Source organism: Sinohyriopsis cumingii, chromosome 15, assembly GCF_028554795.1.
Source record: "Sinohyriopsis cumingii isolate HCF-2022 chromosome 15, ASM2855479v2, whole genome shotgun sequence".
Classification (NCBI taxonomy): domain Eukaryota; kingdom Metazoa; phylum Mollusca; class Bivalvia; order Unionida; family Unionidae; genus Sinohyriopsis; species Sinohyriopsis cumingii.
Window position 1 is genome coordinate 23,792,073 of NC_142975.1, and position 72,089 is coordinate 23,864,161.

Here is a 72,089-nt window from a genome sequence, read left to right on the forward strand (position 1 = left end):
TCAACACTGACTTCTGGAAATGAAGCTATGATAATTCCAATTCCGTCTGGTTATTAAACTGTAATTCCTTGAATTACCTATCAAAACCAGAGACATAATAACTAATCAAACATAAAGTGTCTTTATCCAAAATATCCTTTCCCACCATACATTGGAGCCAACTGTAGTTTTATTTCTTTTGTTAAAGCAGTTATTAATTTTGAAGCTGGATACTCTCTGGCAAACTCTAGCAGTTAGTCCTTTTTATATAGGCTCGAAAACTTCCTGGTTTTGATTTGAAACAAAATTCACTAATTTGGATGGCATTTTGAATAACAGTTGGTGTCACTAAAGATTTCTCAAATATGTTAAAATAAAATCTTTAACAGGGAAAATGGAAATTCCTAATCAACGTAAATTTAGATTTCAGTAGACACTATTTTATAATCCTGAAATCTAATTTATGTTACATCTCTATGGTCATTACGTTAAGTAACAAGAAGGAAGCGAAACCAGCAAGTAAATTTACTCCCCACGTTAAAATTGAAAATGTAAGAGGAATTTATAATATTATGAACTGAATATCAACTAATCCTACAAGTTCTATCGCAAGTCCAAAAAAGGATAATGTTCCAAATAAATGCCAATCTTAAATGTGCTGAACATACAGTCATGGTATATCACAGTGATACAATCCAGAATGTCCTTGGGTTAGTCTTCAATAAACCCAACGTAGTATTTTAGTCAGAAAAGTCAATGAGCACTTGTTAATTCAGACGAAGAATTTGATTATTGATTGCACTCAAAATATATCTGAACACTTCTGAAAGATTTTCACTAGACTAATAAAAGAATTAGATATGAATAATTTGGTTTATATCAGAACATTAGTATACAAACATAAGACACAACACGATGACCAGAAGGTCGATAATAAGTTCACTAGGAATTTCTAAGGTCGACATGCCATGATCACGTATAAAAAGTTCGACAAACATTACAGATGTACAAGATTCGGCCAATGTGGGTATGTGAGAAAGCTTGCCAGTAGCTTCTCGTGGGTTGGTGGTTCTTTACGGGGTTTTCCCGGGTTCTTCCTCCTCCATTAATACTGGCCGCCATGTACAGCCTATCGTGTGCCGAAAAATGGCGTTAAACCCTACGACAACAACAACAACAACAACAGATGTACAAAACACAATGGCAGTGCAGAAGCAGCGTAAATGTAATAACTGTAGCGCATCCTTTAGTGATCAAGCAAGACCAAGCAGCATATCTCATGTCCAGTATGGCACAAACAGTTCACATACGTACAGAAAAAAATTGAGATGATGATTTTATTAATTTGTTTTCTCGAAAATTAAATGTGCAAACCTGAATGATTTCTTCCTCAAATTATATGCTTGTATTACGATTGACTTTTAATTACAAGTTTTCGGAATGCCAGAAAGATCGCACACCTAACTATATGTATGAATGAAGGCCCTTTATATATTTTTTAAATATCCTATTACTGTGTCAGCTTTATTCATTAACAAAAGAAACATAGACATCGATTATATGGAGAATAAGAGAGTGGTTTTGGTGTTTAACGACATAGAAACACAAGCAGATTATTACCGGTAGGAGTTGGAGCAAAGGACCAGGGAAACATAAGGACACACGGTACTAATTATACGGAAGAACTGTGAACCAGTCTAGAAATGGGTGAAGAAATGATAGAGTATTTACAGGTTTGGTGGTCCATAATCGGTTAATAATGAAAATTAAAATTTTAGGAAAAATATCTTTTGAGAGCTTATCCTATATGTAATGTAAAAAAAATATTGACAAATTTCTACTGATGCAACTTTAGCATTTTTACAGGCTTGACTCAGGAGTACTCAATACTGAAAGTAGCACCTGATTCATTTGGTGCAGAATCAATAACACGTGTTTCATGCACATGTATGTAAACAAATTGCCGCGGGTCATATGGTGTTCTCCACACATAAGCTTGCACCAAGGTTAGATGTGCACGAAAAATTATAGGTGTCATTATCAGCACCCATAAATTTTAAGTTATTGAATTTTGAATATGATAGTGTTTCCATATGTTTACCATTGGAGTGGAATTAGTACCGTGAGTCCTATATGCGACCTATACCATAATAGGAGTTTGTTGTTTCCATGGTTACCACGTGCATACAGGGTATCAATTTGGTGGTTTTTACATATGACAATCATAATGGAGTCTTTTTATCATGGTTTGAATGTGATTTTTGAGAAAAATTCTATACAAAAGACAGCTGGGGATGGTTTTATACAATGGAGAGTGGAAGTAGATAGCTCAGGCCATAGGGAAAAGAGCATAGTATGGCCTGATGGCAGAATTTCATACGATGGTACCCATAGATTGGCCTATATGGTTAAATACCATTTAACACATGCAACAATTCCCCAAAAGGGGGTGGGGGTGGGGGAGATTTTATATGTAAGCCACTTATGTCACAATCACTTATGTATCAGTACTGATCATTTAACTTTAGAGACACACTCAGCAGATCAAAGCAGAGAACATTGTAAAAATAAGGACTGTGCACAAAACTGCACATGCTGCATTGCCTCAACCTGTAAATTGAATTATTATATGTCGAGTCACATTGAATATCAATTATACCGGTCTTATTTCTTATCCTAGAATTAAACTCCTTGACACCTATTCTATGTTCAGCATGTTTCTCATATTGGTACATTACATTTTTGGGTAAACAGTATTGGAACTTTTCTGCATTCCTTTTGTTGAGGGAGCAGGGAGGGATATTTTCATTTAAAATAATAGTTTTCAACCCTTCATTCCAAATATAACTCTGCAAAAGTCCTATCTGTATTGCATTCTTTACACAGGTAGTTTTTCTTCCCCAACCTCTCTTCATACAGTTGAAACATTCTTGATGTATAACTGCATGGTGAACATACTGCTCTCTCCCACCAAACCAGATCTCTTTTTTCTTCATGTACCAAGTCCCATGATAGAAAACCTTCATACTCAGGGTGTTGCAACTTGTGGTCTCAGAACACATTATTCCAAATCTCAGCATTTGATTACTGCGTGCACTAAGCGATATGTGTTTTGTTCACCATATATGTTGTTGTGAATAAATGAAAACAAGCTTCATGTCATAAATATGGTTTCATATTTGAAACAAAAGCTATTTATAAAACCTACATTGCTCTGTTCTTACCATCAAGTAATAGTAAGGAATCATTTAGCTGTAAATTAGAGCTTGCTATTTGGTTTGCCAAATCAAGGTGTATTACCTCCCCTTTGACTGTAATTGAGTGATTGCAATGTTTGCTTTGTTTCTCTTTTGTTCAATAATGTATGCATTTTTTCAGCTTTATATTAAAAAGTAAGTAATTTAACACTGCTTATAGTGGAAAGCAGCCACAGTAATGATTTTTAGACTTTTTCTTAACTTTTTATGAGCTTTGGGTAAATGTAGGTATATGTTTATGTATTAGACAACTTCAATATGCAATTCAGTTCTATTACTTAAATTTAACAAGTAGTGTATTCAGTGACAATTTTTATCAGTGTCTGCATATTGCATAGAGACATGAACTTGTCTTGGCATAGCAAAGTTTTTCACACATTTCTCCACCTCCAGCATACTTAATAGCTTGAGTCATAACAGTTTGTGCATACACTTTCTGTCTCCAACATCAATGTCAGCATTATAGGAACTTTGGATAGCTTTTTCAAATTTGTCTCTTGATGTCCTTATGTAACATACCTCATGTTGATGTGTTATTTGGGTTGATACACATTCCCCCCCACCCCCTTTGTTGTGGGGAACATTACCAGGCTTGAAGAAATTACTCTGTCTATTCTTTGCTTATTCACCCTTCCCCATAGTTTTATACTAAAAAGTAGCACTATGTTATTTAATTATTCAGTATAATACAGCTTATGGAACTCTTCCTTGGCTTTTATACCTTTTTATTAACATTTGGGGGTCATGAATCACATGTGATGATAGTTTAAATAAGTTTGGAATATCAGCATCTCTTGATGCTTCATGGGTGTGTTTATTTGTTTTAGTCACAAAAGGGCAATGGCCTCGTATCATTTTGACCTGTCATGTGGCACACTTATTTGTTTTGTTTGATTGATGTGAATAGGGATGCACTGTGTGTTATTTCTGTGAGAGTCAGCAAGAAAAGAAATGCAATTTTGAAATTTAATACATTTAAAACTTGTCTTATAGCCAGTGAGAGATGAAAATACAATGCGTCATGTAATTTGATACCCTGTGATGTCATACTTGCTGATGTCAGCATGCTTGTGTTTCTTTTGTGTAGCATGCATGCCATAGAAAGATAACATGAAGATACAAAGGCAGAAAACAATTATTTTAATAACAAGAATAAGCCATTAATAAGTACAATACAACACAGCAACATGTAATGCGGATGCAATTTAACTACAGATATTGGTATCACATAAAATGCTATTGCACTATTATCCATGCACAAGCATGGCCAATTCTTTCTTACAATTATGCTCTAATATCAAGGAGTAAAATACAACTTTTTCAAAAAAAATTAAATCTGGTTATAGGACACACGGTACTAATTATACGGAAGAACTGTGAACCAGTCTAGAAATGGGTGAAGAAATGATAGAGTATTTACAGGTTTGGTGGTCCATAATCGGTTAATAATGAAAATTAAAATTTTAGGAAAAATATCTTTTGAGAGCTTATCCTATATGTAATGTAAAAAAAATATTGACAAATTTCTACTGATGCAACTTTAGCATTTTTACAGGCTTGACTCAGGAGTACTCAATACTGAAAGTAGCACCTGATTCATTTGGTGCAGAATCAATAACACGTGTTTCATGCACATGTATGTAAACAAATTGCCGCGGGTCATATGGTGTTCTCCACACATAAGCTTGCACCAAGGTTAGATGTGCACGAAAAATTATAGGTGTCATTATCAGCACCCATAAATTTTAAGTTATTGAATTTTGAATATGATAGTGTTTCCATATGTTTACCATTGGAGTGGAATTAGTACCGTGAGTCCATAAGTTACCGTCCCAAGTATTACAAATACAGGATTAGAACCCACACCCTTTCGGACCCATCGGAACACAAGCGACTAAACCATAACATAACAATGCTATTCGTAATTGGCGATGAATTCCTTAAAGTGGACGTTGAGAAAGTTCAATATAGAATATATTTATTAGAAGTTGAGAGTTCTTGAAGTACCTTAAACACAAAAGGAGGACAGACATTTAAACTATATATAGTAACCCCTTATACAATACAGAAGAGTAATGGTAGTAATGGTCAGGGTTAAGGGTCCCTATTTATGTTTTTCTTTTTACAATTTATTTTTGTCGCATTACAGCATTAGCCACGTCTCATGCAGTTCAACATTTTCATAAGTACTCTCAATTTCGTTGCTGGTCACATTACATCGCATGCAGATAATAAAATATTAAAGATGTAACAATATGCTAAGTATATAATTGTTATAACGATTGTCTTTCATAAATGTAATAGTTCTCAGTCATCGTGTAGATAAAAAAAATCCTTTCAGATATGAAGTTTGTTCAGTAGGATACACTTTTTATATTAGCTCCAATAAAGATACCCATTACGTAAAGTTTTATTTTCGTCTCGGCCACTGGACATAACGGAAAGATAATAATACACAATTTGATGACATGATATAGTTTTTTCTTCTCTTTACTTTATGTTTTCAAGCCCATTTGAAAGAAGCAAACAAGCTTGAGAAAAAAAGTTATTGTTTTTCAGCTCTAATGTATCTGCTGCTAAACTACTTAATTCACGATACTCAATAGAGCCGGAATATGGATAAAGAATTTGTTAGACACGTAAAAATCAAAGTCTGATTCATTACCTTCGCTGACTGTGCATAAAGTATATCATCGGCATTACTCAAAAAGTGACTTTACTGTAGAATATTAACCTTACAAAATACAATGAACCCCTCGAATGACACAGTCCAAGCTTTATTTGACGAACGCTTAAAAGTACATAACAGACTTTATTCACTGTCTTAACGTACGCTGGGTGAGAGGGACAGGACAATGGCTCATAAACATCACACAACATAATTAATTATCTCATTTCAGAGCGTGTGGCATCTAAACTTAAAGACCTAATAATGTTCCCTACCTTAAATATTTTCAGCATGTTTTTATGTTTTCTATTTTCATGGTGTTTGTTGTTTGTAATCATATCATTATATATGATTTTTATGTTATTGATGTTGTCTAATGTTGCAAAGCGCTTAGAGGTTCTAAAGATTAGGCGCTATACAAAATCCTCATTATTATTATTATTATTAATGGCCAACACCCACCTCTACATCTACCACCCTATACACCCCCATCACTTATAGTTTTTGAGCAGGATTGACGGACACTATATCCTTTTATTAACAATGATTATACAGTCAGTGAAAACATATTACCTTTTCTTTTACAGCGTAAAAATAAAGACAACTAGGCTTATTGCATATATGTGCAATATATACCCATCAAGATTTCTTCAAAATTGTGCAATTAGAGACATGTTCTCCTTATTACAAATAAAACATATTTGAAAACCATTAATTAAAATTGGTTAAAATCACGGGATATGATGCAGAAAACTAGAAGTTATTACTTCGTATTAGGAGAAAGGAACTAATTATGTATTCTTATGCCCTTCTTGTGGTTATCAAAATATTTGCATTTTGGCAATACAATCTAATCGGTCCACGATTCAAGTTACATTTAATGGATATTTAACTCCTTCCTTATTTTTTCATTTTTTTTTTACAAAGTTTATAAATATGTTTAGTAACTAAAAATAAGTTTTAATAGAAAACTATGCAAAAATGTGCAAACTACTTGTCTGTTGGAATCAGAAAGTTCATCAAAAACCATCCTTAGTGCGGTGATCAACGTACATACGGTTAATCCGGGATAGTGATAACTCACAAACGGACAGTCCTGCTTCTGTGGTTTCTTCTGTGAACAGAAAATGATATAGAACTCATATTTACCAAGTTACCAACGATTAAAAACTGCTCTTAAAGATGAATGCTCGTCTACTAAAATATTGCAAGTAATAATTTTGTTTTGCTAATGCAAAAGCAAAGTTCATTGCTGTTTTATATTGCAAATTAAAAAAGTCTTATATGGAAATACTGGTTTCATTCAAGTGTGCTTTGAAGTAAATTCGTAATTTGACACTTTAAACTTAAATTCGTAATTTGACACTTTAAAGCTTAAATAAGTGTGTGTTTGTGTGCATTAAATATAAGCGCCTGTGTTCAATCAGATTTACAGTACGTCTATTTATTATAAACGTTCAATCTTTAATATATCTCTCTATCTATATATTGCATTCGTGTAACATGTGATTGCGTTTGATGAAGCAAGATATCGATGTGATGGTGCAATTTGTTTCAGCAGCAAAAACCGTTCTGTTTTGTGTAAAATTTAAGACTGTGATCTAAGCTTATTTTTATTTATAATCTCCAATATTCGCTGTAAATTGTAGTTCAAGATTTTTCAGAAGAAATACAATTTTATTTCTTCTCCATTCTATTCCTTGATCAAAGTGGAGATTAGTATTCTGTTACTATTTAATTTTCTTTGAAACATGTGATTCTTTGTATCAAACATAGTCGCATAATAATATCTCAAAGAAAAACAAGCCCATATACGTGAATGAATTTGCCTTTCCATGAAAGAAGCATATAGTTCGAAAATGTGCAAACAATATATCATATATTACATTTTAAAAACTATATGATTTAATAAGACAGCGATTTAATATTAATTGTTACATAATTTGACCCTCGCAAAATCTCTTTTCATACGACAATATATAGTGTATTATGAGGAACAAATTATTGAAAATAATGAATACCAAGCAGCAATATGTAGATGTCTCTAGAAGATACACCAGTTGCATACATGCCAGTAGTATTTTCCTTATAACATAAGCATCTTTTTATGCAGATGTGTGGCTTGAGTTGTGATACCATTTATTTAAATAGTCTAGTTATACATATATTTAGGTTAATGATTTCCAAATAGAATCTTTTCATTTCGTCTTAAGCCATTTTTTAACAAAATTTGAAATCAAAATGTCCAATTATATTTGTTAGCTTTCTCTGGATAAATTCAATTTTATTGGCTACATGTTTTATAATAAAAAAATTAAACAATTAGTAAATGAACACTAAAATGGCAAATAGATTGATTTCTAAATAGAGTAAGTACAAAGGGATGGAAAATGTTATATGACTGATTGTTATGGAAACTTTCGAAGAGTGTACCTTTTGAATGCATCGACATGTTTACAACATGTAAAGTTATGTCTCTAAATGAGGAACGTCATGTCACTATCCCGCAACTTCAGCTCTGGAAATTATTGTCTCATGACGATTTGAAAAATACTTTTCTAACCAAAGGATTCCACGAGTCTGAAGATATTTATTTATTTATTTATTTATTTATTTATTTATTTATTTATTTTTGTCCAAGAGAAGAAAGAAACAGGCAAATCAAAAGAGGGAATGAAAAAAAGGAAAGCCAAGTCGAAAGACGTATAAAACAATATAGCACAAGACAAAATAAGCTGTCGACGTTTCTATTCACACATTTCAGTCACAAATGTTCACTAAAATCTGACCATCCATTTGACGTTAGTAACAGAAAAAATGTTAAGAACAAGCGATTATTTTATAATTTAAGCAACGATTATTGGTCACAGGCAACTCACTTTTTTATGATCAACAAAACCAACCAATATTCTGTAGTTTATTAAATACCGTACCAAAACACCGAAGGTCATCGATTGCCTGAAAATAATTATAGAGATAAAAATAAATTTTTTCGGAAGAAGCTAATGAAACACAATCATTAGGCAATTGGTCAAAGAAACTTCTTCCCTTGATAATATATAAGGAAAATATTTAACGTCGGATTCATTAATGCCGAAATAAACCCGCTGGTCTCCCAAAGGTTGTGAAATTTGAAGTCATCAAAGAAGGTCAAGTTAATTATAATAATACCCCCCCCCCCCAATTTTGTTATCTATGGTCCTCACTGTACAAGGATACATTTCATATGAACATTTACCAAAGATCCACTCTTAAGGAATAAAAGTGAATAGCTCATTGAACGAAGTTAATTAAATTGTTGAAAAATATCAAAAATATATTATATTATATCAGATTTTCTCGCCTTCTCATATAAGCCTGTTACAATATGCGTCGCGGTTCATTTAGCTTATCATATGCACTATATATCTCCAGAGAATTAATATCTTTTTCTGTGTACATCAGGAGGTTTTGTGTAAACTCTAATTCTTTTGTAGAAACGTTTATCAATTTATCATTTATGCGGGATCCCACATTCAAATAAGTTCATCTATTTCTCCAATACCGAACTTGCAGGCTGTTTCAGGAGAAACTATTGTTGACAAGCTGTCGACTTTTCTATTCACACATTTCATAATAGTGTATTATGAAAGCAAAACTCGATTCTTGGTAATGGGCGATTACTATTTGTATGAAGACCAGTCCATGTGTGGTGATATATTAGTTCTAAAGAATAAAGATTGCTGATTGCTTGGAAACATATATCCCAAAAATTGATCGACGAATTTTTTAAGTGAACATCTACGATTATATTGCTGTAAAAAACGAGCAGTTTAATTTTTTTAGACGTGTAGTCCTGGATAGTTCGTTAATATGACGGAAAGTGTGCTTTGCCGATTTTGCCACAAAAGTTTTCCTTTTGTCAAACATTCGCTTGACTGTTTATGGGGAAATGATTTATAATTTTGTGCCTAAAAGATTAGGTGCATCCAGTTGGCAGCTTTCCTTGAAATCAATCGCCACATTTTTAAGATACATACTCTGTTTTAATTCATTGTTAACATAACATTTGATCCTTTTGAACTGTGCTTGATATCTCTGACAAATATCTTGCGACATGACAATATGAGCTACACAAAATCAACACTTAACAAGACTAACTTCAAGGCATGACTTTTATTCAGTCTGTGGTAGCAACATACAGAAATCCTGAACTCAGATATACAAGTGTAATTAAGCTTGTGTGAGTCAATTAATCAGAACAAGGAAAGCAATCTCCTTCAGATTAGTTTGCCCATAGGGTCTTTTAACAAATCGGCTAAATCCTGTCAAAACAGATTACATTAGATTTTGTTGCGTAGTTACTTTGGTTAAGCCCATATCGTAGCAAATAGCTGGAGAAGAGTATTCATGTAACCCGCTTCGTCTTATAAAACCTTCACAAGAAAAGACGGAATGTGTCCACATTGACCTGGAAAATTTCCCTTCGGAAAAATTGGAATGGATCAGAGTCATACCCAGACTAAACAGTTGACAACACGGAAGGCAACGATATAGTTTATAATAAATCATTTATTGATTCAGATATTCAATAAATAAAACAGCTAGTCAGATAGTTTTCATTGAAACAAATAATAAACATAAGGTAGTCTTCCAGCTTTATATTTACAATTTTAATATATAAGAAACAATCCAAATGCTAATTATATATATGGACTAAAATATCAGAATCAAGATGAAATTGGCCTGGGATTCAAATTCAAGTCCACATATAAATTAATCATGAAAGGGAATACTAACAAATATTTCAAACAGTTTTGAAATCACTTTCTATATAAAAACACACAACACCATAAAACTTAACTTAAAATGTGTTAATGCTTAAATTATTGATCAAATTTATCATAGTCATCTGGAAACCTATACTAAATGGAAAAAAAATATCGATGGAAAAGAGTGCATTTTTCTTATTCTACCTAAGGCTTAATTATGTAAACAAAAATACACTACACGAAACAACGCAATTGAATGTATGCCGTATTCCAAATTAAATACACAAGTGCAGATTCATCATTACACAACAACATTATTAATGCGCACTTAACTCCGCCCAGATAAATTTGAACTTAGTCGCGCGCTCGACATAACTTTCGAAAGAAATGGCGTTTTGGTCTACTTAAAATTGAAATTTGGATTCATATTGTGAATGAATGTGCATTGCAACAACTTTTCCATTTTATCAAGAATGAATAGATTTAGGTATTTTTGTCATTTCTACGAAATTTCGTGATTATGGGCTGGATTTATATGCCAATTCTACACAAAGTATATTGTAGTTCAGCGGCGACGGAGCAGCGTGTTGACATCTGCAAGTGTGTATCTGTTTTGCCATTGAATGTTTGAAATCATAATGTGGGAAAAATATGAAGTCATTCAATTTCAATTATCAAAAAGACGCTATGGAATATAATGTTTATCTCATTTTGAGTGTAGTAAGGAGGATGTTATTGCACTTGGAATATAGTCGAACTTAACAGTACAGGTTCGAAATGCGTAATCAAGCTTGAGAACCCATGACATGGCTCATGTAATTCGGATTTGCAGAACTAAGAAAGTACATTTTGAGGAAATTCAGGATGTAATACTGTAAGGATATTTTTTTGCCATTCATATTACCAGCTAAAGGAGACAGTTTATGCCTTGTAACTTGCATGTTATTTGTAGGTACCCAGCAATTATATGAATATTAGGCGTCTATAGACAAAATCCGAAACATTGTATCAAAAAATTAACGCGGAATGAAGCAAAGCATCTGGTATGTGGCAGTTCACGAAACATATGATTTAGTTCATTCAGAAACAAATTTAATCAACCAAAACGTAAAGCGGCTGCTACACGAGTGTACATGATTTGTTTACAAAACAGTCCCTAATACACTATTGGGTACACGTGTCCTGCACGTGATTGCAATATCAAGGTGTGCAATATCGTAAAATACTGAACGATTCTGACAATGTAAAGTTAACGGAGAAAAAAAAATGAGCATATAATTAAATGCCTTATAGTCAGTCTTATAGTCTGTATGAAACAATTACTATTTAACTAGATCTGCACTGAACACATAGTATACCTTCCGTATCCATGCATACACACCACACATTTGTGGCCTTCCACCAAGCTGCTCCAAAAGGAGCTCCTGGTTTTGTTGAAGATATCTGGGTTTTGGCCCTCCTCCAGTTTATGGAGTTTTAATTCCATCGAGCCTCACCTTGGCTGAAAATGTAGAAGGAATAATATTTTAAAAACTACGGAAAATAAAATCAATAACACAAAATTTTATGAATGAAAAAGGTACACTAGATAATTCACTATATGTGTAGTACGTGACAAATTATAGATTTTTATTGTTACAAACGTTCGGTTTTCCCAGAAGGATGACCTCCATATGGGAATCTGTCTTGCATTTTAGTTAGATTTATTACTAATGTTGTGAGAAAGAATTGTCATTCTTGCCTTAACAATTGAGACGTTAAAGCGTTTTATGTTGTGACCAGTTTGGGGATAATTATTTTGACTTTTTTGCAATCTATTTGGATTTCAAGATTGTTTTCCCTGGAAATACCGGTGTTCTAAAGTATTTCTTGGACAAGAACATTTATCGAAATTTATACAGAATTAAACTAACTGGAATATTATATGTGATTCAAGAAAGAAACTCTTAACACATCAGTAGTACGCTGACCACAGCATAAGTCATCGCCTTATATTTGGATTTCATAGACAGTTGACCTCAGTTTAATTACGACGTTTTATCACTAGGGCTTTTATCTTTTAATTCTTGGATCATTTTTAGATTTGACTTGTAAAACCGTATTTTCCCTCCTCATTTGTACCTTGTTTTTCTAGGAAAATAAATTATTTGTTAACTTTTACAATGCTCGTTGTCTTCACTCTTTTCTTGTTACTATTGTAAGATTCTAAACACTTTGTTTTTCGGATAATTAAAAGAGATTTCCAATAACGTTCTGAGAACGTATCTACATGTGTGGCTGTTTTGTTTCTGTTCGTATAATAGAAAAGAATTGCCCAGTGATGGGCAAAGTGTGTGTTTATCATATCGAAATAACACGTTTGAGGTTATTCTGTAAAACTAACAAGTGTAAAGGTATCCTGTCTAAATAACAGGTGTTTGTGAATGTCCAATTGCATTTAAAATGACGTGAAAACGAAAGTTTGAACCTGCCAACGATGAAATCTCACCCATCAATGGACTTGTTATTTGACCGGTGTTACAAAACACCAAATCCGTTCAAATCCACCAAATCCCCATCCAAATCTATACCAAATCCACCGAAATCGACAGGATGTTGACATAAGAGTGTTTCTCTTGTTCGGAATTGATACAATTTTATTAACTACATTATTATCATCTGTAAGTAAGGTGTCTGCGATATTAGCACATGATTATAGTTCAACTTTAGCGACGATGCGTGAGTAAAATGTTAACAGTATGTGTGTTCATTTATATCATTCCTGAAATTAAATATACATTTAAACTTTGCGATATATTATGAATGTGTCTTTGTGTTGTTTACCAAGTTCACTTACTTCTACGAGTCTGACGACATAGAGAAATAAGACTTTGAATGTAACGGACATATGCAATATACTGTACATCCATGCGATGCTAGGTCTTGCTGTTTTGGAAAGCATAGTGAATAATCAAGTTCTATATCAGCCATCTACGGCCTTCATTTGCGAATTCGAAAACTGGAGTATGGAAATTCGATAGGTGGCAACCTGATTATTCTTGGAGATTTCAACTTGCACTTTGACTGTCCCGGAAACCCAAACACATCAAAACTCCTAGATTCCATTAATGGTTTCAACCTCAAACAGTCAGTTAACCACCCCACCCATAAACATGTCACATTTTAGACTGGATTCTTCACAGACCTGATGATAAGAGTTTACATTCCTCCCTGGCATCCCACGAACTTGCATCAGATCACCTCTGCATTACATGCCATCTTGACGTATCAGTCCATAACCCTGCACCTTTAATTGCTACTAAGAGAAACCTCCGTATGATAAATAGAACCAAACCAATGCATGACATCTAAGCAAACCTAACAACTTGTCTACCTCCTACAGCAGAACAATTCATCCCGGGAATTCCTATCATTTTTCAAAACCGCCATTGTAAAGCTTCTGCTGAAGAAACCAAACTCGACCATAACGATTTAAAGAACTACCGCACAGTTTCTAATCTCACATTCATATATAAAAATCTTAGAAAAGTTTCTTCTATCCCAACTTGTATCTCATCTAAATTCAAACAGTCTTTTTAGCAATGTACAATCTGCATATCACCCTAGCCACAGTACTGAATCTACTCTTCTAAAATTAGTTAATGATATTCTGTCTGCTTTGGACAGCATCAAGATTACAGTCCGCACTCTCCTTGATTTGTCTGCAGCATTTGACACAATAGACCATGCTCTATTACTTCACCATCTTCAGCATGTGTTTGGTATTCATGATACAGCCTATAGGGCACAAGTTCATGTAGTGGAAGCAAAACATGGTGACGCTGCTTTTGTCGTCTTCGTATGGTATCGAAATTAATGCTGTTCATGTTTAATATTAACCATGTCCTACACTCCCTTTGGAACGTTCATTTGGTCAGGTATCTCCGACACTGCTTCCCAGGAGAAGCTGGATTAAAAAGTCAATCAAACCAGTGATTCCATGCAGAGGGATTTCAACATGAAGGGGCACAGCATCCCGGATCTCGAGAATGTAAGTTTTCCTGCTCTGGTTGCAACGTTGCACGATGGTCGCACGTGTCTCAACTGGCGCAGACTAAATTATCACTCACCAGAGGAACCAGCATGGGTGGAAGGATCTTATACGGTCTTCCAGCTTCCATCATTGGACATGCTCTTGTGTCTTTTCAGGCTCTGTCGTCGACGGATATCGAGGTGTCAATCCCCCAACAGGTATGATCAAACAGACGGATCCGTGTTTGGAAACGTAATCATTCAGGGCGCTTTTCTGTGGTCACAAGTGATCTAACCACATCCGGAACCACCTTGAAAAATTAGAGACGTGTTGGAGTGTACAAAAGACTGATAACGAGAGCAACCATGGTTTACCACTTTGCAACCATGGACCGTTCCCTGTGGATCGAGAGAGACCAGTGGAAATTAGACACTCATCATAGTTCAGACCGTGAAACGATTTAGAATCAACACTATCATATATGCCTGGCCGGTAGACATCAACGATACAAAGTTTAACTTGTACAGAACGACGTCGATGTAAGGTAAATAATTACACGGAGTCCTGACGATGTGGTTCGACAAAGGCGACCTCGTAATCGCTGTAGCTACATTCGTGGTGACAGATTTTCCTCCCGTGTCGAATAACGAGGTAACCATGAAAATGTACTTGAATACCAGGCTTTCCTAAGAGAACACATGTCAGATGATGTGGACTTTAAGTATCAGCCGCGTCGGAACTCCCAAGTTCTGAAGAGCCTTATTTTGTCTTTGCGGATCACCTCGTTGCGTCTGTTTCTGGAAACGATTACACAACGGCTGATGTTATCTCCAATTTTCGGCTTCAGGTGCAGTTACCAGATTTGATCGCCATCTGGAAACTTCAGGTTCGGGGACGTAGCATGGAGACTCAGCGTATTCTCATGTGAAAATTAGATGGCATCAAGCCCGACAGCGCTGTTGATGCACTGTATAACGGTACTGCTCAGACCGGATCCATCGTGCTCACATTTTTCATCGCAGCCGTCAGCACGAACACCAAGCATTCCACGCTTAAACTTACGGCACTCGCTGAGGAACCTGCTAACCAAGGTTTCTGAATGAATATCACAGTAATCCCCAAGAAATGTTTAGTCAATGAGAGATTTGGGTTACGAGTCTGACACCCTTACTATCTGAGATACCACTAATGAGTTAACTTTTCACCATTAATTACAATTACAACAGAAGTTTCGAGAATGTTTAGCTATGCGTCATTACGAAAAATAAACACCATAATTACCAGAGCACTAGATAAGTATACTATTTAGCATCAAACCAGCTTCTTTAGGGGTACGACTAAGCTAACATAAAAGGTCATTGTTTCTAAGGCAATAAGGAAGAGAAGAAAAATACATATTTAGAATTTTTTCCAATTTCCCTAAACCCATACATTTGTTGTCACTTTTAGCAACAAGGTCTTCTAAAAGAAGATCGGTACAATCGCCAGCGCAAGTTTTGTATACTAAAGGCAGTAATGAAACAATATATCAATCGAGTATCAAATATAAAAAAAACTTTATTAGAAACATCACTCGAAAAACAAAGAAAAGAAAAACAACTAGGGTCAGCTTTTTGCTTGGCCAATAAGAGTTCAAGTTTAATTTTTCATTTACTGATAAAGACTATTAAACTCCTAAAGAAAATACTTTTAAATAAAATTCAGAAGATAAACATATGGCCTCGATCTGTGACTATCTGGAGTTTTAATAGCTGCATTCTATCATGAAAACTACAGTTTGGATTTAGAATCCTGCAATTCGAATGGCTGTAATTAAATTCTGCATTAATATTGAGCAATAAAATGCCAAACAAAAATTCTCATTAACTTATGGACTAGTTTGTCTTTCATCATGCACTATATTAAGCTATTTGTTTTTGCACATACGCGTCTGAAAAGTCAAAAAGTCAATCAATAATATTTATATTTTGCGTGTGTTTCAAATGTGTTAGCAAAGTGTTTTTGAAAATAGACAAATTTCACAATTTTGCGTGTCTGAAGATGTGACCTTCCTGATAGGGATCGCCAAATATCAAAACCGAGAAATTAGTTAAGTCTATAAAGTCGAAAAGATCGAGATCATCAGGTCCCACCGAACAAAGCGACAATGACTGGTACCAATCTCTAATATGGCACCCCCTTAATAATACAGAAATATAACGTGATTCAAAATCCAAGACCATCAAATCTCACCGCACAAAGCGGTAAATATCAACTCCTAAGCAAAATACATAAATAAAGCGTTAGTACCACCATATTTGAAGACAAAGGTTCAGCCTATATCAATTAATCTGTGTAAGGTGGTTGAATCCCAAAAACATCAGCCCCAGCCACACAATATAGAATAGACTGAATAAAAAAAAAACAATTTCATCAATAAGGACGAGCTTACAAACTTCCAGGGCAAAGAAAAATCATGGCAGAAATTGTTTTAAACAAACAATGCAAAAACTAAATTTTGTTTCCTCTCAATTCTATTCTCATGTAATAAATAGTCATAAAGTAAGGAGAACCTTCTTGTCAAAACTCCGTTGATAACGACACTATTGACTTTTCGCAAAAAATGAAAAAAAAAAAAAGAAAGACAAAAACAAAACAGAATAAATATAAGCCTTTCATTGAAGTCGAGGCGCAAATATCCAGCCTCTCTCCTCCGATTCCGCTTCCGGACATAATAATCGAGAAGTGGGCTGTACACGTATTATAGAGTCATGAGGTTGCCCTAGCAACCAGCACAAAAATTTATTGAAACGCACGCATTGAGTGCACTAACCAGTCTCGCATGGTACATTGGTCTGAACCGACTATAAGTCAAGATCAGTAAGTTCGCAAGTCTTGCCATTCATCGTTTATACTGGGCAGATATAAAAAGAAAGTAGAGAAAATGACATCTCAGCAGAACCTTAGTTTGGCGGAGAGAGTGGAGCAGCTCCTGGACCGAGTAAAGTAGATGAAGTATTTGCCAAAGGATATCATGGGAGGACACGAGGGAAGGGGTTTCCCAAAAGAGAGAGAGAGTTCCCGTGCATCAGCTACAACTGAATGAGGATCCAAGAACAAATGCGGCAGATAATATAAACATATTGGATCCTTGAAAAGAGAGAGAGAGAGAGAGAGAGAGAGAGAGAGAGAGAGAGAGAGAGAGAGAGAGAGAGAGAGAAGCCAGCATATTTACTTCTAGGTTCAATATTTGAGTCAGAAGATCTACTAACTACATGGACCAGATGTGTCCGTGTTGCCAAGCTCGGTCAGGAAGATGATATTCTCCTGGATATCCAGAAACATCCATGATCACGACAAACCCCAACTTTCCTATTCACGTCTAGCCAGCATCTTAGAAAAAGGAGAGATATGCAAATTAAAACGATTGACCTATTATTGGTTGAATGTGTGTGCATGTATGCATGTCTATGTCTACGTTCGTAAGCGAACTGAAACTTAAAACCCCCTCTTGTATGTGAAAGTATCTTGACTTGGTTGTTTGTGAAAATGTGTTCTCTCTCTCTATCTCATAATTATTTGTATGCCCTATCTTTTCCTGATTTTTTTTCTCTCTCTCTCTCTCTCTCTCTTATATATATATATATATATATATATATATATATATATATATATATATATATATATATATATATATATATATATATATACTGGTTACCTTAGTATAAACTTATTTATACTCTTACATGTGCAGCATTATTACGACTTAGAAAATAATAGTTTCTACAAATATACGAGATATATAATTACATTGATATCTGAATTAAACATTTGTCGGGATTGTTTCAGCAAGGTATTTAGTTACGGTAGAGTTATACAATGCATATAGAAGCTAAACACATAAAACTGTCTTTCTCTAAGTACCTGATTAGAATTTATGATTTAGTTTTTCTTCACTATTCATTGCCTGTTCATTAGCACTGACAAATGCTTTCTTGATAATTTCTATAAATAATTGTTGGGATAAAGCTTGTAATTTGCATATTAGAAAATCGAAAGTAAACAATCTGAGTAGACTTGGCTTTAACCTATTCTGATAAAATTGATTCTGCATTATACGAAATATGTTACTTTTCAATCAAGAAATATTAATACCAGTAATTATGTCGAATGGCGATGACCAGAAGTCATTTTATGTTTGAGAGACTTTCTCGGGTTTATCAAAACAGAAACTAGGTTCGTCAGCATTTGGACAAATACTCCATTATCACCTGAAACTATGTACAAAAACCAAACGTTGAAGGTATGCAAGCTTTAGGAAAATAATATGAAAATCAAGCCGTGTAAGAGAACATCAGTAAAAATATGACTTTTTACTTGATGCTGGATGATTCAAGCAACACATAAAAGTAGTATAGTGGGGCGATAGGGCGAAAATGGAATATAACATTACGGCCTCCCCCCCCCCCCCCGGGACTGTATAGCGGCAAGATTTATAGCGACAATAGGACTTAGCATTAAAAGACCCCTTTGGGCCTGTATAGCGACAAGTACTTTAAAGTACACCTTAGGCCACTATAGGGACAAGAGAAATTAAACATGGGACTATTGGGTTTGTATAGCTACAAGGGAAAGATAGCATCTGACGTCACGGTAGGGGAGATTGGTAACACTGTAGGAACTAGGGGAAGGTGACGTCACACAGGACTGAGCAAAGAGCGGGGTGTACAGAGAGTATACACACACAAGACTTTCATTATACATAGACAACATTTAACATTTTTTGGAAGGGATTAGGCAAGAAAGTCAATTTCTTTTCCAGATCAATGAGGGGCCCTGAAAAGGGGTTTATGTTAACCTTATTCCATTTAACATAGAGGGCATCGTTTAGGTCCCCTACTTTTCCTTAAACTTTGTCTCACTTCTGGTCCGTAAATTAAAACCCTCTTTAAACAGCCTTGCCTCTCCACGTACATTCTTCTCTTCCAAACGCTTGTATGAGGCCACGGAAAAAGCTGTACAACAAGTGCCAGAACCGATAGAAGACAAAATAGGAGAAATGATAAGCTCTCATATCCAGGATAACCTGGAAGCGAGTTCAGAACTGCCATCACAAGATACATCAGAAAAGTGGGAAGATGCCAGCCAAGCAAGCTCGGCAGAAAAGAAGAAGGCCAAAGCCACAGCACGAAGAACTCTGAGAAAGAAAGAAATGGAGGCAAAAGAATCAAAATTCAATGTGATAAGCCCTGTTCTATGCTACGTTATAGAGGAACCGAAATTCGGAGAAGAAAAGAAACACCGGAAAGCCGTAATGTCATAGAAGAATCCATAAATCAAGAAGGATCTACATGTCCAAACTATCAGGAAACTCAGGAATCCCCCGTGCAAATGCAGAAAGATACATCAACTCCTATCATTCCAACAAAGAGGAAAAGGGCAGCCTCCACCCCCAGGACTCCCTCAGAATCAAATATAACTGAATTCATCAGAGAATCTAGAAATGAGAAAAAAGATCACGAGCAAGAAAGATCAGTTTCTCTGAACAGAGACAGGAGAAAAATTAGCATAGAACAGTACAGAGCAAGAGGACTGCCCACTAAACAAAATTATCTTAAATATAATTGCTTTTATAAGTCACAAGACCTTCACTTTGAAATTTACAAATTAATACATAAAGAAACTAAAATACCTGTCCATAGTCAATATGGAGGGATTAAACCTACATATATTGACTATGAACATAAATGGAACTACAAATAAAATAGATAAAATCATAAAACATAAGACAATCAAAAAGTTATGACATAATTTTAATACAAGAAACGCACAAAATGCCTGAGCATGTGGTGACGAAACTAGAGGAGGAATTAGATGCCTTAGTTATTAACAATAACCACCCGTCCGAAATCTTTTCCGGGGTGGTTATAATTGTTCGGCGTTCTGCCAAGGGATTAAACTTTGAACACTTAAAAACCCCAAATGAATTACAAGGTCGTTTAATGAATAAGTGGAATGTATTTAATATATATGTACCATCTGGAAGCGTAAGCCCTAAAAAAGTAAATTTTATTATGAATGTAAATCATTATATCCAACATTATGTTACAGACCCTTGTATATTAGGAGGAGATTTCAACTGGATACAAACAGAATTGGACAAAAGTGAACAACTTACTGAGTCAGATAATAGGCTTCATAATAGATTAAATTATTTACAAAGACCAATAACATAACGGACGCATACCGATACTGTAACACAAATGTCAGGCAATATACGTACATGTATGGAAATAACAATGGAAGTAGGCTCGACATTTTCTATATCTCAGATAGCTATATTAATGTAGTTAAAAAGTGTGCAATTTTGGATGAGCAGATTTCAGACCACAGATTGGTTACACTTGAGATATTGATTGCAAATACAATAAAAATGGGCGCAGGGTTATGGAAGTTGAATAATACTCACCTTTTAGATGATGACTATGCACATACCGCACGCACACATATGAATAATTTTAAAACAAAATATTTGGGGAATATAATAAGAGACTGGTAAATAATACAGAATGAGATTAGGAGAATAACTAAATATTATAGCAAAACTAAAACAATACATAAACAATGGATTAAAAAGAAGTACTCTGAAATTAAAACAAAGAATGAACTTTTTACACATGAAGATAAGGAAGTTATTAGACAACGGGAGGAATTAGAAAAAGAATTAACCCAAGGTATAACAATTAGAGCAGGGAAACATTCGAATTTATATAAAAAGGGAAGAGGACTGTATAAAAGACTAGAAATAAAAAGAGGGAATTTTAAAAAGATTGAATTAATTCGTTTTAATAACATAACATACAAGGATAAAAAAGATACACTAAATATGCATTCAAAGAAAACTACTACACAAATATATATAAATCCCAAAATATTGATGTTAACATTATAAACAACTATTTACAGCAAACCACGTACAAACAAATACCTATAAGTGAATGTGAAAAATGTGATATGTTTATCACCGCTGAGGAAATAATAAAAGCTATAAAAAGTCTTGAAAAAGGGAAGTCTCTTGGATCCGATGGAATCACATCGGACTTCTATATTAAATTTCAGAACGAACTAGTAGATTTTTTAGAATTACTCTATAACAACATTTTACTAACTGGGGAAATGCCTAAAAGGATGAGGGAAGGAATAATTACATTATTATATAAAGGGAAAGGGGACAGGGTGGAAATAAAAAATTTGAGACCGATAACTTTATTAAACAATGATTATAAGATACTGAGTAAGATAATAACTAATAGGATAAGGAACTGTTTAAGTTTAATAATAGATATAAATCAAAGATGTGGAGGGGTAGGAAGGAAAATTTTAGATAACACACTATCAATATCTTCTATAATAGAATATTTAAAGATTAAAAATGAAAAGGGCGTCATGTTTCTATGCGATCAGGAGAAGGCTTTTGATCGAATAGAGCATGACTTCATATTTAAAACCTTAGAGAGATGTGGTTTTGGTAGAAACATTATAAATTGGATTAAATCCATGTATGCTAATATTACGTCCAAAATAATTATCAACAGAGCGTTCACAGATGATATAAAAATAGAAAGATTGGTACGGAAAGGCTGTCCATTATCTATGTTGCTATGTGTGATAGCAATAGAATCCTTGAACCTTGAACATAAATATCAACCAAAACACTAATATTCAAGGAATCAAAATACCAAATTTGAAACACGTTTTAAAAACCATATTACATGCAGATGACTGTACAAACTTTACCAGAGATGGATATTCCTTCAAACATTTACAGTATGAATTTCAACAATTTGGAAAAGCCTCTGGTTCCGCAATTAACCATGACAAAACAGAAATTTTATTAATAGGAAACTGGAGGGGCAACCACCCTGGTTTGCCCCAAACCTGATTAAAGCTCATGGAAAAGCATTAGGAATGAACTCCACTCACAAGAACTACCGTGAGGTAGTAATCAAGATAGAAAAGCAGACTGAAGCATGGTCGCACACAAAGATCAACTTAATGAACCGTATACAGGTTGCTAAAACATACATGTATAGTCAGTTAGATTATGTTATGAATTCGGTGCAACTAACACAAGCTATGATTGACAACATTGAAAAGAAAATAATGAGCTTCATTTGGAATAATAAAATCCACTACTTGAAGAAAAATACATATGCAGATCCAAAGAAAAAGGAGGGCTAGCCTTGCCCAACCTCAGTATTAAGCAATAAACAATTATTTTAAATATGTTTAGTAAATTAAGTAGTTCTCCCAAGTTACCTTGGCAAGCAATAAGTATTTATATATACAGTTACTTATGCCGTTTTGATAATGATATCTATAAAAAAGTAACAAATTAATTAAAATACTAAAACCCCCAGGGTCATGTAGAAGAGTTAGTGAACTGTTATACACCTACAGAGACAATACCAAAGTATAGGACAGGAAGAACAATATTTATGAAATCCTGAATGAAACAGTCTCTCAAGATAAACAAGAAATTGAATATCGCTACCCTGACTTGAACTGGAAGGCCATCTGGAAAAACTGGGGAGGTATAAGGTCAGCCTCCGTACAAGGGAGACTGTTCCTATACCTGCATGACAAATGGGTCACGGGCGAAGTTGCCTTTATTAGACACTTCATAAATACCCTACCAAAATGTAGATTATGTGGAAAATCTATAGATTAAAAAACCCACCTAATTACTGTATGCCCTAAAAACTCAACAGAGAGACAGGCTCTAAAAGATAAAATTAATAAATATGGAATAATAGATAACAAACAACTACTCTACATAAATAACATTCTTGATAACGATATATATAAAAAATTAACTTTATATATTAATTCAATCATGAAAACGTTAAGAGAAGATACTGAATTCTAATTTACAACTATTTTATTCTACAATTGCAAATTTCTAGGTAACTTTATACCTGAGATCCTTGTGTATCAATGAATAGACATACAAACAATGAACAATTAAGAACATTACGAACACAGAAACACTCTACCTCATGCAGACATACATACACGCAAAAAATACAATTGCAAATACATATATCCAACATATTAATTCTACCAATCTTTCCTCTATCTATCTCAATATTACAAAGCACACACGTTAAAGTAAAACAGGTTCTTTAAACCGGGAAGAACGGTACAGATGACAACTACGTCACAACCGAACTTCCCGAGTTACAAATGAACCAATAAATAATTGACAACTCTTAGAATCTGATCCATATATAGCCAGTCCTTACAACTAAACAGGATAACATACAAACAAATAGCGCATACACATTGCACACACAGGACACTACTGATCCCTGGCAAGTTTCACTGTATATTAAATAAACTCCAAGACCAGCCAGGGTTGAGGAGAATCAATACACTAAAATAGGAAGGTGTACAAACCCTAGAATCAAAATTATTAAAAATGAAATTCTTCATAAATGCAATACAACAAATACCCAAAGGTCCTCTTCAGGGCCACCCATTTCTCTCGAAAAGAGATAGTATTTCAATTGCCAACATAAATTAAAACTCAAAAAGCCCTTTTTTACCCTTATGTACCATGTGAATGTATGAGTGCGTGAGTGTAGATTCTTATTCTAAAAATCAAAACCAAGAGACACTTACGTTTTATGACTGGTCTATTCTGGTACAAATTTTACAATCCAATTCACAACAAAACATAGCACTTTAAAAAGTTCATAGGCTTCTTCTATGTCTGTCTTCACTCTCTCTATTTTTTAAATTTCTTCACTTTTACAGCTTTTTCCTCCACTTCTTCCTCACTTTCTCCCCTTCTTTTCTTCTCCGTTTCTCTTTCTGTACATATCTAGGTTCTTCCTTGGGGGAGGGTACCTCTTCTTCCTCTCCATAATCCCTGTCTTCTTCTTGCTCCTGTTATTTCTTAGGGCAATTTGGAGATCAATGTCCTTTTTTGACAATGATAACAGGTATCTTGACTTTTGTCTCTTCTAACCCGTTTTTTTTTTTGACGGTCTGGACACTATGAAGACCAATGCCCTTTCTTCTTACAGACATAGCAACTATCTTGACTTTTATCTCGAAAGGAGGGTGAGTAGTCCGTCGGTTTGTCTGAAGAAAATTTTCTGATGACCCCTCGCAAAGATCTGATGAAAAGTTCGATCTGTGTAGGCTCTTCCATCATTCTGCTCAGTTTGAGAGTGAAATGAATAGTGGAAGGACAAGACACACACCCTTTATATACGCTGGTGTGCCTTGGATATTAAGTGACCCATGGTGTTTGACATGTAGTCATTTGACTTTTTGCAGTCAAGATGAAACGATCGAATCCATTCGAGAAGAAAGAAGAAGAAAGTAAGAGACAGAAACGTGATCTATCGCCTCGTACCATAGCTGAAGTCTTGGCACAAATTAATGCCAGTGATTTTGAAGATGACATGAGTGAACCAGAATCCAGACCCAGAGAGTCTTCATCTAACCAAAGTTCACCAGTAAACCCTGAAAATTACTATCACATTCGAGAGACGGAAAAGCGCTCCTCTAGAAAATTTAGAACCACGGCTTACACTTACAGGGTGAAGTTTAAAGATTTCAAGTCCGACGTACCATTGGAGAAAGCAGGCGGCTTCATCACTGAGATGTGGAATTCTTTGCTAACCACACTAAAGCGACAATGTCAAGCCAAAGAAGACGATCGCTTGAGACTTTCCATACATCACTACGGTTTGAAATCCCCTGTTTGGATCGAGTTTAGCAGCCAAGCAGAATTGACACTTTCCAAAATCATGGACAAGATTCAACACGTGCAACAATCCAACGACAAGTTTGACATCACCGATGGAAAAGCGACACTGTCTATGACCCACGTCTCTCCTCCTCAAGGAACCGGACAGTGCAAAAAGGTGTTATTGGTGGACGACCTTCTCAGCATTAAGCGTAGCCTCGTCCGAATTAACAACCCTCAAGACCAGATGTGTTTAACCAGGGCTATCGTGGTAGGACGAACGTATGCCAACAAGAACGACACGGCAGAATGGAAAAGAGCCTGGAAATTTATTAAACGATCGGCCCGAGCCAAACAGCAAAGTGAAGTAGAACTCCTGTTACAACAGGCGGGGCTATCCAAAGACACCTTGTGGTATTCCTGAAATGCAAAAAGTTTAAACGCATCGTGAAAAGTTCCAGTTGATGGACCCCCTGAACCCAAGGGATAGTTTGTACGGAGGAAGGACATACCACCTGTTTGCTGTACCATGCTGACGAAGAGAAAGGAGAAGAAATCAAATACTTGGACGTGTGTTCGCTGTATCCTTACGTATGCAAATGTTGTCGCTTTCCTGCAGGGCACCCGCAATTGCCGACGGAACACATCGACCTGGACCACATACGACAATACCAAGGATTGATCAAGTACAAATTCTTGCCTCCCACCATCCCGTGTTACCTCATCATTATCAAAGCAAACTGATGTTTCCCTTGTGCCGTTCTTGTGCCGAAACGTAACCAAAACCAGCCTTGTCAGCACACCCAGGAAGAACGCACCTTGACGGGAACTTGGGTTAGCGTGGAATTGTTCAAAGCTCTGGACATGGGATACCAACTGTTAGAAGTGTACGAAATGTACCACTTTCCAAATACACAACAATACCACAAGGGTGACCCAAGTCAGAAAGGCATTTTCGCAGACTACGTGGATGCCTTTTTAAAACTGAAACAAGAAGCCAGTGGCTATCCTTCTTGGTGTCACACTCCCGAAGATCAAAAGACATTCAAAGAGAAATACTGGGAACAAGAAGGCATCAATTTAGACCACATCGAGAAAAACGAAGGCAGGCGATCGTTTGCCAAAGTGATGTTAAATTGCTTGTGGGGCAGAATGGCACAACGACCGTGTTTACCCAAGACGGAATATTTGACAGAACCTTCCCGTTACTTCCAGATGATTGACGACAAAACCAAATACATGAAACACGTGGATGTCGAGGACAAGTGCATACGGAGTGTAAAGTGAAAGGATTGACTCTCAATTATCGCACCAGTCGAATGGTCAACTTTGGGGTATTGAAAGAAGATTTGCAGTCTGGAGAGGATGGAAACTTTAAAGTGACCACCCGTAAACCGCATAAGATTGTACGTTTGCCCTCTCACCAAATCGTCAGTCGACCCTTGGAAAAGCTGTATCAAATCGTGTACCAGAAGCGAGTGCGTCTTCCCAATCACTTCACTTTGCCGTACGGTCATATCGATATTGGTCAGCATATAAAAGGGACAATGTGCAAAATCGATAGTTCATTGTGACTACCAGGACGAAGCGAACAAGATGAATACTTTCAAAGAAACACAAAGCAAGTTCAGACAGGCACAATTCAAGTTTGGGGCCTCTGAAGTGGAATGCGATGCTGAGTCTTGCGATGTGAGCGATGCTGTACGCTGTGACCTCAGTGATGCAGTAAAGCATCATGGAAACTTTGTTCTCACTACCCCTATCATGGAACGTGATGCTGTGTGTGTCAAACCTGATGGATGCGAAAGCGAATGCCATTCGTCATCGTGGACACATTACTGGGTTTCATTGTAAATGTGGATGTCAACCTTCACGTCTACCACTCTACGGATGTCATCCAGCCATGAGCAAACTCCTGTCGATGTTACCCTACCCTCATCGAAACGAACCTGTGAAAGACGAATATTCGTTCCCTGTGCGTTTGCCTGAATACTGCAACTTTGAAAATCGTTTTCAATCGTTCAAAGGAAAATGGCCTAAATATCTGGGAGGACCGACCCCCGAAGAATTAGCCAGAGCCGGATTTTTCTACTTGGGCGAAGGGGATAAAGTCAAGTGCTTCAGTTGCGGTGTGTCACTTCACTGGGAACCACAAGATTCGGCCTACCTGGAACATGCTCGATGGTCTCCCAGTTGTCACTAATTACCTTTAGTGGGACGATATCAGCAATCCCTGAATGAATACCTTACAAGAGAACATTCTTGGCTTGCCTGTGGAGTTGAGAGAAAGGATTTACCGAGAACTGGTCAAAATACAAGTCAAACGTAAAGAACAATTGCATCCGTTACGTCACTGGTGTTTGAAGCACTGGTACCTGAATGCTATAAGAGGACTGATTCAGTTGAAAGTGTTTCATTGGTCAGACCTTCATCAACTACCCCGGCGTTCAAAGGATAGATTTGATACTGATGATTCTATGTACTACCAGGTAGACTTACTGCAACAAATTTTAGAGGAAGAAGACTTAAAAGATTACCAAAATCGTTTACAGAATGTCACCTTAGTGAAGGAGGAAACTTCTGAACGAACTGTAATGTGTAAGTTAGTGACTGAACGATTTAGATTTGCTACTGGAGTAAAACCATCTCTGACCAGACAGTACACTTATTGTCTCCGACAATAGTATGACCTATTCATGGATACTTTAAAAGAGAACATTCGTGCTTTGCCTGTGGAATTGAGAGAACGCATTTACCGAGAACTGGTGAAAATACAAATGAAACGTAAAGAACAGTTGCATCCGTTATGTCACCAGTGTTTGAACCACTGGTACATGAATGCTATAAGAGAACTGATTCGTGAGAAAGTGTTTCAGTGGTCAGACCTTGTTAAATACTTCGAGGTCACGAATGATCAACATGTTCGTGATTTTGGTTACTTCGAGATTCACTTACTGCAACGAATTGAGGAAGAAGAGTTGGAAGGATTACAAAACCATTCACGCAACATTTATCTAGTGGAAGAGGAAACTTCTGAACGAACTCTGGACTGTATGTTACAGTTTGGAAGATTTAAATTTCCAACAGGCGAACGAAGATCTCTGGGTAGAAATTACATTTATTGCCTCCGAAAAAGAGTATAAAAAAAGGCTGCCATGCCACGACTTTTGTCATAAGTGATTCAACAGATTCCGTGGAAGGAACTCAATTACAGTATTCAAACCGTGAATGATTGTGTGGTGTGTGTCTTAATGACTTGTTTTCTGGGATTTCGTTTACCAGCCAGTTCCTTGTGGACTCTTTACGAATAGTACTTACCAACCCAAATGGCCTTAAATGGTCAAGAGAGACTCATTTTGCTCAAAGCCTTGTGTTTTCATCTGGATATTTCTCGACCTCTACGGGAAAAGAAGATTCGTCAACTTTTAGCTACCGACGTGTATGACAGTGTGTGTGTAGCTTGTGACTTACACCCCCATTGGACAGATGTACGTGCCTGGAAAAAATGGGGTTTTGAGGCTTGGACCCAAGAAGTGGCTCAGTATGCTCGAGAGTTATCCAAGGAAAAAAGTCACTTTTCAACCTGTGTTAGTGCCAGTGCCAGTGCCAGAAGAATACGTCACCAAGGACAGGACTGTCATGGACATTCCTGAAAGACTCTTTCGGGAGGACACTTGTGTGACATTACCCCCTGTAGAACTTGTCACAACATTACCCAAAACATGTTGTACAGAGACTTATTTCTATTCCACTTTGATCGTTTTCATGTGCATCTTATCGTTGTACTTAAGCCTTTGGCTTTTATGTATTTTATCCTTTCGTGTTCATTTTTAAAACATCAATAATCGTGTCCTGAAAAAAGTATAAAAACTCTTGTCTTGTCTGTTTTCGTGTCACAAGTGACATTCCTGACACTATGGCTACCTCTACTGTCTCTGCTCCCTTTTCCTCCACTTTCAAAGTCATCGACGAACACTTAGATCATGCCAGTAGGGAGGCTTTGTATCTTCACAATCCCTATAACATGCTCATTGCTGGACCTAGCGGTTTAGGCAAAACCGAATTTGTCAAACGTTTGATCGAACATAAACATCATCTGATCGATCGTCCACCTCAACGAATCGTGTGGTGTTACACAGAGTGGCAATCGGCGTACAGCCTCTTGCAAGAAAGTCAAAGCGATTGCATCGTGTTTCTGGAAGGCATTCCTAACGAAGACGACGGAATCGTGTCTGACCCCCGTCAAACCCATTTGGTCATTTTCGATGACATGTTAAGAGAAGACGAAGAAGAAATTAAACTTTGGTTTACGCGCAAAGGGCATCATCATAATGCCAGTGTCATTTACATTACTCAAAATTTGTTTCAACAAAGTTAAGCTCATCGCACCATCGGTCTCAATGCTCATTACGTGGTCTTGTTTAAAAGTCCTCGAGATAAATCGCAAGTGCAAGTCTTAGCCAAACAGTTAGGAACGCCTTGGCTCACCCAGGCGAACGAAGATGCCACTCAAACTCCACATGCCTATTTACTCGTCGATTTGAAACCCATGACCCGCGATTATTTGCGATTTCGTAGACAATTTATTCACCACTGGTGTCAAGACGGAGGACCTGTCCTGTACATGTCTCCGTCCTCGACTTAACCCCAAAAAATCTATAAAAACCTCGGACACTTTTCGTCTTTCTCACACAGCGTCAACATGACGTCCCTTCAGTCACATCTTCCCCTCAAATTGATTCTTGCCTTATATGGCATCAGTCGCGAGAAAAATCCACAAATACGTGCTCGTGTCTTAGAAGAGTCTCAAAGAAGTCTTACGATGGTTTGCGCTTACAGCACGTCAATTACTGCAAGGTATCATTCAGATTCCTCATCAAACAAGACGCTTTTTTGATAGAAACAAAGCAGCTTTGACCCAACTGGCCGATCGACGCATCGACTCTCAAACCAAAAAGCAAATCATTTTAAAACCTGGAGGGAGCGGTACTCTAGGAGGTGTCATCATTCGCTCCCTCCTAAGATGGGATCCTAATGCTCCCAAAGTTCTCCCCAAGAAAAAAGCCAAACGAAGCCCCAAGAAGAAAAAGAGCAACGGTGTCAAGACCAGGTCATATCCCCGAAAAGAAAAGTCCCCACAAAAAGAAACAGGAGAAGTCCCCAGAGAAAGAAAAGCCCACAGAAAACAGCTTCTAGTCGCAAGAGAGGCACTTCGGCCAGGACTCAACCTTACATTCGCAAACCACGACCTGCGACGACGGTGACCGCGTCTCCAGTAGCCTCAGGTTCATCCACTTCTCCGTTGATGACACCATGGAAGCCCGTGTCTCCAAGAACTCCAGTGGAGACACCCTCCTCTTTAGTGGTAGTGGCAGCTACTCACAAAGTACCCGCTCTCAAAATCAAAGTCCAAGAGAGATCGGGCATGTTACAGAGTTTACTGGATTTGTCCAAGCAAGAACTGGATCGATTTAGTCCGTTGCGTACCCCTGCACGACGTGTAATGCCTGTCCTCAAGTTGATGCGACATGAAGACAATCAGTGACGACGCGTTCCAGTATAAAAAGGGCTGCGAACAAATAGGGGTATCAGTGTTTATGTGCTCCTGAAGAACCAAAGATGTCACCCCCCAGAAAACATCCCTCTTCTAAGATCAAAGGAAAGAAAAGGAAAGGACTGCCTCCTCGTTTAGTCACACATGGGGACATGTCTGTCCTGTCCAAAGCTTCTCTACCCATGCGAGAAAAACTCATTCAAACGGCCTCCAAAGATGTCATCGATACCGTGTGCGAATGTTGTTTGAACGTCTTGAAAGGCACGATCCATTTGTCCAAACACCTGAAACAATGCTTAGGCAAACATTGTATCGTTCTTCGCCGTATGGTTCAAAAGAAAATCCCCATTGGTCAAAAGAAGATGTTGGTCCAACGTGGAGGAATTTTGCAACTCTTGTTAGGACCTTTGCTGAAAGGAGTCTTGGTAACCATGTTGTGAGGACTCGTGGGAGCAAGATAAAAAGGACCTCTGGAGTCCCAAGATCTCAGAATTGACCCTTGACATCGAATGGAAGGACGAAAACTAACTTTAGTGCCTTACAAACGATGGATGGAATACCATCATTGGTAAGAAAAACGAACCCCGCATTTGCCTCCCAATCCCAGTTTGACTGAGATGTCCCAGTTACAACACGAATTGCAGTCGTTGATGGATCGCCAAGATTTGTCCGAAACAGAAAAATCGCAAAAGTACGGTCAACTCTTGCAACGACTGCAACTCTTTCATCAGAAAGCTTTAGGCGAAACAGCTCTACCCACTCTGAAAGATTTTAAGACCTTGATGAAAAGTCCTTCCCCACACCACCACTACCATCCCCAGGGGTCACGAGAGACGCTACCCCACGAAGGCCTGAGGAAGAAGAGATACGAGAAGTTTTTCAAACACCGTTAGCAGCTCCCATTTCTAGTAAGATTGCAGCATCCTTGTTGACCCCTTCCCCCACTCCCCAACGAGAGGAAATGAAAGCTTGGGTTAAAAAGATGATGTCCACTTCTCCTTCGACAGAAGTAAAAAAAAAAAAGGGAAACCAGATGTGAAAAAAGAAAAGAAGACCAAAGCCATTCCATTACCACCTCCATCACCACTAGCATCGACCTCTACTCCCGTGGCCCTCGTCACCCTCTTCGATGGCAAACGGACAAAGGTACCGAATTTCTGAACCAAGCTTTCCAAAAAGAATTAAAGAAACGTGACATTCATTTTTTTTACCACCGAGAATCCTGAAACCAAAGCCAGCATCGTGGAACTTTTTCAACGTACCTTGAAACAACGCATGTGGAAATATTTTACGCATCACCACACTCTGAAGTACATCGCCATCTTACCGCACCTGGTGCAAGCGTACAACCAATCTTACCATCGAAGCATTGGACGTGCCCCACAAGAGGTGACTCCCGACAACGAAGTGCTGGTTTCTCATCGCCTGTTTGGTACGTCACCCACGGGGGCTGTCCCCAAGAAAAGTGGAGTGTTGACCGTAGGAGATTGGGTGCGCATTGGTAAACCAAACGCACTTTCGACAAAGGTTACTTACCTAACTGGACGACTGAATTGTTTCGTGTCACTGGACGAGTGCATACCGTTATCCTGCAGTCTATAAATTGGAAGACATGAACGGAGAAGTGTTAAAAGGAACGTTTTATTTGCCCGAGTTACAACGTGTCACCAAAACAGAAGACGACGTGTACGACATCGAAACCATTCTCGAACGCAGAATCCGTAAAGTAGGCAAACGACGTGTCAAAGAAGTCGAAGTACGTTGGAAAGGATATCCACACAATTATGATTCTTGGATCGACGCTTCGCAAGTCATCGACTATAAAAAAAGTGACCATCATGCCCTTTAAAACAGCCTCAGCTACTGCTACCACTTCAGCGACCACTCCTTCACCCAGTTCTTCCCTGTAAGATTTACAGAAACAACCCTTGTGGGTGTGGTGTGGAGAACGTGTGCCTAAAACGCAAACCGTCTTTTTCTGCCAGATCTTTGTGGTGTATTGTGTCATCGGTGCAGCCATCGCCAATCTGAGTTTGCAACAAGGAGACAAACAATTGTGGACCATGATATGGAGCAGTTGCATCGGTTACCTTCATCCCAATCCCTCTCTGAAATTCTTCTCGAACGGGAACAAAGGAAATCTTGTGTCCAGTGCCAGTGTCAGTCACCACTCCAACAACAACAACACCATTTTGCATCCAGGTTTAATGTCGTGTTTCTTAAAGCTTGGAGAGTGCCAAAAAAAGTGTCACCCTTGAGTACCATAAAGTAGCTCGTCGCCTCCTGATGAAAGTTCCTGAGGGGAACAAAGTGTTGTCTATTTCATTTTGTCCTGATATGTTTGCCATGTTGGGCGGGACATGGAGATGAGAAAGAGAGTTGAGCAAAAAGGCGAAATAGTCATTTCCGACAACGATTCTTTTGCCAACATGTTTCGTGCCCCAGTAGAACTGAACCAATGACAGAACTTGATCTTTGTGTACTCCGATGTGGTGGAGTATAACGTGGTGGGACACACCTCCGTACCGATACTGCGTGTCATTCCTTTCAAAGTGGATTCTGCCACGAACGCTGACGAGGAAGGTGGAAACACTTATCACGTTCACCGCGAATTTGTACATCCTCACTATTTTCCCTTATTTGGACACAGTCAACATTGCTATAAAAGGAGATCTGGGACAAACTATTCCATTCAGAAAGGGAAAGTCACGGTGAAACTCCATTTCCGAAAACAGTTCTCTAACGACTTGTAAGTCATGTATCCAGTGTACCGGGGCGTTGCTCGACAGCGAGGACACGGTTTAGGAGATATGTTAAAATCAGCCTTTCGTTCGGTGGCTCCGGTGTTGAAACCGATGGTGACACGAGAATTGCATGCCTTGAAAAATGCGGCATTGAGGCAAGGCAAAGAATTTCTCCAAAATGTCATCATTGACAAACAAAACCCTAAAGAAGCATTATTGAGAGCAGGCCAAAAGGTCTTGCTGCAAACGGGCAAAGACATTTTGGGCCGACGAGAAACTCCTATAAATGCCCTGAACGCTACCGAGTCAGGCATTCCTACTTCCCTGACGAAACAGCAAGGACAAGGCAGAAAGTGACGACGAAGAAAACACCCTTTCACAAGACTTCACACTTCTAAAGCTAGAAAGACTAAGAAAAGAAGAACCGTCCGAGACTAAGACGTTTTCGATTATTAAGTTATTGAGAAACAGAAAAAATGATGCACCGAGAGTCTTGCGCCTGTTCCAAGTCTGAACTAGTTCTGTTTGCCATGCCACCCACCATGATGACGATGCTAGAATCCCAGTGGGTCGAATTTCATCCCGTCTTCTCTTTGACGGAGTCAGCTCCCATCGAGTTTGAAATCAAAGGGCAACCCGAATATTACATTGATCTGAATAGCAGTTACTTGTACTTGAAAGTCAAAGTGATCAAAACGGAGAACAATAATCCAGGAGCCGATGCTCTTGTAGCTCCTGTCAACAATTTCATGCATTCTTTGTTTAGCGAACTGGACTTGTACTTGAATAACAAACTGGTCAGCAGCAGTATTGTTACTTACCCTTATCAAGCGTACCTGGACAATCTTTTAACGTACAGAAAAGAAGCCAAGAACACCCATCTAGATGCTTGCATGGTATGGAGATCTGACAAGATAAACAAGTTTAACGACACAGAACTGTGAGTAGAAGATGGCGATCTTCACAATGTGGGCTTTAATGACCGTCGAAAGAAAATTCTGCAAGGACGTAGTTTAGAACTGATGGATCGTTTGCATTTGGACATGTGGTTATAAGAAAAGTATTGCTGAACGGTGCGGATATCCGCCTGACACTGAATCGTAGCAGTGCTGCTTTCCATTTGATGGCCAATGCTAACGAGTACAAAACCATCATCCAAGAAACCAGACTCTAAGTGCGTCGTGTGGAAGTGTTACCTGAAGTGGGAAACGATATCAGTCACACTTTTGAGCAGAACGACCGCCAAGTATCCGACTGGAAGAGTGGAAGTGAAAACGTTGACTATTCCTGCTGGACAGTGATCCATGAACGAAGATCTAAGCCAAGGACAGTTACCCAAACGTTTGATCCTTGCCATCGTCAAAAATTCAGCCTTCAACGGAGTACATAACGAAAACCCTTTCCAGTTTCAACATTACGACGTAGCCAAGATCGAAGTCAGTCGCGATGGCAAGACCTTGTGTACCCGACCTTTCGAACCTAAGTTTGGTGACAGAAATAATTTGAGATCGTACTTGTCCCTGTACGAAGTCACCGGACAGTTAGGAATCAACACCAGTCACGGCATTACGTACGAGGATTATGCAGGAGGCTATGCTTTGTGGGCTGTTGATTTCACTCCAGACCAAGGCAGCGACGAGGGACATTTCCACCCTATAAATTTCATCAGATTCGTGTGGAACTTCAGTTTGCGAATCCAATACCCCCAGATAACACAGTGAACGTCATCCTGTATGCAGAATTTGACAATACGATAGAAATAAACAGTTTGAGAGAAGTCATTCTAGACTGTTAGAAGCCATGGAAGAGTGTTATCCCTCTTTACCCAGTGGAGTAACTCTGGACATGGAAATGTGAGGAGACCGTGAAAGAAGAACCCCAAGACAAAGACGAAGTCATAATGATGAAATCCAGATGGCCAAAACAAGAAGCACATTTAGTAGGCTGTTTGCTACAGTCCTGGGAGATAAGATTAAGGAACTGATCAAAAAAGATTGCTATGGATGTCACAACGATCATCCCAGCCAAATTCAACACGATAAATGTCTGATGTTGAGTCAAGAAGAAAAATTGGCCGAGTATGTGGACGAAGCTTAGGGTCTCATCTTGAAAGAATTCGTGTTTGATGAGTGGTATAAAGGCTTGCGTAAATATTCTTGCCCTCGATTAACGCCTCTGGAGATCCGTCGCATATAAACTCTTGGACCAGGGTAAGAAGTCGGAGATAAACGCCTTTTACTTGTCAGACATTTTCCAAGAGAAAGTCAGGATCGAATTGATCACTTATTATCATCTGAAGAAAGAAACCCACACAAAACATGGATATCGGAGAACTTTATTACCCTTCGAACCACAGTTCGTACACTGCTTCTTGGAATTCTGTCGTATGTGCTAAAGATGAACTCCCTCATTGCAAACCTCAAGACCATCAAGCTTATGTGATCAACACGGACGACAGTCATCTCCCAGGAACCCACTGGGTAGCCGTCTACTTTCCTCAAGAAGGATGTGTGGAATATTTCGATTCGTATGGATTGCCCCCTTGGAAGACGACATCATTGACTTTATGAGAAGAAATGCTCAGACCACACGATTCAATAACGTGAAATTACAAGGCACAGATTCCTTGGTGTGTGGACAATATTGTGTGTATTTTCTGCATCATCGCAGTCTGGGATATTCTTTAGAACATTTAGTGACTTATTTTGATCGTCATTCTTCTAGAAACGATGAGAAAGTAGATCGATGGTTTTATGATCATTATGCTTATCTTTTGTCTTTAGCCAGGAAACGTAGTGTACATCAATGGCCCAATGACTTCCATCAGTGGAAATCACAATCTCATTCACAACGTTGTCAGCCATGTCCAAAATAGATAGCTATTTGAAGAAAAAATATGTCTGTTAGTTAAACTGAATGGTTAATGTTGAAAAAATTTGTTACTTGTTAGTTATGAGTTATTGGAATAAAAATGTTGTGTTTTGAAAAAATGCCTTTGTCGTTTGTTTTGCTATAGGTATCATGATTCATGCTCTTTGACTTCTCTCTATCCCTCACATAACACTAATTTAGCGGGTAGTCTCCAGTCTGACCATCCATTGTTGACTCCTCCTCCTACGAAGATGTGCTCAAGATTAGCGAAGCCTACGTCAATTTGCACCAAAGCCTGCAGCGATAGAGAATGTTAGAATGTTAAAAGTCACTGAAGACCTGATAGAAAAGCTGAGAAGAAATTAACAGGGAGAAAGAAGAATAGACAGAAGTACAGACTTCAGAAACAGCACAGAGAACAGAGAGAGCAGCAACAGCAACATCAGCAACATGAACCTGACAGGTTTTGTCGATTGTCGTGTCGACACCAAAGAGTTCTCCTTTTCTTTCCTGTGAGAAAGCCTGTCGTCACAGGAGGCCGCAATCTTAGAACCTAAAAGATTGTGTCATAACTCCTCGTTCACACAAAAAACAGCCCTTTTCAGGGCTACCCTATACTCTTGAAAAGAAATAAAATTCCATTGCCTGTGATATGTTAGAAAAAAATTAGAAGTGCGTCTATAAGCACATCATTTCTTTATTATGGCTAGAAAGTGTGACTCTTAAATCCTTCGTTTCAGTCAAAAAAATTTAAAATAGTAATGGTTAGTAAAAAAAAGTGAGTGAGCGTTTCTTTTAGGTCCGCGTGTTTTTAGGTGATGATGTAGGTAATAAAAGTTTTGGGTCTTAGGGGATGTTTTCCTTCACGTCCGTGCTTTTTATATAAATACCGAAACACTCGGCAGTCTGGCTACCCCTGTTGATTCGTTAACAGCTTAAAAAATGAGCAGCAGACTAGCGAAGATTGTGGAACTCCAGATGCATCTGGAATATGCCAGGCGCCTCCTGGATGAACTGGCAGCGGAGGCCATTGAAGAGAAAACTAAAATAGAAAATGAGAAGGAAAAGAAGAAAGAAAGAAATGGAGAAATAGAAGAAAGGGATCCTGCCTCACGTAATGATGAGGTCAAAAAGTGAGGTGAAGCCGATGGTGAAGACACCTCCACAGGTAGTCCCGGCACCAGCACAACAGCCGCAACCACAGGTAGCACCGGCACCAGCACAACAGCTGCAACAACCACAACAACAACATCCTCGGGCCTGGCAGCGCAGGAGAAGACAGAGGGAAGGTTACACTATTCCAGAGACAGAAGGTTGGGGTGCTGAGGCTGATCATCCAGCCTCTGCACTCCCAACCACAATGGTGAATTGGAAAGGAGACTGGAGTAGGAGATGTGTCTGCGGTGCCAGACCTGGGAGATGCCATCATTAGAGAGATGCATTTGGAGTTCCAGAAAAAACCCAGCCCTTTTCAGGGCTAACCAAAACTCGTCAAAAGAAACAGTAATCAATTTGCCAATGTGTGAATGTGGAGTAGTGTGAATATAAACACTCACTCCTTTCCTGGTTTGATTTTGTGTGTGTGTGTGTGTGTGTGTGTGTGTTTGTGTTTGTAAGCGCTCACGTACGTTTGTGTGTATGGTAGATTATTGTTTTTTGTAAGCACTCAAGTACGTTCGTGTAGATAGTAAAGTGTGCGGTTTTTAACCTTCCTTCTTTGTGGATGGTACGTTTGGGTTTTGTTTTTTGCTGCTTCGCGTGTGTGGATAGTATAATTGGGTTATGTTTTTGCTGCTTCCCGTGTGTGGATAGTACATTTTGGTTTGATTTTGCTGCTTCGCGTGTGTGTATAGTAGATTATGAGGTTAGTTTTATGACTCATCTGTGTGTGAATAGTATATGAGATGAGAAAAGTAGGTGTGTGTGTGTGTTTGTGTGTGTGTCTGTGTTTGTAAGCGCTCACGTACGTTTGTGTGTATAGTGGCCCAAGGTGTACTTTAAAGAACTTGTCGCTATGCAGGCCCAAGGGGGTCTTGTAATGCTAATTCCCATTGTCGCTGTAACTCTTGCCGAGGGGGGGGGGCGTAATGTTAATTCCCATTGTCGCCCCACTATACTACTCATAAAACATACTTCGTGTGGTCCAATGGTCAAAAGCGCTCGCCTTCACCGATCACCCTGCCATCCTACCACTGTCCAGTTAGATTCGAGTCTGGGGTTAGGCCTATGTGCATATATGAGAGCTTTCCAGTACTTTATTATACTGTTTTAACCATGATTTTCTCATGATCTTCATCCATTTGTTATACTTTGCAGCCATGCATAAATATCGTGTACTGAAAAATGGCGTTAAATCAAATGCAACAACAACGTACACGTGAGAAAATGCCTGAACAAAAATATTTTTCGATGATAGTTGAAAGGAAAGATTCGGGGTTGATTGACATTAATTGCTCAACAATGTAGAACAGATCAAAACATGATTATTCACGATATTTTTCATTAATTCTAAAATACACTTAGACTATTTCTTATCGTTGAGTATTGCGCAGCAGCTACATTTCTTTTTTTTTGTAGTATAATATAATATTTAATTTACGAATGCTGTAAATATTTGAAATCAAAGTTGTAATTATGTCCATGGCACATAAAACAATTAGTTCAATAATCGTCAGAACTTTATAGCCATGTGTTCACTCACAGATGATACAGTATATGTCTGGGATTATTTTCATAAAACTCGGAATCATTTCACTGTTTATAAACATTTAAACTTTTTCAGATACAAAACAAAAATGGTATTGTAAGAGGCGAATTCAACCCTGGCGTGAATACTGCTGAAAGTCACATATATTCCCTTTATTTGATCAACATCAGTCGTTGTCTACTGATAATTCCAACACACTCAGAATATAAAAATTTCCTCTAAACAATGCATGACCACAAAAATCACAACTACACATTTACACTTCAACTTCACAATTGCATGCCAATCTCATAACTGCAAATCACCAACTGCAGGGAACTATTTTTAATACCTTATCCCTAGATCAGTCAAATCATGATTTTAAGCATAATTTCGCCTGTAACTCTACACCTTGTTTAAAACAAAGCAAAAATAAAAGGCGTCTCCAGATATTAGTACAATACCTTTTCAATTTTTCCACTGAACAAATTTTGAGCATCTATCACAAATACTTCACATGTAGATACACAATCAATCAACACAATTAGATTTGGTAGGAACTACTTAGATAAGCCCACTAAGCCCACTTACGCGGCTCTGGCGTAAACTCACTACGAAACTAATCCATGCCATGAAGAAATCTCATCCACGCTACCCTCTTTGACATTCGTCCCTCGAGATTGGCTAATTACTCGAGCTGATTAACATTTCTCTAACTCAGACTTCCCGGAATAAAAAAAAGTAATCATCAAAATCTAATAAATCATTAAAATAAAGAGGTATATACAAATGGCGTATACCCCATATTTATTACAATATTTAAGATGTGAAATCTGCCAAAAAAATCGCATACTAGTTCTACGGTTGAACGCTAAAAGGTACCAACTAAACCTTTCAACATTTTGAAATATTTAGCTTGTAAGGTTTAAGTATTTAAAAAATCTGTTTGGTGCCCATCTAAGTTATTTCGCAATATTTCTTAAAATGAAGCACATCATATTGCGAATCAATGGTGAAACAAAATGTTTATATTTTGAATTTAAATTCCGTTTTTAAAACAAGCCTCTTTCTTTTTTCCCGTGCTTGTAAAAGAAGATAATAGCAGTTAATACTTTTTACTGTCAAGAGCTAATCGGTACTATATTATATTAGCATCTTTTCAGGAATTATAATTGGCGAAAGCTACCGTTCCAGAAAATAAAGGAAACAAATAGTAATAATCGCACTGCATATGGTATTTTTGCTTGTTAAAATGAGACTGTAGCAATATGTTAAGGAATTTATAAAGGAAACAACACCCACTGTTGTATTAGTTATTGTTTTCACTGCCGAGGATTATAGCAAGTTTTATAAAATTTGCAGTAATAAAAACAATTTTCCTCCATATTTTTGCAGTAAAATTGTCAGGATGGCAATTTCGACTGAAGTTCACTGAAAAACAAATGGCACCTCCTTATTCCACAATTTACCATAAAATCTTGGACTATGTTTTCGCGATGAAAGTGACATGCATAATATGTTGTCGCCATTATTGTAACAAAGACTCCGACATGTTTATGCTTTCCGCAATTGTATACAATTACTGAACAGTATATGTCGATATTCAACATTTGAATTAAAGTTTCTTTTCCACGAAGAAATGGTCAATTTGGATACAAATGAAGCTGAATCCTAATCAGTATCATCCTCCTGCTCACGTTGGGTACCGGAAGTTTGTCCGTCATATATTTACGGGATTGAAGGGATTGATAGCACTTATCATATTCTTCTAGCTGTGTTTCTAAGCACAAAGAGACAACATATCTACTTTCTTAACAGGAGAGATTGCCAATGTTATGTACCTTTGAGCCGAAGATATGGCACTGATTGAGTTTGGATGTCCCCAGAACCTATCTGATGTATTGCTTATTATATGTATTGTTGTATCTTCAAGCGTGTTACTCTTTTCCCCTTTTGAATCTACTTTTCACATTTCTTACAGTTTCCTTCTTTAATTTCTTTAAATCCATGAAGTCTTTAACTAAAATGGGATCATAATGTAGGCCCTAAACTTCCTTGCAAGTGATACTAATGTTTTCACTCAGAAGGAGCATACAAACTGTTAACCTTTTTGTATTTTCAATGTTGGAATGAATTGAATCACATTCCATTTTTGAATGTCAATTTTCTAGAAACTTCCGATTATGCGGGTGATATTTTCAATCTTTCCAATATAATAAAGCAATGCACATTGTATAAACTGGCTTCCATTTTGTCATTCACATGTATCAGAATAATAAGTAACTTCTTCGTAAGAGAATGGAGATGCAAGAAAAGATAGGTCACAATTTCGCAAGAACCTCTACCTCCTTGAGTCTAATCCACTTGTAAGCAAGTTGCATTACGATCTCTGAGTAGAAGGTTAATTTTAGTAGCAGATGTTTCTCTTATAATACAGTTTTCCTACTAAGCTACAATGCCTTGTCAGGACAGCTTGCAAGTCAAATGTTGAAACGTGTAGCGCCATGAGATTTGACCTTTTTCTATTTGTCTCTTTTTATTGCCGGGATATTGTCATTCTTGTTTGGTGGAGACAATGTTCCTTTTTCTGCTTCTCATCATATTTATCTTCTCTTCTGAGGTGCTGGTAGTGAATGCGGATTAGACACCAGTCTTTTTTGTGATGAAAAAAGACAAATTGTTAATCCTTGCAGAAAGGTATCTGACCGGCTTTTCCTGAATGTGTTTTTTAGCAGCTTCTTTGCACTTTTCAATGTAAAGTGAGCGCATTCCTTATAATATATATTCCCTTTTCCTTTTTGTATATTTTATTGTGTAGTGCTGTACAGCTGTAGCAAAGCTATGGGTCTGGTCATGAACAAACTGAATATCAGTTTCTGGTATTTTAATGGGTGGGTGAGTGAAAACTCAAATGTACTTTACCACTCATCGCATATTCAACAGCTTATTTTTTCTGCCAATATATAAGGTCCTTATGACAAGAGTTTTCGCACACTAAATTTGCCCTGACATAAAATTGTGCAAAATGCTTGAGACACCTTTCTTCTTTTCTCTGTAAACTCACTAAGATTATGTCTGCTCCACATGCTGACAAATAAAACTTGTGCTTCGCAAAATCACTTCAACTCCAGTATGTCCAAAACATTTCATTCGTCGATTATCTTTTTCTGAACACTTAAATCTGCAGTCGGAGCAGTCTACATATTTTACTTGCTGGAAAGGCTTTTCCATACTTAGGAACACAAACCATGCCTTTTGACCTCGTTTGTTTATGAATATTTGCCTTCCACATAATGGATTTGCCGTTAATTTCGAGGAAGCTTATTTCGTTTCGGACCTTAATAATTAGCCTCGTTGTGTGGTGTAAAATACAGAGTCAATAACCCATAGATTGATGTTTGGATGGCGTGTACATGTCATCTCGGGGCTCTTATATAAAAATATCTTGAAGTGATGAATTATATTTACACCAATTTCAGCTTCATCGACTACAGGTTGACATGTTGAGATCTCCGTCATGCGAGATACATCATTTTTCGTTTTGACATCTGTCTCACTTGCTTGTCCTACATACGTCTTTCCTTTTCATATAATCATGATGAAGTCTAACCTTCATTGTAATATGTGCAATAGAAATTCGTTCAGCATTCGATGGCGCTAGTTGAACACCAAATACTGTTGTTCATTGCTAACATCTACTCCCCAAGTGGTGTATTTTCTGCTCGATACTATCTTTATATGTTCCTTCAGGTGATTGATGGTGTTTGTTCGTTACTTCTCTATTCTGATTATAAATGTGTAAGACTGACTTGTGTCATCATTACTTCTATTTGTTCTATGAAGCTTTAATTGTTTTTCTGAAAGAGGAATATCCGTTTCTGAGTCAGTATCCATGTCAAACGAACTATGATGGCCTTCGATCTTCTCAATACGAATGACATTACTTGCCTCCCCAAATATATAGCTTTGCTGCCTGTATTAGAATCTGAACGGTTTTTTATGTGTTGTTCTGTATAAATATCTTTTGCCAGTTGGTACCTGCAAAAAAAAAATTCTGTAGTCTGCCTCTTTTATTTCGGCAAAAATAGAACTTAAAATTGTATCTGACCAAGCTCGATCAATCTACGCATTCAAAGAATTCTGTTTTCAGAACTATTTTAAACTTAAATATAAAAGTTAAGAAACAACGTCTTAATTTAACGAAATGTGGGTCTCTAACATGTGATTGAAATCTTACATTTTAGATTGTAAAACTGACTGAAGACTATTTTATTTAAAATGATCTATTAAACCAAAACAAATTTTATTTAAGGTGTTGGATAGAACAAAAGATTCTATCAGCTTTTTGAAAACATTGACACAAATAATTTTCGATTAATTTATATATTTTGTACAGTTGCTTGATTTAATCTTTATAATGATCTAAAACTGGATTTGTTTATACTGTAACATATACTGTAACATTTCTTCCAGTTCAGTGCACCCACAAAGAGGAATCTGGATTCCAATACTTAAAGATATGCATGCGTCTTAGGTGCAGATATTTTACCAGGTACACATATTACAACTTAACATCTAAACTATTTAGTTCAGTCAAAAAAACAGCCACCCACCAAAATAACTCCTTGACAATTAACTTGGAAGCACACATTGTATGCGGTAGAAGGTGACATTGGACAATGCACTTAAAATTATATTCTTGCTCTGGTAGAATGTACTAAAGTCTCATATCACCTTTTACCAGCTATGTTTGTTAGACATTCCATTGTACCTGACAAGATATGACCCATTACATATATCGCCTCTTACGAGTCTGTCTTCTAGGCAAATTTTTATAGATTAGAAAATAATTTTACCACAACGAAAGAAGAATCGCCAATTCAAAATACCGCACTCAGTTTTCACCCAAAATGCTGACATCTTCTGCCATTCAACCCTAGAATTGATATCTTCGTAATTAAACCATTAATAACCTCTTACGCCTACTGTCTAGTTGGCACAAACTAATTTTTTGTAAACTATTTTGAAAGTAATCCAGATCAGATGCTGATACCTTCACAAAACAAGCAAACTAGAGATGTTTCGACGCTGTATGCATAGTGTCCTTTATGCCAAGAGCCGTAACGTAACGATAAATCAATATTTTCATTGGTTCACAATAGCGATTCATTTGGTTCAATCAAGTGTCTTTCTTTTCAAACAAGGTGGCAATTGATATATCTTTTTCGAACTGAATTATTTTATTACCTGGAACAATTTTGCAATAATATGAGAGAGAGAGAGAGAGAGAGAGAGAGAGAGAGAGAGTTATTTAACTAACAAAGCACACTGCGCCAAACTGTTAAACTATTTCACCAGGACAGCTTTCATTACATATCTTTATTTTTTATATATAAATTTGCATTCAGTACTCGCATTATTGAAATCACAATATCAGCACTGACAGCTTTCGTGTGGGAAGGTTTTTATACAAATTCTGAAACTGCTATGTTCAATTATTTGATCTTTAAGACCCATAGCGACTTATCCCTAAGAATGCAAAGCCAATTCTATTCCAGCGAGTCTGTGTCTAATAATTTCATATTGACAAAACCCTTTAGTATGACGAAAACTAATATTAGTATACATATTTAACATACTGATTTTGTATTCGATAATAAAAAAGAAATTACCGTTAAGAAAAACGTCCAAGGAAAGGAACTACGATAAAAAAGACAGAGGGGCGGAGCGAACACACACAGTGTAGACTTAATCGGGCTTGTACGTCAGTTGCGGTCTATGCCTTATAAGCATCAATCAAGACCGACGTAGATCTAATAAAGTTCGATAAGAGGTTTGTATACGGTGCTATGTATATTTAATTTAAATTTTGATTTAATTTAATTGTTAATTTTTTTAATTTTTATTTTTATTCCATTGCATGCTATTGTAATGTAACTATTTACTGGATTTGCCATTGTCCAGAAATTCAGTTCTGTTCTGTTTGACATACAAAAAACTAATGATTCAGAACCAGTGACAGTTGTAGTAAACAACATTTTTAATTATTTCTGAGAATAAGAATAATTAAGTCAAGGCCATACCTGGAGTACGTAATATGAAACGTGTTTACTATCACACTTTTAAATTTTCTAGAAGGGTGACCCTCATCCGCGAATCTGTTTTGCGTCTTAGACTTATTACTGATGTATTGAGAAAGAATAATCAGTCATATCTTAACACGTGAAACGTTCAGTTGTTTGTGTTGTGTCTAGTTTGTGCTAATTATTTTATTTTATTCAAATTATTGGACTTCAAGTGATTTTTCCCCCCTGGAAATACTAGTGCTTTTAAGTAATTCTTGGACAAGGACATTTATCGAAATCTATACAGAATTAAAACACTGGAATAATATTTTCTCTGATTCAACAAGAGACTGCAGTGTCTGCAGCACTTCGTCGACCATTAATGACGTAATCGTCTTCCATTTTGGATTTCAGCGGGATTCGAACTCAGTTTCATTCAGGACTTTTTATTACTATGACATTTTTAATTCTTGGATTATTTTAGGAATTTATTGGTAAAAGCGTAAGTGTTTTTTCTTTCATTTTTCACTTGATAGTCAAGATCGTGACAAGAACAATGGGAGCTCGTCTTTGGGATATATGAATTTTGACTAAAGTATTTCAGAAAACTTTGTTTTCTGGGATTTAAATTACGCTAGTTTTTGAATGTTTTTAAAATCACAAGTATGTTTTCATTTTAGAAATCCTAAATGAAATAAACAGGCTTTTTGTTTACAATGTTATCAAAAAATGAGACCTTTCTCTCAAATCCTACTCAGGAGCAGTTTGGACTGTTTGGAAACAAAATGAATTGATTCAGCTTGCTATAAAATATCTTTTTGAACCAAAAGCCGTTTTAACGCAGCAAGAAAGAAAAACATTTTGATCCTGGATTTGGTGGAAAAGAGTTTTGGATAAAAGTGCCTTGCTTTCGATCAGTAAGTCTGTATCAGACTGATATAAAAGTAGAGGAGTTAAAATTAAAATCCAAGATGGAATTAAGAGTTGAGAAAGCTTGAACTTCAGAAAGCAGAAAAACAAATGCATTTGGAAAAGAGGAGAGAGAGAAACAAAAAGAAATTCAGTTACAAGTGCTGTGTGTGTGTGTGTGATTTGGATTTTTAACGTAGCTTTAACATTTTTTTTCTCAGTCATATCGCTACGATGTCTGCAGTGTGGCAGTTTATAGTGATGTCTAGCACTGGGGCATCATGCCACAGACATGCAGCATGATGTCCCACCCAGTCACATTATCCTGACACCAGGCCGACCAGTCCTAACACTAACCTATTAATTCTGAGCGCCATGCAACGCAGCTGTTAGTACCGCTTTTGTAAGTCTTTGGTATGACTTGGCCGGGGATCGAACCCACGACCTCCCGCATCAGAGGCGGGCCTGTAACCACTAGGCAACCTGAGCGGTTTACAAGCGGAGAAATAAGAGATACAAATGCAGTTACAAAAAGAACAAATGCAGTTAAAGAAAGAGCAAATCCGTTTACAATCGGACAAAGAGGAGAGAGACAGATTCAACTGCAAATTCAAAGAGAAGAAGAAGAGAGGGAATATCAGTTTATAATACAAGTAATAGAACTGGCAAGTGAAATGCACGTTCCCACTTCACATACAAATTCAAGTTTTGATATTACTAAGAATTTTATGTTAGTGTCCCCATTTAGAGTAAAGAAAGTCGGCAAATATTTTATTTATTTTGAAACGTTGCTGAAAATTTGAAATGGCCACCGAAGCATTGTCCTCAATATATACATCCCTGTCAGTACAGCAAATAGCAAAGAGCCTAATATGATTTGGTGAAGGAATGCATTTTAAAGAGTTACGAGTTAGTCCCTGAGGACTATCAGCATAAATCTATAAAATGGAACCTCGACATACCAATGTCGACTTTGCAATAGAAAATTGCAGTTATTTGATTGATCGTGCTTAGACACAAATATTAATCAAGATTACTAAAATCTCAGACAACTTGTATTACTTGAAGAGTTCAAGAACTGTGTCCATAGTGACATTAAGACTTATTGATGAACATAAGGATGTTGTTGTTGTTGTTGTAGAGTTTAGCGCCATTTTCCAGCCCACGATAGGCTATACGTGGCGGCCAGCATTAATGGTGGAGGAAGAACCCGGGAAATCCCCAGAAAGAACCACCGACCCTCGAGAAGCTACTGGCAAGCTTTCTCACATACCCACATTGGCTGAATCCGAGACTCGAACCCACGCAGACAGAGGTGAGATGGCAGTGATCCGTAACGGAGAGCGCTTTAGACCACTCGATGAACATAAGGTCGAAACCTTGAGAAATCTGCTCGTACTGCTGACGAGCATTTCTTATCTCATAAAAATGCTTCTGTAGGCAAGTCTTCCACTCAGCAGTCTTCTGGTAGAAAATTATTTCAGCCTAATACAAGCACTTCTAAATTTTAATCTGGCACGACTGTAAGAAATCACGTTTCTGATAAGCTTGATCAAAATTCCATATCTCTTCCTACGTGTTCCTATTGTAAGAAGAAAGAACACGTCAATTCTGATTGCTACAAATTAGAAAAAGCAACAGATTCAAGACAGACCTAACCAAATGCTCTTATTTCTAAGAGGTCAAGGCCATTGTCATGTATTGAAAGAAATACATTTATTGGGTCTAATAAACCCCAGTCTTATTTTATTATGGAGAATTATGAACCATTCATGTCGAAAAGTTCTATATCACTCTTGGATGATTCGGCCAATCCCATTTCTATTAAAATTTTAAGGGACACGTGAGCTTCTCATGGTCTTTTATTATCAGTTACTTTGCTTTTTTCTGAGAGTCTTCTAATGAGAATGTTCTTTTTCAGGGAGTAGACTGCGGCCTTTTTTAATGTTCCTTTCCATTGGGTAAATTTGTTACCAGACAGTCTCAGGACCCATGACAGTCGGAATAGCGTCTGCTTTACCCTTTGAGGGCATTAATTTATTACTGGCAACGACCTAGCTGGAGACGAGGTTGTGGCTAATCCACTTGTAACTGACGAGCTTTGTTTGGATCAGGAAGACGATCCTATTAAAAAAGAATTCCCCGATTTATACACAGCTTGTGCAGTTACTAAAGCTATGACAAAGAAAGCTCAAGAGAATGATGTTGATTAGGAAAGTATTCCTTTAGCTGACACATGTATTGTCAGGCCTTTGATGAGACAACTTTCACTCCTTGTTTGGATCAATCAAACGGTATTGATAACAGTGATCCTCTTAACGACTCATTCTCTTTATTCTAGTCAGGGTGACAAATGACAATCACTTGTCGTTGAACAGGAAAAAGATCATGAGATCTCCTGTTTGTTTCAAAGGGCCATTAATGAAACTGAAGCCACTGAAGTACATGCCTGTTATTTTATCCAAAATGGGATTCTTATGAGAAAATTGAGACTGTCCGAGGTACCTGCTGGTGACAAGTGGTCAGTGAACTATCAAATTGTAGTTCCAAAAGTCATACAGACTAATTACTTAGTCTGCCCCATGAAACTCCTTTCTTGGTCATTTAGGGATTAATAAGACGTATCACAAGATATTGAATCACTTATTTTGGACAAAAAATAAAAGTGATGTTTGTAAATACTGCAGATCTTGTGATACTTGTCAAATGGTAGGAAAACCCAATCAGAAGATACCTAAGACTCATCTTCCGCATATTCCTGCATGTGACGAACCATTTAGCAGAATAACGGAAGAGTATGTTGGTCCCTTATCTAAGACCAAATCAGGTAACCAATACTTATTGACCATTATGTGTGCGTCAACAAGATACCAAGAGGCAATTTCTTTGAGGAATATTTAATCTAAACAATAGTAAAAACTTTAATAATTGTTTTACTCAATTTAGCCTTCCCAAAATCTGTCCAATCTGATCAAGGGTTAAACTTTATGTCTGGAGTTATCTAGCTAATTATGCTTGAATTTGGCACTCAGCAGTTGAAGTCAAAAGTGAAGTTCTGGTCCAACAGAACTACAATGGAGAGAACCTTTGAGTCTGGTAATAGGGTTCTCTCATTCTTAATTTTTATTCAGATTAGATATTACTGCCCTTACAAAGCTGAGAAGAAAATGAATCATTTGAATTTCAGTGATAGTACTCATTGGATCTAAATAAATTAAAGGAATACCAGTATGTTGAGAGAGATAGGTTAATCATGCAATTACTTTAGTTGTAAATGTCCCATTCAGTGAGGGTTTAAGCGAAGGCATGCATTCGGAGTCGACTGATTTAGGAGTCAAAAATCTTCGGGATTCATAAATTATGAATAATTTGGACCATAAACATATTTCCAAAAACAAGAAAGGAATGAACTTAAACAGTTATTACTTGAATATGAGCAGTTATTTCAAGGTGTTCATACAAGAACAAACAAAAAATTCATGACGTTGAAATTGTAAATTCCAAACCTGTGAAACGACACCCATTCAGGATCAACCATTTCAAACAGGAATACTTGGAGAGAAAAAATGCAGTATTTGCTCTAGATTGATTTCACAGAGCCCAGTAAACGTGACTGGAGTTCACCATGTATACTTGTTCCGAAACTAGATAAACATTTCCGTATGTGTACTGATTATAGAAATGTGAACAGTAACTAAAACAGATTCATTTCCATTACCAAAAATCGATGACTGCATTGATAATATCGAAAATGCCAAGTATGTCACCAAATTTGACCTTCTGAAAGGATTTTGGCAATTCCACTGAGGGAAAGAGCAAAGGAAATTTAGGCATTCGTGACTTTATCAATATAAAATGATGCCGTTTGGGATGAAAAGTTCACCAAGTACTTTTCAACGTCTATTGAACATGATTACCTCTGGTCCAGATAATTGTGTTGCTGACATCGATGATGTCATCTACAAAAGCACTTGGAAAGAACATTTAGTGACAATTCGGAAATTCCTAGTCAGACTCACTGATGCAAGTTTGACATTGAATTGATCCAAAAGTGAGTGCTGCCGTGTTTAACATGTCTAGGACATATCGTGGGGCATGGATAAGTGAAACCTATTGATGCTAAGATCAAAGCTATCTCTGAATTCTCTGTGCCTGTTAGTAAAAAGCAACTGATGAGATTTTTAGGTATGGCTGGATACTAAAGAAAATGTTGTTCCATTTTTTTCTATAATTGCTGAACCCCTGACAAAATGAGCAAGTTGCATTAGTCTGAAAAATGTCGGGAGGCTTTTGATATGTTAAAGGCCATATTTAATAGTTTACCAGTTCTTACAGCTCCAAATTTCAATCAATTATTTAAACTGTCTGTTGATGCAAGTGATGCTGGGGATGGAGCAGCATTGATTCAAGACGATAAAAATGGTGTTGATCATCCAGCGTTTTATGTTTCTAAGAAATTAAATAAGACTAAAGAAATTATTCAACAACCGAGAAGGAATGTTTGGTCTTGATATTGGCTTGCCAAGGTTTTGAAGTTTGCATTAGTTAGCTCCTTCTCCGCCTATTGTGTTTAGTGACCACAACCCCCTTACTTTAATCGGCAAGATAACAAATCAGATTGTCAAGGTGGAGTTTGTTACAGGAATATAATAATGACACCAGGCGCATCAAGGGAAAATAATTTAATAGCAGATGCACTTTCACGTGTATATAAGTATATTATTTCATGTATACTTTGTATCATTCATAAGATCTTATCTTAAGTTATTTTTTATAAGCCACATACATAATTGACCTATGGCAAAAAGAAAGCTTTATAATATAAATATTTTTTCCTGTTATGGGGAAAGAGTTATGTATGTTTGATTCAATTTATATTTGATTTAATTTACTTGCTTGATTGTTTTAATGTTTTCATTCTATTACATAATATAGTAATGTAACTGTATTTACTGGATTTGACATAAAACTGAACCGATTTTCTGGACAGTTTGATCCTACTAAAAAACAAACAATATAAATACTATCTAGTTTCTGGCCTTGATTCAGAACTAGTGAGAGTTGTAGTAAAACAACTTTTAAACAATTTTTAAAATTCTTTATGAGTAAGAATTATTAAGTCAAGGACATACCTGGAGTACGTGATGATACTTGTTTATTATTACAAACTTCTAAATTTTCTAGAAGGTTGACCCTCATCCTCGAATCTTGTTTTGCGTCTTAGACTTATTACTGATGTATTGAGAAATTACTGATGTATTGAGAAAGAATAGTCGTGTCTTAACACTTGAAACGTCCATTTGTTTATGTTGTGTCTAGTTTGGGCTAATTATTTTATTTGCTTCAAATTATTGGATTTCAAGTGATTATTTTCTCTGGAAATACTAGCTCTAAATTCTTGAACAATGACATTTACAGAAATTTATACGGAATTCAAACACTGGAATGTGATTCAACAAGAGACTATTGACACTGCAGCACTTCGCTGAGAATTAATGACGTCATTGTCTTCCATTTTGGATTTCAGCGGGATTCGAACTGTTTCATTCAGGACTTTATTACTAGGACATCTATTTTTTAATTCTTGGATTATTTTTGGATTCGTAAAAATGTAAAATCTTTCATTTTTCACTTGATGTTCTAGGGAAACAAATTTGTTAAATTTGACAACGCTTGTTCTCTTCACTTTATTACTGTTACTTTCTTACGAGCCTAGACTTGTAACAGGTAATCAATAGACATTTATGCATTATACCCACAGGTAATGTTCAAGGTTTTTCAATTTAGGCTTGCTAAAAATCATGATATTTCTGAGGAAATTGTGCCTCGACGGGTTTGGGCATTCCCGACTTCAGCGTTACATAGGTAAACAACCACTAGGCGTCACGCGTTTAAAATTCTTGGAGAAATCCCGTTTGACGTAATAACATAGCGCTGGCGATAATACAGCATTATTAGGAGTTCAATGAATTCAGTGCTATGCTTTTTGTACTCCTGACAAATTTTACAACTAGTAAATTTTCCATAATGAATTTTAATAGTACACCAATGTGATTAATGTATTGTATCTTGAATGTGCCAATTTGTGAATGTAATGTCTATTTGCCTGGAGATGGATTAATATAAGAGCTCTACGTATAGACAGACTATGGGATGGATGTTCACTGGCCGTTAATTTTAACAGATTATGAAATAGTGGTACACGAGGAAACCCATATATATTTTGTATTTTCTTATTAAAATGTTTCAAGATATGTATAACTACTCCACATCCACACAGACGACTAATTATAATTATACAGAAGGATTTCTAGTAATACAAATGATAAATAACTTTCATTTCGTTTGATATTCAAAGGTCACCGGTACACGACCCCTAAACGGTCGTCGCATGACCTTCACGTTAAGATCCGATTTTAATCGGAATGACTGCGTAAGCCTCAACCGATAAGTCGCAGCTTAAATCATGCTTTAGAAAGCTACCGAGGATTTAAATATGAGAAACTCTCATTAAGATAATTATTCTACCATTGTTGATATTGTTGTTGTTGTAGGGTTTAACGCCATTTTTCAGCACACGATAGGCTATACATGGCGGCCAGTATTAATGGTGGAGGAAGAACCCGGGAAAACCCCGGAAAGAACCACCGACCCACGAGAAGCTACTGGCAAGCTTTCTCATATACCACATTTGCTGAATCCGAGACTCGAACCCAAGCAGACAGGTGAGATGGAAGTGATCCTTAACGGAGATCGCGTTAGACCACTCGGCCACTCGGGGCCCCACCTTTGTTGTTGAAGCTTCAAAACTTGCTATCTTTAGCAAGTGTACGTATGCTAGGAAAATTTACTCATTGCACTGGAACTTTGGTTTGGTTTATTGCCATATTTACAGCATTAGGGTGGGGAAAAACTAACTCTACAACTATTCTGCTAAAAATACACAGGTAATTATATAAAACCGACATGGACTAAACGTAAGGAAAACGAAAGCACACAAGAAAGCATTAATATCAAGAAAGTATAAAACTACTAATGGTACAAAGAGAAAGGGGGTAGGGACGATAGATTCCTTGCCAAAATGTTGAAGGGAGATCATACCAGTGGGTAATGCGTCTTGGACGATTATTGAAATTTGTTACGGGCCAACGTCAACCACCGACAGCAGCACACCGGGTATATACTAACCCAAATTAGCACCACGGCTAGAATGACACCTTCACTACGACGCAAACAAAAATACAGAATCGCTCGTATCACTCTTTATCTTCTTTCAGCCCTGCATCCCTTTTCACAGCTGTAAATATCACATCCAAATCCGTTTAATATCTGTGGCATGGTCATGTATAATATCTAATGACATGGAGTTGGTTTTATAAAAATCATTATCGGGACCACTGCACTGCATAATCAGGTTAAGTGAACGTGTACCTGACGAAAATCTTACAGAAAATAAAGTCCCCTCCTCCCTCAAAACATGCAACATTTAAATCAATGCAAAATTTTCAGTTACATACTGGTAAACTAGAAAACAGACTATAATAACCCCATTAACATTGCATTATACGACACAAGTCGTAACTACCTAAAATACAGAGTAAGTATTAGAATGAAACAAATAGGAAAATAATTTCACAATTCACATACCTCTACAGCTGGAGATAACACGTCCTGAAGTGGATCGCTCATTGACAAGACTTTCCGTTGTGTAATGTTGTCTCTACTGCGAGTCTGTAAGTACACAGCCTATGTTGCAATGCACGGCCTGTGCGCTCGAAGTATATCGGTTTTCCCGTCGTAAGCACTTCGCTCGTGCAGCATAGAGTGAACAGAACTCCATACATCCATCGAACTAATGTATGATACAGATACCCCCCCCCCCGTAACGCTGTACACAGAAACGAGTGTGTGTGTGTGTGTGTGTGTCTTTAACAATGTTTCAGTCATATCGCTACGATGTCTGCAATGTAGCAGTTGAAAGTGGTGTCTAGCACTGGGGCATCACGCCGCAGGCATGTATCATGATGTCCCACCCAGTCACATTATCCTGACACCAGGCCGACTAGTCCCAACACTAACCTCTTAATGCTAAGCGCCAAGCGAGGTACCTGTATCATTTTTAAAAGTCTTTAGTATGACTCGGCCGGAGTTCGAACCCGAGACCTCCCGCATCCGAGGCGGACGCTCTAAACACTCGGCCACCGGAGCTGTCACAGAAACGAAACCCTAGTACATTATATTTCAGATATTCATAAACAATAAATGTACACAGTTCCGTGACAGATACAATTGTAGGCAGTCTTGTCTTCACACAGTGGGTTAGCTGTAAGAACGTATGAATATAAATCATTGTTCAAATCACTGCAGTTGTTTCTTATCCTTATATAAATAACTGACGAGTGCATGTTACCGGTATACTAATATAAAGGAACATGATAATTATGTGTGGGTACACTTAACTATTAAATATTAGATAATCTGAGGCATGCTTTAGTGTTCCAAGCCTTTATCGTTGAAGCTGTATACAAATTTATGGTGGTTGCTTGTCTATTATGTATTTTGTTGAAAAGTTATTTTTATTTCGCAAATTATATTGTAATGTGTATCCAAGTAACGAGGTACAAGATCTTGGAGGCAAGAGTGGGAAGAACCAGATCGAAGTTTGCGAAAGGTACATGTGACCCAATGGAAGAAGCATTACGGTTCTGTTTAAAAACCAAACCAAAGAAAACTCTTAAAATCATAAATAAGCAGTGTGAATAATATACGTTTTCACTCTCAACGCTGACTGCCTTTCTTCAGTCATCATCACGCATCTGTATGTTAAATGAGTGAAAAATACAAGTGCACTATATTGGTGAGAAATACAAGGTAGTCAAGGTTTGAACTGTTTGGCATGAAAACAATTTCAGATGAAATTAGTGTAAGAGCAAGTTAATTAGATGATGCAAGATTAATAAGATTAGTATAAAAAGCGTTCAATAATCATTTTTGTCTAAAATAAATGTTTAAAACATGATGCAATGGTGACTTCTGCAGTACATTTAAAGTTAAGATCATTTTCACCATATCACTGTTACAATGGCTCATTTTACGCCAATTAAATCAGACATGATACTTGAGAAATCGAAGTTTTGTTAAGGGTGAATATATATTGCAGGAGAAAAAGGTATATCTAGTTTAAACAAGCTAAAGCTATCATAAGTCATTTTTTGCTTGTTCTCTCTCTCTCTCTCTCTCTCTCTCTCTCTCTCAATTAGCTCTTTGACACAAACCGAACTAACAAGTTAATATCAACTCATAATTGCCTATAGGGTAAGATTGTACTTGGGTTTGGCGCGAAATATTCTATTACGCTGAAGTTTATATCAACTTTTCAAGATGATAACCCAATGATCTTGTTAATTTATTTTGTTAAAATTAGAAAGAACAAAACCATATTCGCGATTGATTTTTGTTTTGCAATAAAGTCTCTTTTAATGAAGATAGTGAAAGTGAAAATAATGAAATTATTTAAAGACCCGTTATTAATAACCATTCACATGAATATCCAACAATAATTATTATTATTATTATTATTATCATTATTATTATTACTATTATTATTATTATTATTATTATTTAGATTAAAAAAACCTATAAAGATAGTAAAAGTACGAAAAAAATCAGGATAAAAAACCCAGATAACATAGAACAAAGGATGACAGATCATTCAACACCAAAGTAAATAATAATTAGGACATTTTCTGACTTCTTTGGGAATTTTCTTTACATTTAATTAAAATGTTAGTCATGACAGCAAAATGTTTCATAAAATTTAATTTTAAAAGTATTGCTTGACTTGCATAAAATGTCAGTGTTTTGAGTTTGTGTGCAATCATGGCTGCATATATCGATATTTGACAGATAAGAATGTATATACAGAGGACGATTTAATATAAAATTTATGAAACGAGTTGAATAATGCCCATTTCAGAGTCTGCGTATTGCAAGGCTTTTAGTTTAATGGAAATAGGAGTGAAAGTAGAAGAAATAATTTATTTTATCCTGACTCAGACGTTGTTGCCGGTACAAAATAGTCCCTGGATTTTTTTCGCACAATTTTATAAATTCTAACATTTATTAGTTTCATGTTTACCAATTATAATTCTAAGAGCAACCGTCTTTCCGAATCAATGAATATTTGACTCAAACAACATCATTTTTCAACAAGAAAAGGATATGCAATTTCAATGACATGCTTTTAGTTCGGTTGAGAAATGTTTAACAGTGAAAGTGTGTCACTGTCAGTTTCTCATTTAAACATTGCAGTTGTTGGATATTCATTTGAAGGGATAATTATTGATGTAGATATTCCCGATTTACATTAATGTTTTTGCGACCGGATATTTGCATTATTCGATTTGGAACAATAAACTATAGTAAGCATAGGAAATGTTTATTGCGAGTTGGAAGTTATTTTACAACGTAAAAATGCTGTTGTTGGATAACATTCTTTCAGTTTGAAGACCGGTTAATGGCTACATTGTTCTGTGAAGAAAAGTGAATTTATTTATTTCTGTAAGTTAACATTTAAACCACTCTCATATATAGGATGGTTTCCATGGTACGGGTATACCGCCTACCCCTTTCTACGCGCAAGCTATCAATTCACCAGTTCCCTTAGTTTTTATTTTATTTTGTTGTTATTGTTGTTGTTAAACGCAAGGTCTAAGGTTGTCATTGCCCGGTGTGGGAGTGGGAGACAAGCGCCCCAATCCTCTAAAAATGCCCCACACGGCTTGCGTCTCTAACTGCCTCTGTCAACTAAAATCCAGCTCCTGGCCTTCGCGAGTGGATTAGATTTGAAGCCCGGCAGACCATGTTTACTACCTACAGGAGAAGGGGTGAAGGCGGCCCACTGGCGCCTTAAAACCAGTTACTTCGGGTAGATGGGACTCGTAAACCTTGGATGGTAGCTCATCTAGGAGAAGGAAAACTCCGATTCCAAACCTCTGCTGCCTTGTGGCTATACCCACTCATGGGAAAGGCTAAGGGAGTAAACCCCAACAGAAAATCCGGAGATGGAGTCCCTAAGGCGGTCTGACATTGACTTCAACGTCATTCCGGCAACTCCTGCGACGCCGTTGGTGCCAAGCTGTATCGGCATTCGTCGTTCCCTTCGGCACACCAGCTGCGTGGAGAGGGGGGATCTGCTGCATGGGCAACAGCTGATTCTCCATGCCACCCTGCCCAGACTTCATAGCTCCACTGGAGAGGACACTCCAGCGTCGTCGTACGGCGTCGGCACAACACGAGAAGTAGCAGTTTACCGGTTCTAAGTCAAAGCTCGATTGGCGTGGAGCTTGGCGCCAGGGGTTACTTCTGACGGTGGGATAGATCACCAGGACAGCTACCGCCCGCCTCAACCTGGGCAGCCCCCAGTCAGTAAGGTGCTGCCCGCCAATGCCTGCCTGCTTCACTGGGTGCGTGGAGCTTAGAGAACCATCTCGACAAGTGGGCCACAAAACTCCGCACCAGGAAAGACTGAAAGAAGAAATAAGAAGACTCCAACTCTTCGTTTTGCAACCTGGAACATCAGGACCATGTGTCCTGGATTGACCGCTGACCTACAGCAGATCGACGATGCACGGAAGATTGCCGTCATTGACAGAGAACTCTCCCGACTGAACATCGACATTGCCTGCCTCCAGGAGACCCGACTAGCTGACAGCGGCACCATCAGGGAAGCCAATTACACGTTCTTTTGGCAGGGGAAGCCCTTGGATGAACCTAGGCAGCATGGTGTAGGCTTTGCCGTTAAGAACACGCTAATCGCCTTCATTGAACCTCCATCATCAGGTACTGAGAGAATCCTTGCCCTCCGGCTGTCAACATCCTTAGGCCTGGTCAACATCTTCAGCGTGTACGCCCCAACCCTCTGCTCCACCTACGAGGAGAAAGACAAGTTTTATGAGGCTCTGGATCAGGCAATATCCAGTATCCCCAACAATGAAAGCCTTTACTTACTAGGAGACTTCAATGCTAGAGTGGGAGCTGACCATGAGGCCTGGTCCACCTGTCTCGGCTTTTACGGAAGGGGCAAGATCAACGAGAATGGTCAGCGACTGCTGGAGATGTGCTGCTCCCACAGCCTATGTGTGACCAACACTTTCTTCAAATGCAAGGAGATCCACCAGGTGTCGTGGAGACACCCATGTTCACGCCACTGGCACCAGCTAGACCTCGTCATCACCAGGCGTGCAGAACTGGCCAGTGTCCTCCTCACCCGCAGCTACCACAGTGCCGATTGTGACACGGACCATTCCCTCGTGGCCAGCAAGGTGCGAATATTACCCAAGAAGCTGTACCACGCCAAGAAGAAGGGTCACCCACGCATCAACACCTGCTGTGCAAGCAACCCAGAGAAAACACAGCAGTTCATCAGCAAACTGAAGGAAGCCCTCACCAAAGTGACACCTGATGACACCATTGACTCCAAGTGGTCCCATATCCGTGACTCTGTGTACAATTCAGCCATCACAACTTACAGGAAGAGGGAGCGAAAGAATGTCGACTGGTATGAGGCAAACTGGGAGGAGATGGAGCCCGTGACTGAGGCAAAGAGGAAAGCCCTCCTGGCATACAAGGCTGCACCTAGCCCCAGAATACTACAAGCCCTCAGGATTGCAAGGAACTACGCCCAGAAGACCGCCCGCCGCTGTGGCAACACCTACTGGCTGAACCTTTGCAACAGTATACAGACAGCTGCTGACACCGGGGATACAAGAGGAATGTATGAGGGTATCAAAAAGGCGACAGGCCCCCCCCCCCAGCTACAAGACCGCCCCCCTCAAGTCCAAGACGGCCGAAGTCATCACAGACCAGGGGAAACAACTGCAGCGATGGGTTGAACACTATCTCGAGCTATATGCAACCCAAAACAATGTCACTGGAACTGCCCTGGACGCCATTCCAGACCTGCCTGTCATGGAGGAGCTAGACACACAGCCCACCTGGAAGAGCTCGGAAAAGCCATCGATTGCCTTGCCTGTGGGAAGGCTCCTGGAAGCGACGGCATTCCGCCTGAAGTCCTCAAGAGCTGAAAACCAGCACTGCTCCAGCCCCTACACACACTCCTCTGCCTTTGCTGGGAACAGGGATACATCCCACAGGACATGCGTCACGCCAACATCGTCACTTTGTACAAAAACAAAGGAGACCGTAGCGACTGCAACAACTATCGGGGCATCTCCATCCTCAGCATCGTCGGAAAGGCTTTCGCCCGTGTTGCCTTGGCGCGCTTGCAGATCCTAGCCTCCCGCGTCTACCCAGAGTCCCAGTGTGGATTTCGAGCCGGCAGGTCAACTGTAGACATGATCTTCTCACTACGTCAGCTGCAGGAGAAGTGTCGCGAGCAGCAGATGCCCCTCTACATTGCCTTCATAGACCTGACGAAGGCGTTTGACCTGGTTAGTCGGAGTGGACTCTTCAGACTCCTGCAGAAGATCGGCTGCCCCCTACATCTGCTTGCTGTCATTATGTCGTTCCACGAGAACATGCACAGCACAGTGTGCTTCAATGGCGCAACATCTGAAGCATTCCCAGTCATCAGCGGAGTCAAACAAGGCTGTGTCCTTGCGCCGACGCTCTTTGCCATCTTCTTCTCCATGCTTCTCCAGTACGCATTCAAGGACTGCAGCGAGGGAGTGTACATCCATACCAGGGCTGACGACAAGCTGTTCAACATCGCCCGTCTCCGTGCTAAGACTAAAGTCACAGAGGTACTCATCCGTGAATTACTCTTCGCCGATGATGCAGCCTTGACATCACACACGGAAAATGGACTGCAGCAGCTGGTATGCCGCCTCTCCCATGCTTTAAGGAATTTGGACTGACCATCAGTTTGAAGAAAACGAACGTCATGGCGCAGGACGCAAACTCCCCTCCCTCTGTCACCATCGATGGGTACAACTTGGAAGTTATCAAGAACTTCACATACCTCGGTTCTAACATCTCCAGCTCACTCTCCCTTGATTCTGAGGTGAACGGCAGGATTGCCAAGGCAGCAGCAGTGATGGCCAGACTTAACCAGAGAGTCTGGCACAACCCCAACCTCACAGAGAAGACCAAACTGCGTGTCTACCAAGCCTGCGTACTCAGCTCAAATCTCTACAGCAGCGAAACATGGACCACCTATGCAAGACACGAGAGGAAACTCAACAGCTTCCACCTGAGATGTCTGCAGCGCATTCTGCACATCCAGTGGCAAGACAAAGTACCCAACACAGAGGTTCTAGAACGCGCCAACATGAACAGCATGTTCTCCATTGAAAGCGAGAGGCGCCTTCGCTGGCTTGGCCATGTCAAGAGAATGGACCCAGGTCGCATTCCCAAGGACCTGTTATATGGGGAGTTAGCAGAAGGTGCACGACCAACTGGAAGACCACATCTGCGCTACAAAGATGTTTGCAAGAAGGATATGAAGACGGCAAACATCAATGTCAACGACTGGGAGAGCTGTGCAAACAACCGCTCCAGCTGGCGTCTAGCTATTAGGCAGGGAGTTCAAAACGCAGAGGAAGAGAGAAGAATAAAACAAGCTGAAAAGAGAGCTAGAAAAAAGGATAAGCAAAAGCGTACTTTGGAGCTATGCCATCGTCTCCCGTAGACGGACGGATGCCAAGACAAACGCAATGTTTCAGAGCACAATCTATGCAAGGCATAACGAGACCATGTGAGATAAATGGGCCATATTCAGGCAGAGGTGACCATTCTTCCACAATTTCCTTTGCAGAGTCGATTCGAAAATATTGCCGCCAAAAATGTTAATAGTAATAGAAACATTCAAAAGTTCCAATAGACGGGGTAATGACATTTTCCCCATGATTGCAGTCAATCAATAAAGATAATACAAGCGCAAGAATTTCATGACCTTATTTGTACCAATCAGAATGGCATGAAGTGATATTTTAACATGTTGTCATATCAAAAATATGAAACGACACATTCTATATATAAAGTGTACCGACTATGTGTGATACATTTATCTGTGAAAAATAATTCAAAATTTTACTTACTTAACATCATGTTACATTTAATGTTCATGATGTAGAAAGATCTATATTATAGATAAATACATACTTTTCGTTGATAGGTATGATGTTCTTTGACATCATTTGGCTGCCCATAATTAAGCAATAAGTAGCGTCTTTTGTTTTTTTAAATGATTTTTTCACCATTGCTTTGGTCATTAGCCTCTAGTATTAATGCAGTATTGTCTACGCATTGTCCATGCAATAGAAGTCCACTATATTTCAAATATTCATCTCGGAGCATTTGCATGAAATTGTACGCGTTGTGAAATGTTGCAGGTATCTGAGAAACGTTAAGGATTTTGAAGAAAAAAATTCAGTTTTCTTTCATTTTTATAAGTAACTCTAACCTAATTGGTCCAATCAGCTTTTATTGCATTCCAGTTTCTTCCCAAGGAAATCATGAATATTTCTTCTTTCCTGGATATCTGCTGATTTGCATTGAATCAAGAACAGTATTAACGAATACAAACTTCTTTCCTCTCTTCAGTCCCGTCGAATTTTACGTTGGATGAGAAAACAAACTGGTACTATTAGGCTGGTTCGCAAAAACCGCAGTAATTTCCCTTAAATGCAACAATTTTCAGACAATGCAACATGTGCTATGCAAATTATTCTGTATCTTATGATCAAGTTAGTACGGAATTATTACTAACCCCGGAAAAGGCAGGATACTTAAAAGGTTAAATTGCTCCGAGCCCTCACTCAGCAAGGCCGACGGTCTAGGTATATAAAATCTAAAATAATAAGGTGAAAAGTATAAAACAATTAATAAGCTATATCACGTTATTCAACAATTAAAGGACAATTTTTCAATGCAATTTCTTCCAATCAATACAAAACCTATTCAAATTGCCAGTTATTTCATCACGCGATATGAATGGTGAGAGGGTTTCCTTCTCGTGTCCCTCTATTTTACTCATCTGTAACTTTTTCATTGTATTACTTTGTCGGTACTTCCAGTACCCTTGTTTCCGTTTTCCCGGCCCTCCTTGTCGGTACTTCTGGAACCCTTATTTCCGTTCTTTTTGCCCTCCTTGTCGGTACTTCCGCTACCCTTGTTTCCGTCTCCGGCCCTGCGCCTTCTACTACTGCCTTTTCTACCGTCCCTCCACGTCTTCTCTCAATATGTTCGGGTTGCGTCCTATTCCTCCCGGAAAGCTTCCCGTGGAATGGAAGGACGTACAATTTTGCCTCCTTGTTGAAATACTGGAGAATTAACACACTCGCACAGACCTTTCATCAGCATAATGGCAATAAAATCATTAGGTTAACTCATACACTCACATCTAAATATTCCATACACGTTTGTTCTATAATAAATGCTATAACAACAACAACAACAACAACAACAATAATATGATGACTTCTGATACATATACGTTTAGCTCTAATTCTCGATATAATAAACTATCAACATCAACAATATTCCCTCGCATTTCCTACCTTACAGATTATAAAAGACACAGACAAATATAAATGAGCCTAATTATACGTGCACAAAACCAACAACGCCTAACTCCGCACAGTCGACAACTATATATTCAAATGCAAACAAGTACAAGGTCTAACACTACTCCCTATTAAATTCATGTATGTACCACGATGCAACATAGACTCAGATTACACCATCCACTTCGATTTTATCCTAACAACTACATACATTAATCTTGAATATTCATAATTTGCTATACGCTACATTACTACAGGTTGAGAATTCAGCTATACATAGAAGATTAAATTTCCACTAAATTAAATGCACATAATAACATATAAATCTTACGATACCTTGTTAGGAAAGTGAGACATATTCGGGCGAAGTTATTTTGCCTCAGAAGCCTTTGTTTAAAATATCGGCCCAAATTACTAGAAATCTCTTCCCGCGTTATTACGAGTGTCTAATTTTCTCCCGGAGTGCAGTATAGTGTCTCCCAAATCTTTCCATGCCCAAACTTACACTGATTCTTTCACAATGAACATAAAAGAAAAAAGACAAACCCGCCGAATAATTTGACTATCTTACTTCTGTTTGGAGACCGGTGGTCTCTTTGAAAACCGTCTGTGGTAGTAGAACTGATATGTTATAATGTCGCGTTTCTCGGTCTCTAAACATAAGCCGACCGGTTACATCACTGCTGATTGCCAAACAACAGAGAATCTCATCACCGTGAGGAGGTTCTCGTTGAAGTAACCGCAAATTTGACCGTAACGCAATGGCTAAGTCAGCGACAGGGAATTTTTTTGTTTCAAAATCATTCTAAAGTCTTAATATCATATAACACGAATTGACATTACCCACTTTGAATTAGAAATTCTATCAGTGTGTGTGTGTGTGTGTGTGTGTGTGTGTGCGTGTGTGTGTGTGTATGTGTACGTGTGTGTGTGCATGTGTGTGTGTGTGTGTGTGTGTGAGATTAGGTTTTTAACGTAGCTTTGTAACAAATTCAGTCATATAGCTACGATGTCTGCAGTGTGGCAGTTTATAGTGATACCCAGCACTGGGGCATCATGCCTCAGACATGTAGCACGATGTCTCACCCATTCACATTATCCTGACACCAGGCGGACCAGTCCTAACACTAACCTCTTAATGCTGAGCGCCGAGCAAGGTAGCTGTTAGTACCATTTTTGTAAGTCTTTGGTATGACTCGCCCGGGGATCAAACTCGCGACTTCTCGCTTCCGAGGCGGACGTTCTAACCACTAGGCCACCGGAGCGGTATGAAATTCTATCAGAAGATATTAAGCAGGAATTGTTAGAAAATTTTCTCACACAACGTGACAAGTGGGCTGAGTCAAAACATTTTGAATAGATGGAGAAATTATACAAGGATTTCATCGTGGTTGGTGACGTCTTGAACATATTAAGTGTACAATTTACTGTAAATAATATGCATTAAAAACTATATATTAAGAAGTCAATATGTCAAGTAATTGGTGTTTCTTTCTCGAGTGCAAGGTAGAAAATTAAGTTTTGTCCTTTAATAAGTTGAGAGGCAGTATATTTAGACATATTTGTTTGTTTCAAAACCAGTAACTATGCACATTAATTTGTGACATGGTTGCATAGCTTTGAATTTGTTCGAAACTTCATTTGGATGCAAACAATATTTGTTTCTCTAGTGTATTCTCTTCGCATGTCGGGTACTGCGACAGTGTGTATACGTCCTATGCTTGTGAACTGGATCTTCCAATTTGACAGGACCATTTTATACGGACTTGACATATTTCTTAACCATTTTCTACGTGCAAGAGCTTAACTTGTCCATTCAAGATGACATAAAGCTATGATGAGGCACACAATTAGCTCCTGGTCAGATTAATTATGAGGAGCGTAGTAAATTGTTGTCACCTAAGGCTTTTACTTTCTAGCAATCACCCTTCTCAACAATTTAAATATCTTCTGACAATTGGAAATCAACAAACAAATAAGGCCATTACATTCAGTTTAATTCCAAAGCATGCATGCCAATGTTCGGGCAAATAATATCTATGCAGTTTTGAATGTCCTCACAATGGTCCATTGATCAAAGTCAATTCTCATATTTTCCCTTAGACGTTTGCCCAGGATATACCTTCTCTAGATCCATTACAAAAGATATTAGAAGTACCATTAACTTATTTCATTTTATTTCCAAAACAACAATCTTGGTGAATATTTCCGGTCAAATGGAGTTGGTCTCTATAAGTGAATAAATATGTATTTTTAACTGGCTTAACAGCATCAATGAATATTTGTTCCTTGATGAATATTGCAAGATAGTCCTTGTTTTGTACCTTATAGTTGTCACCTCTGACATCACATAACATTGTATTTAGAGATACATTGTTCTCTGGAGCAGCAAGCAGGTGAGCAAATGTAACCATATTTCATAGTTATTTTAATGTTGCTAATTGTGAAGAAACTGAAATGCAGTAAATAGATGCAACATTTGTCATTTCTTCAATGTATTAATGCACTGACATTGTCACTCATCTATTATTTTGTAATCCCTAAAAGGTCTTTAAAAATGTTTTTATTTTCCTGGAGATTAAGCTGACAAAGTAAGAAAAGTATATGCGTTCAACAGACAACTTTAAATTCATTCATGCAATAAAATGTTTGAATGCAGCCTCGTGATATCTGACTAAAAACACAAGTTGATTTGCGTGATTCGACTGGTTCATTAAAGGTCACATGCACTAAATATAAAATTGTCACAGAATGGACGAATGGGTGGTTGGAATCCTACTTATGAAGAAAAGAGATTAACACGCTCACAAATTAAAATGATTTAATTAAACTTTTATGATGAATTAAAAAAAGTATTGCACAAGAGTGAAAAAGCATAACTGCAGTTAAACCGTTCTTAAATGTTATTGATTGTTCTTAAAGTTCTTAAGAGCACTTTATGTAACTGATACTTCTTGCACTGTGTTATTATTCAGGGAGTATATATGCCCTCCAATGAATTCTTCACTGTATAGGTACGCCCTCCAATGCCTCCTTCATTGTGTAGGTGAACCCTTCAATGGCTTCTCCACTGTATAGAATTATAGGGTACTTCTTGCGGCTGGGGCTTCTATGTTCTGACATTCTAAGCACGTCCCCGGGTTTGTTAGCTCTTGTGGCAGGATTCTCTGGTTAGCACACTCTCCTTTAGCAGTCTCAACCCTGCCTTAATTCTCCAGAGTTGGAAGCGGTTTAATCTGGCAGCTCTTAATGTTTAGGTTTTAGCTCCTGTCCATAGTAATCGTAAATGTAACTGCCCACGTTTTACCTTCCATATGGTCGCTTTATACAACCACGAGTTTGTATTTTACAGTCAACTTCGGATAATACGTTTTTACCATAATCGACTTCAGATAATACATTTTCATGTATTTATTATATTGAAAATCTAATCTTTTTTACGGCATAAATAAAACAAGTCGATGAATTTAAGTCAGTTTGTGACAAAAATCTCTGTAATTTCGATTCCACTCAATCTCCTTCTAGAAAACTTAACCAAACATGTTGATTGTATATGTTGTGTCCATGTTAACGCCTAACAAAATTTAAATGGTACTGATGCATCTAAATTTATGATCAATTGTATGGATTTTCTAAATTAATGTGGACAAATGGAGGAAATATATCATGAACTCATTGTAGTGATGGGAAAGAAGACGAATAAGAAGAAACATATTAATCATATAGATAACTACTTGGATACAGATTTATGTTCTGCAAAATGTATAACTTTCTATTTAACGGTTTCAAACTTAGTATCCAAAGTACGTTTCATTTGTATATCATATATTCACTTCCAGTTCCAAAATGTCATACAATGATGTTGCAATTTCATTTTGTATTTTCTTTTATTTTTCTAGCAAAACGAATGCACAGATTTTGAATTTATCATTAGCTTATATATTTATTACTTACATGGATTAATTTCTGACTCGTTCTTACGATAGATTATCCTATCTTCTCGAAAGTAAAAAACAAATATATGATACTTTAAACAATCCAGTGCAGTAACCGAGTAATGTCTTTGCAGAGTTTATTGAAAGTCAAAAATATTTTTGTTTTCTGTAAAAGGGTGCAGAACTCCTATCAGAATGATTCGTTTTTAATCCAACTTTTATATGTTATAGTGTTATTTTGGTGCGAGATGTATCATTATTATATGCTCATTTTTTCCCCTGTTAACTTTACATTGTCAGAATCGTGCAGTATTACCCGATAATGAACCCGCGCGCCCATACATATATAGCATTCACGTGCACAAAGGAACTACTTTCTATCGTAAACAAACAATGGACGCAGACGCCAGCACTTTTGATTTGTAAATAAATCTTGTACACTCGCGTCAGAGGCGCTTTACGTTGTGGTTGTTTAAATTTGTTTCTGAATAAACTAAAACAGACTTTTCGTGGACTGCCAAATACCAGCTGCTTTGTCACATTCTGCGTTGATACAATGTTTCGGATTTAGGCTAGCTACAGTATACAACAGACGCAAGAAAAGGTCCTTACAAATAACATACAAGTGACAAGTCATATTCTGTCTTCTTTAGCTGGTGATAAGAATGGCAAAAATATACTTACAGTTTTACATCCTGAATTTCCTCAAAATGTAATTTCTTAGTTCTGCAAATCCGAATTACATGAGCCATGTCATAGGTTCTCAATCTTGATTACACATTTCGAATTTGTACTGTAATTTCGATAAGTGCAATTACATCATCCTTACTGCACTCAAAATGAAATAAGCATTAAATTCCATTGCGTCTTTTTGATAATTGTAATTGAAAGACTTCATATTTTCCCCACATTATGATTTCAAACATTCAATGACAGAAACAGAAACACATTTGCAGATGTCAACACGCTTCTCCCTAGCTTATTCAATCCCATGTGGAAATGTCACATACAAATCCAGTCCATAATCACGAAATTTCGTAGAATCGAAAAAAAAAATAATACCAAAATCTATTCATTCCAGATCAAATGGAAAAGTTGTTGGAATGCACATTCATTCACAATATGACTCCAAATTTCAATTTTAACTAGACACGCCATTTTCTGTCGATCGCGCGACTAAGTTCAAATTTATCTGGGCTGTGTTATTTGCACAGTACTAATGTTGGTGTTGTGTAATGATGAATATGGGCTTGTGTATTTAGTTTGGAATACGGCATACATTCATTTACGTTGTTTCTTGTAGTGTATTTTGTTTATGTAATTAAGCCTTAGGTATAATAAAAAATGAGCATATAATAAAAAGGTTACTGCATTTGTATGGGAAAATATGAACTCGTTTTGTCGGATGGATATACTTCTCTCCCAAGGTCGTGCAGTATTCCATCCTGAAAACGCGTTCATATTTTCCCATACAAATGCAGTAACCTATAATTATATCGGAGAAATTGCTCTTCGTGAGTGAAATATTCTCTCTAATATTTTTTAAAATATTGTTATTTGCTTTTATAAGTAGTTATGTACAATTTTGAATTTAATCTGGGAACAATTTCCTTTGAATTAAACTGGAATTGCCATGTTGAGTTATTTAAGTTATTTCCAATCTTGCGGATTTCCATCCATGGCCATTTCTTAGATATGGGATCAGTTTCGGAGTGTGTCAATCATAACTTTTTTTATTTAACTATTTCATCCTCTCGGCTGTGGGATTTTAAACAATTATCCAAAGTTATATTAGTGGATCGCAGACTGTTTCTTTACTGTTGTACACCTTAGTCAGCGATTACGTTTACTCACGATATGTACCAAAAATAGTAAGTTGACGTTTAATTTTCTCTGAGTAAATGCGCCCCTATGTACAAATATATCAGTTTATATAAATTTCGTGGGTAAGAGTTGTCGCTGACTAAAGTGGCTGACATGTTCACTACAATTGGTCGTGTGGCAAATTAGATGGCAGTGAGACAGCGTAATTTGTAAAGGTGGAAATTTGTTCGAGGATATGGATTCCTGTCTGTGCAAAAGGACAGTGCACAGTGATTTATAAATATAAGGACATATGGTTGTTTGAATAGTACTATTTCTTAAAAGTATATGGTTGTGTTAACTCATTTCCTTAAAGCAAATAGTTATATGATCCGCAATAATTGTTTGCTTTTCACTGTATATTGATGTAGCTATAACGGAGTATCCATGATATTGATGTATCTGTCAGGGAGTATGACAATGTTCAATGCGAGTCTAGTTAGTTGAAATAAAATGTCAGGGTCCGAGGTAAATTATTTTTAGGCTCTACATGTTTATTTTTATCGTATAGTTTTCTTTTCATTTCATGAACTCATTTTAGTTCGCAAACATTTTGTTTTTTTTTTACAGTAGATCCAGCATCTCTCCAGTTTCAATTATGTTACAATGGTGTCAGAAGTTAGATCTTTGGATTGGCTGAATTGCCGACATATTATGTGCTAACATATGCACTTATTACACGTATGTAATAGATTGTACCCTACCTGACTAGACAGTGTACAAGTATGTGCTTATTTGCTTTTTATCTTTTGTTTTGTTTTGGTTCTTGGGTCGATACATATTCATGTTTATTCTGTTTCTGTTGCCTTCATCACGAAGATAAAGTTGATAATTGTAATTATAACTCCGTTAAAGCCTGTTGTATACAAGTTTGTTTAGATTAAGTGACCATATCAGCTAATAGTCACTTAAGGACTTAGTTGATTAAGCAACTGGAGTATGAGGGAGAAGGTTTGCGACAATTTATTCAGGAAGATCAAGCATTGGTTAGGGATGATAGGGCAAAATAAAAAGAATTTTGAAAGGAAAGGTGGGAATTAGAATGAGAAGCAGAAAAGGATAGGTCCGAAAAATCAAATTCACTTTATTTCAATAATACTGGCCTCCAGCCCATGATAAAAAATTCTATTTATTTAATAGACAATTGGAACGCCACATTTTCTTTAATAAAGGTGAGGTAAATATTCTTGCTTTACTTCTACGTTGATTTCCGAATAGTAACAATTTTACATGATTTTATTCGGATGAAGATAAAAAAAGCCTTTAGTGTGATTATACAGCGTCACTTCATCGGTGCTAGACATAAACGAGAAAACTCTTTCAACGCTTGATGTGTACATCATATTCTGTGCAAACGCAAACAAAATAAAATTCATCCTCTCTTAGATAAATATTTCTTGTCTTGCAGTTAACAAAATCTTAACGCTCTATTAACTTTTTTCCTTCTTCCTGTTTCAATCATTAGTTTATGGCCTGTACACCTTAGTTGCACTAAATGTTTTCTTAAATTAAAAAGTATATTATATTAGAGGTATTTCTCACATTGTAATTGGGATTTTTACGGACTATAGTGATACTATCTTGAGGAAACAGAGTGATATGCTCTGACCAATTTTGAAATGCCATGTCTCTAATCCTCTCTTTCATCACCAACATCTTGTGCTATCCATACATATCCAAGTTTCGTCTAACGTTTTCAAGAAAATATAACATTGATGTGGATCAATCATCCGATAGTCACATAATTTGAATCCAATATTTTATACATGTTACCATATATGAGGTGAAGAGAGGGAACCTACTGCATTCCTCTACAGACACCCAAGTATTTGCAGTATTTAAAACAAAAAGATATATCTTACAAAATTGAAATTGCACTACCTCAGTATCTTTCTAGTTTTCGAATTTCCATATTTCGAATCCATAACATAATATTAGTTTAAATTTCAGACAAATATTTTAAACAACTCTGTCACGAAATTGCCAAACCGCTTGTGAAAATGATATATTCGTGTCACATATCATTTCAACATCCGTGAAAAAATAATCCCATATATTTATAATGAGGTGCTCGTTTTGTTCAATATTCATTAAAATACAACGATTCCGTTCTCCTTGCATACCACCTCTTCCTAAACATCACAAATTTTTAAAACCGAACAAAATATGAACTTACAGTTTTAAGAATCAAATTCAAAAGTAATCTAAGAATAATCCACGAATTAAGTTTTAAAAGTCCTAATAATAAAATGTTCTAATGAATTCAAGTTCGAGTCCCGACAAAGAATCTAAGATGGAAGGCGATGACGTATGATGTAACCTATACTGCGTTGAAATCTACAGTTCCTTATAGAAACAAGAAATATCACTCCGGTTTTGGAAATCCGAATAAATTTTTTATGAAATTTCTTTGGTCAAGAATTCTGTATGAGCACAGATATATTTCCAGGAGAAAAGAATTAATCCTTTTGAATCCAAATAATTCTAAATAACTCCAAACTGACACAACAAAAGATCACTTGAATTCAATTGGTATAAGCCAAGACTGTGATTATTTCTCGGAAACGATGGTTTAAAACTTGAATTTTACGCCCCAGATAAGGGTCACGTAATCATATTTACATTTAAAAGATCACGTAGCTCCTGTATGTCCTTGATAAAAATCAATCGTTTAACTCCGATAATAAAAGTTGTTTACTTCACTAAATACTATTTACAAGTCTAGGTCATGTATTAAATACAGCCTCGATCTAACTCTTATAAGTCCCACAATAAAAACAATTAAAAAATAGCTTGTTTATGTGGCTGTTACTAATTTTTGGAATAAGGTCTAGAACCAGGTCAGCCTTATGTGTTTATTAAAATGAACAATCAAGGTCAAACTATTTTTTGGGAAAATGTATGAGTTCCTAATAAACAGAACTTCGTTATTTTGACATAAAATGAAAGAGAACAAATTAGAAAGATTTTAAAACTTAAAACAATTAAATCAGATACAAAATTAAATCAAATATACAAAACACTCCCCCCATAAAGAAGAAGAAAGATTTATATGATAAATCTTTCTTTTTACCACAGACTCATTATACATGAGGTTAAAAAGAACTCATATAAGTTACACACAGTGTATATGAAAAAACACATTGTTTTACACGGGAAAGTGCGTCTGCTATTAAAGTATCCTTTCCCTTGATGTGCCGGATGTCAAGATTATATTCCTGTAACAACAAGCTCAATCTTAGTAGTCTTTGATTTTTACTTTTTATCTTGCCGATGAATGTGAGGGGTCTTTGGTTACTAAACCCAATAATCGAAGAAGAGGCTGAACTAAGCTAAACTTCAAAATGTTGTAATGCCAATATAAAAGCCAACCTCTCCTTCTCGATTGTTGAATAATGATCAATACCATTTTCATCTTCTTAAATCAAAAATGCTCCATCCCCATCACCACTTGCATCAACAGATAATTTAAACGATTTACTGAAATTTGGAGCTGTAAGAACTGGTGCGCTTTGAAGTATGGCTTTC

At 37.4% G+C, this 72,089-nt stretch overlaps 1 pseudogene across 1 annotated transcript; it reads right to left on the reverse strand.

Annotated features, from left to right (window-relative positions):
• Nucleotides 1-39,129: 39,129 nt before the first annotated feature.
• LOC149781409 (uncharacterized) lies at nt 39,130-54,007 on the reverse strand (annotated as a pseudogene). Its single transcript, XR_016414490.1, has 3 exons — nt 53,885-54,007; nt 41,674-43,301; nt 39,130-41,437 (listed from the first exon to the last, which is right to left on the reverse strand). The product of XR_016414490.1 is annotated as an uncharacterized LOC149781409 (transcript).
• Nucleotides 54,008-72,089: the final 18,082 nt, after the last annotated feature.